The following is a 72,089-nucleotide window of genomic DNA, read 5'->3' on the forward strand; positions in this document are numbered from 1 at the left end:
TGGAATTTTCCGAAATGTACTTTAATTTAAATTTATATTTGCGCTTGATATCCTTGAAAAATATGAACGAATACGTAAATTCGTTCTGTAATTTACGTATGATTAAATTTATTTTAATGTGAGAAATTTCATTTTGAGATTACTGCATATATTTTTGTTATGAATTTTGCATTTATTCAACTCCCACATTTTTCTTTTTGCCTCAGCTATAACTAAATTTACATAATCATTCTGTTTCCTTTCAACTTTTTGCTTGAAGATATTTTAATTTTTTAAAGATTGATATAATCAAATGGTTTTTTTAGTATCCCATGTTATAATTTTTAAAAGTTAATAATTGATGAATTATTAACTTTCGCATGGTTATAAAATAGGTGACGACTAAAATAAGTCAAATTATTCTTTAAACTTTAAAAATTAATAAACTTAAGATACTTATGCTTAGGAGAGACCGGGGCAGGTTTTCGCGCTTTTTTAAAATATTTTATTTTACTTTTTATTTATTTATCTAAGTTTGAAAAAATTGTACTACACCATTCAGAGAAACCTTGGGTACAACGGAGAATTACTTACATCAATTAATAAAGCTTTGTTCTGCAGAAAAATAGTTTTAAGTGTCGTCATGTCACGTGCGAAAATGTGCCCCGTGACCGGGGCAAGTTTTCGCATACCTTATTAATAGACAGGGGTAAGTTTTCGCATGCACTTATATCAATATTATTAAGGAAATCAAACAAGATATTTTCAAGGTAGGTTATTTAATGATTTTCAGTAAATATACATTTAAAAAAATTCATCACCAACTTGGCTAATTAATAATTTTATTACATGCAGGACTTAAAAACTTTAAACGTCATCGTCACTGTCACAATTAATGCGTACAAAGAACATAGGGTTACTTTTGATGCAAGACTCGTGGACCCATCTTTTGCAACGAGGGCACTATACCCATATCTATTTAGCCTTAGATTTACTGTACAATTCTAACCAGCAAATGCAAGCAGTCTTCTTCCTCTTCATTACTTGATTCTTCATTTTCTTCGGTCTTGTTTGGTTTTCCAATTTGTCTCTTAAATAAACTCTTTTTTACATTTTTCTTATCTTTCTTTTCATTTTCATTTTTCATTTGTTTTCTTTGCTTAGCTTGTTGCTGCTCTAGTCTAAGTTGCTCTTTGACCGGAGTGTCGATCAAAACGGCCGACTTTCTCTTCTTTCTTCCTTTACCGGTCTGTTTTCACGGACCCGCTTTTTCCAGAGGTCTAACTTCTTCTGGGGTGGGACAACCCACGTTTGTAGACTAATAATATTACGATTTGTATCTACTTACAATCCACTTTCTAGCATAATCAAACTGCGACCAAGGAGAAGAAGACGGTCCCGGAACGACTTCAGCTGGACCTGAAGCAGTAGATGGTCCCGGTGAGACACTTTCATTAGTTGTAGAACATGACGACACAGGGGACATGGGACAGGAGTCACACTTGATGAGCCAAAAACCGCACTTGATGGGCCAGGACTAGCACTTAATGAGGCAGGAGCATAGAACTGTCTGGGAGTTTCAGTTACCTTTTCAGAGGTTAACTGTCTTTAATAATTTACCAAAGTCCTGTCGCACAATCCGAACCCTGCCGCTACAATTTTCATACTTCTTCCTTCTTTTACTTTGTTGACAGCTTCTACCATAGTCTTTATTATGCATTTACCTCTTTCAGACTTCTTTTTGTAGTGTCGTACCATGACAAATCTGAAATCCCAACACACAGATCAATATCAAGTTATAATAACCAGGTCATTCTGTGAACATACAGTGGCTCCCAAAAGTGTTCGTACACTTTGAAATATTTTAGTAAAACCAAAATAACGCGAAACTGAATTCGAATATGAAGTCCAATATTTTTTCACATCATTCCTATATCATTCTAAATACAACCTATTGGTTTTTTCAAAATATTGACGGATCTTCTTTTTTGAAATGGGTCAGTAAACGAAGATACAGAGAAATAACACGCTACAAAAGTCATCGTACACTCAAATATTTTCGAATAAATTCATGATTAAAATTATCATATGCCGTTTTATTAATATTTTTGCATTGCGTTGACCCTTTTAAGTCATTTGGCTTTAATTTTTTGTTTATTTATTCCTAAATATTGTGCTTATTAGTGTAAAATGGCTGGTATTCGTAAAAAACCGCAAGCACCATTAAAAATTTGAATTTTTTCCCCACAGTAGTGATAAATTGATTTGAAATGTCTCTAAATTAGTTAATTTATTTGTTTGTGTAGTAAAGTGCTTGATAAAATGCTTTAAAGAAAGGAATCGGACCGAAAACAAGGTAAGAAAAGGTCAACCGGCAAAGTTGACAAAACGTGATCGGAGATTTAAAGTTAAAAAAATTATGAAAAATACACATTTGAGTGCTGTAAACGTTTCTGCAGAGTTAAATGAAACATATTACACTTAATTTTCACCTAAAATTGTTCGCCAAGTTCTCTGATTAGCTGGATTAAATGGGACCTCTTCCCGCAGAATTTTTCTTGGTCGTGCGAAAAACAGAAAGCTTACGCTTTTCGCTTCAAAATCAATTATAAATAAGCTAAAAACGTTTTAGAATCACGTCTTACTTACAGATAAAAATTAATTTAACATTTTTGGTTACATTGTTGTATAACTGTAAGTAGAAGAAAAAATTAGGCACTTAATCTTAAGAACTTATTTGGATCAGTTAATCAGGACGGTGGAGGTGTTCTAGTGTGAGGGTGCAAATCAGCATCAGGACTTGGTAGTTTGTAATTTTTTGATGAAATAATGAATCATGCTGTTCCTTTAAATATTTTAAAAACCAATTTTGAACTCTTAGCCAAAAATTTGTTTATTGGAAACAACTTTGTTTTTTATCAAGACAACGTTAAGAAGCACACGGTTTTCAACATTTGCATCAAGTGCCACAAAAATTGTCCTAAAATTTAGAAAATACCCCCTAAATCTCCAGATTTTAACTTAATGTAACGTATTTAGAGGTATCTGGAGGCTAGATTACGAAAATAGAGCTTTAAAACGAAAATAGGGCTAGAAACAGTAAGACTCGAAGTGTGGTAGAACACTTACTCAGAAATTACGCAAAAAAAGAAAGAAAAAGAATGAAATCTATTCCCAGACGTTTAAAAGGTGTTATGAATACAGTATGGTATTCTACTAATTAATAACTTAATCAAAAGTTAGATTATTCAGTAATATATAGACATTTTATAAAGTGTACGAAGACTTTTGTGAAATAAAATTTCCGGCACTTTTTGATTTTTGATTTTTAAAAAATTAAGTTTCAATATTTTTCAAAAACTTTTCATGTAGTTTTGTTGAAAATTGATCATAGATCTTATAATTAAATACCTATTCCGAAATATTAATTCTAACCAATTGATTGGGGCCTATTTCGTTGAAAGTCGTAGGTGTACGAAGACTTTTGGGAGCCACTGTATCAGTTTAATGTTATTTTTATAAACACTTAGGCCTATTTTGTTTTAACATGTATCTCTCATGAATGATTGAGATTGTGATTTATTTTTTGTTTAAAAATATAAGTTGTCAAATAAGAAGCTTACCTTTTCATGTGTATTTAACTATTTATGCTACATTTAAGAGTAAATAATATAATAAACATCGATAAATAGTAGCAATCGAAGGGGGCGGGGCATATTTTCGATGCGACGCGGCACGTTTTCGAGGCGAAAATATGCCCCTTTTGGTGTTCGAAAACGTGGACCGTCGCCATGTTTTTCTTTTAACTTCACGCAGACGTTCAAAAAAAGAATTTTATGGACAAACTATCACATCACTGGTAGCTCCTAAATGTGCTCTTTCGAAATACTACAACAGACAAAAACTTAACTTAAGACGTATATGCTTGTTTTTAGTTTAAATGAGGTCATCAAAATTTACTTACCTGCATAAAAACAAGTGAAACTGACGTTTCGCAGCGATGTGAACAGCCATCCAACTGAAACTCTCGTAGTTGTCGTCTAGTGGCGCTGCCTTTTAAATAGTCTGGTCGATGCTTCGCTCTATCGGCTCGCTAACGAGTTAAAGTCAAATCGAAAACGTTCCCCGCGCGAAAACCTGCCCCGGTCTCCCATAAAGTTTATAAATATTATGTTTGGTTTATTTTCGTTCAAGTCCTAAGCTGTACAATAATGATTATATTTATGAAACCTCAAAATTTTCAGCTGTATATAAAATATACTTTATACAAATATCTGGCCAACAATACTGACGGAGTTAACTTTTTAATATGGTGATTGCTAAAAACCATTGTAACAACCTCAAAATTACTCACTCATTTCATCAAATATCGTAACTAATTTCAATAGTTAACAATAAAAAGTAAATAAGTACACAGTTTCATAAATATGAAGATAAAATGCTATCACTATATGATGCAAAAATATGTACATACAGTCGAACCCACTTAATGGAAGAGCCATTTTGCACGAAAAAGTATTTTAAAGAGTCTATGAACCTTAAAATTTCAAAATTTTCGACTTTCTGGAAAAAATAATATGTTACGTATAATTTTATTCTGAACAATTTGATACACTGTTAAAACTACAGATTGCATTCGGCACCTTTCAGGGGTGAAACGCTTGTTCACCAGCGGCACCTAATACGGAGCCGAAATTGCACCTCTAACTAGGGTGAAAAACAGACACCTTTTAAAAAATAGGCAGCCGGGGTGAAAAGAATGAACCTACGGAGAGAGAAATGGCACCCTTACTGTAGATCCTCCTCCCCCCTCCCCCATATTGTGTGTTTTTTTGAATATAATTGTGTATTTGTTTTTTTAATAGTTTTGTTTTGATTCATGATAGTCTACGTTTTGCACACTTTTCACATTGCATGAATTCAGTACTGAAAATGATTAAAACCTGTAATTACAGCATTTGATCATATTTCAGAGTTTTCAACATAGTTAAGGAGTGCTCATTGCTTTAATTCATCTGATCGTTCTCTACATCAGTGTTTCTCAACCTCTTTTGACCCACGGGTCGGTAAAAGCAAATGAAAAACATTGCGGACCTGTGAAATTTTTATCCTTTTCTTAAAAATAAATAATAATAATTATAATAACTCTCGGGGCGGTAAAAAAACTTGTGAAAAAATTCTGCCTACTGATAAGATTTTTTTTTAATACAAAGTAATATTAAAAATGAATAAAACAATAAATATCTACAGACTTGATTTGGTATCAAAGAGTAGTCACAAATATATTTAAAGTTAAAGACGAGTAATTATTTCAATAATCATAGTTAAGTTAATGATCATTTGTGAGAAATTACCGCACCGAAAGTAAAGTGTAGATGTACTTATGAATTATTTACATGAAGAGCCAAAAATATTCTGGGATATTAAAGTTACGGAAAAACAAATCCTTTCTCGAACGTTAAAAATTTCAATCAAGAGTAACAATAAAATAAAATGCATATGAAATTTTTCGACAGTTGAAAAACCCAAAGAAATAAGAAATTTCTAACGCTTACGAAATATTAAACGCTAACAGGAAATGATTCAAACACTTGAACGAAAAAGAAAAAAAAAGCTAGACGGAGAGAGATTTATGTAAGAGTGAAGGCTTTCACGGCCGGTGTCAATATTATGAAAGGATTCCGGGCTGTTGTGCCGTGGTCTGAGTGTATATTCTCCAAACGTTTCGGCTGCATCTGCGGCAGCCATCCTCAGTGGCTCCGAGTTCGTAACTTCCAGGGAAGAGACTTCTTGGCAACTGATGCAAGTGTCGAAGTGCTGTCAACATTTATAGGGCATGGGTCCTCTTGGTTCTGGACTGGGATTGGCTGGTGAAACTGTTGACTGGGACACTGTTGATCGTCTCACTTTCAGTTTCGCTGAGAGGAAAATGGAATGTGTGTCAGCCCGACAAAAGAGTAAATTCAATACTCTGAACAACACCCAAGCCATTAGACCTGCCCTAGACATTTCCCGAGTGGTTGTAAACAAATCTAACCGAGTCTTGACAACCGCTGAAACGTCAATTTTGGCCAAAGGCGGCAACTTTGCTATCAGCATGAACTCCATTCCGACGGAGGACATTATTGCCAACATCGAATCAAGCCTAAGACAACTACCGCAAGCAGAGGCTGAAGAAATTCGGAGAGAAGCGTCCCGCATCCTGCACAAAGCCAAGCCACCAAGAAGTAATGTCAGCAATGCAGAGAGAAAAGCCATAAAAAGTCTCAATGAAGACAAATCGATTGTTATCTTACCGGCAGACAAAGGCAACGCTACGACTGTTCTCAACACCGAAGACTACCGAAGAAAGATTAGGGATCTGTTGGACCCTATGATCTACGTAAAACTCCGTCGTGACCCTACATCCAGGATCCTGAAGAAGACCAACTCACTAATTATGAAATCAACACTACCTGAGAAAACAAAGGAGACAATTTCATCATCTGAAGCGCTCATTCCCAGATTATATGGATTGCCAAAAATCCACAAAGAAGAGTTGCCGTTGAGACCTATTGTCAGTGCCATAAACTCTCCTACTCACCTCCTCTCTAAACATCTTGCCAGTTTGCTGAAACCCCATGTCGGGGCAACGGAATCTTTTGTTAGAGATTCGTCCCACTTCATAGAGAAGCTCAAAACCTACAGTCTCCAGTCAACAGATATCTTGGTAAGCTTCGACGTCGTTTCTCTCTTTACGAGAGTTCCAATCAAGGAAGCCATGGAGAACGTACGGGAAATATTTTCACCAGATATCGCTGATTTATTCCAGCATGTCTTAACGACCACGTATTTCCAGTGGAACAATGACACCTATGAGCAGATAGACGGTGTAGCCATGGGGAGTCCATTGAGCCCTGTAATTGCCAACTTCTACATGGAGAAATTTGAAGAAGCTGCTCTCAGCACTGCGGAAAAACAACCAACTTGCTGGCTCAGATACGTAGACGACACTTTCGTGATATGGAGCCATGGAAAAAACGAACTTCACCGATTCTTGACTCACATAAACAGCCAACATGAGAATATCCAATTTACGATGGAAACCGAAAACAACGGGAAGTTGCCTTTCCTGGATGTCTTGGTCAGTCGCAGAGATGACGGATCCCTAGGCCATCGTGTTTATCGCAAACCTACACATACTGATCGCTATCTACACAAGGACTTTAATCACCATCCTCGACAGAAGAGAGGTGTAATGAAAACTTTATTCGTGAGAGCCAACAGAATCTGCGAACCGAGTGCTATCGAGCATGAAATTTCCCACCTCACAAATGTTTTCCAAGCCAACGGTTTTTCAAAGCAAGAGATCAAAAGAGCCTTCCACCCCAAAATAAAAAAACAGCCACTTAAAGAAGATCCGATCAAGTCCACAGCCTACCTCCCCTACGTTGAGGACGTCACTGATAGAATCGAAAGACTTCTGCGACGCCACAATATCAAGACTGTTTTCAAACCCACCCACCGAACCAGCGACTTATTACGATCTGTGAAAGATGCAAGAGATCCCTTGTCCGCCGCAGGTGTTTACAAGATTCCCTGTTCCTGCGGATCTACCTATATTGGAACTACTAAGAGAAGCGTCAACACTAGAATCAAAGAACATCAAAGAAATTGCCGACTAGGCCACACTCAGAAGTCAGCAGTCGCAGAACACACTTTTAGTAAGGGGAACCATGACATCATATTCAAAGAGACAAAAATACTTTCAAGGACTTGCCATTATTATGAGAGATTGAACAGAGAAGCCATCGAGATATTCAAACATCCAAATAATTTCAACAAAAAAGAAGAAGGAATAAAGATAAACAAGCTCTGGCATCCCATACTAAAAAGGATCAAAACAACAAGAACCTCCAGCCAATCAGAAACAAGGACGGACCTTCAGCTGAATCCCCAGCAGCCAATCCCCGAGCAGGAAAAGGAGAGCCTAAGCTCCAATCAGGAAGCGATGAAGACAGACGTTCACCAACCAATCCCAGTCCAGAACCAAGAGGACCCATGCCCTATAAATGTTGACAGCACTTCGACACTTGCATCAGTTGCCAAGAAGTCTCTTCCCTGATGGAAGTTACGAACTCGGAACCACTGAGGATGGCTGCCGCAGATGCAGACGAAACGTTTGGAGAATATACACTCAGACCACGGCACAACAGCCCGGAATCCTTTTATAATATGGAGAGAGATTTCTTTTTTATTTTTTGCGCTCGCTGTAGTGTAGTATTCTACGAAGCACAAGAATCATTTTTATTTAGTTTCTCACTTGTTGATTAGTGATAAATTGCGGTTATTATTTTGGTGATTAAATGTTGCTTATCGAGTACTCAAGAAAATAATGATAGATATATTTAGTAGCGTTTTGAATGATGGAAATTTCAAGACAGTAACGGTCAACTAAAAATCGACAACTAACGGTACTACGGTATCGTAACGGACTAACGGTAACTGAAAAGCATTAAACGTACTTTTAACTATGTTTGAAAGCCCTAAAAGCTACAAAGTGATCAAAAGCTGTACTTACTTGTTATTTTTAAGAATTTTCCTAGAAAAGTTGAGATTTAATCCAAAATTGTACTTCATTCAATGTGAAAGACTAAGAAGCCACGCATAGATACAACCTATCATTCGTCCGCCATATTGAAGTGGTTGAATTGTGAATATATGCCGGAAGCGCATGCGCCAGCAAGTCATTTTGTGATTGCTTGCTGTTTTGGCACCCTTGTCTACGATTGTCTGCTGTTTTCGCACCCCTGCTCTACTTCCTGGCTAGTATTGCACCCTTAGGCCCCATGCTTTCACCTTAGGGAGAATATATTCACTCGTCTGGAACCTCTGGTTATAACAGTGTACATTGTTTATTACCATGCGTAAAAAACTTTTCAAGTTATCGTAAAAATTCGTAACATTTCCCCGCAGAGATTTATGTTAACAATAGCTGTTAACTAGTGCTGCGATATCTCAGAAAGTTTTGAAAACATTTCGTAAAACTTTTAATGTAAGTTTGCCAGGTTTATTTTTATTGTCTGAACCTAAATTTATTTACATTTATAACTATATATTTATGTTTTAGAATTTTTTATAAGTTGATACCAATATTTTCCAAAATTTTGGGCGAACATACATTTGTTTTTTAATATTAACTTTCGTTTTTAGTTAAAATTTAGTATCAGATCATATAAATAAACCAAACAAACATGCATGAAAAGTTTTAAGGAAATATATGATAAACTTTCTGTGATATCACGCAAGCAAGACAAAAAACTGGCACCTGAGAAAAAGAGGCTTAAACAGCAGCTGTTATCATAAATATCTATGTCGAAAGTTTAAGCATTTTTACAATAACTTGAAAAGTTTTTTTTACGTATAATAATAGATAAGGTATCCAATTGTTCTGAATTAAAGTATGCATAACATATATTTTTTTCAGATAGTAGAAAATGTTGAAGGTTAAGCGTTCTTAGACCTCTTAATACGCGGGATATTCCGTTAACCGATATCAAAATAACTCATTTCATTGTTTTGGTTCATTGAAAATGTATTGTATTAAGCGGGACATTATTTTAACCGATATTCTAATGAGCGTTCTCGACTGTGTATTTTTTAAAAATACAGTTCAAGACACGCAAGCATAGCTTTCGTTTTTCCAAAAAGAATGAGAAAAGTTAAAAACAGTTCATACGAAAAGCCACTTAGCTATTTTTCAGAATAGACATTAAAATAGTTGCTGCAGAGAACTCAAAAATTGTGTACGTAAAAAAAAAAAAAAAAACAATTCCTGTCTTCTGAATAAAGAAAATCCTTTTAAAAGGCTTTCAGAAATCTTTCGCCATGTCAGACTGCAAAACCATCTTACAATTACTTCTTTGACGCAGTTAATTTATGTTTTTCTAGACTAGTCAGAAAATGCATCCGTGTTGTTAAGACATAGTCCTAAGTTGTACTGCTATGAGAAGAATTACTCATTATGATTGGTTTTCCTAAATCGTCGAATCCATTGCACAATTTGTAATTGCGTGTTTGACGTAATTGATTTCCTTCATTTAATCCGTTACGTATTTCTCTCGTTAGAAATGATATATTCACTTAGCGTTGCAAAACGTTGATTGAAATCTTTCGCAAGCTGTCTTTGAAGTAAATTTTGTGAAATCATCCATCCATATTTTTTGCCACATTTTCCCACCGTAAATATAAATGCATCTCAACTGATTAAGTAGCACAAAAAGCGGTCAAGGAAATAATCATGAACCTCAACGGGCAAACAAAATGTTGCTTCAGTAATGCATTTTTTTTTTAATACGAAAGTTCATCGCGTATTCATGTACGTTTACGTAAGCTCAAAAATAATATTAAGTTAAAAATTCTTGTTTTTTAACTCTTTTCGTTTTTCGAGTGAAATGCAATGCCTGCAAAAATTGGCAAATCCTAATGGACATTACGTATGAAGCTTGACGACACAATTTTTTTCCCAACCCTTAGTTTAGATACATACTTCCAGATGCAAAAATGGTTAAAATGAAGTGAGTTACGAAATAAAAAGTTAAATGCAAACAAAACAAAAAAAAAGAATTGTGAAAAAATTTTGTTTTAAATTTTTTGACAATTTTTACATACGTTGCTGATCCCTTTAAAAATGCTTCTTATTTATCATCATATGAAACGTTTTAAATCTTTATAGATTCGAATGCAGCCATATAGCAATGAATTTTGATGAAATTTCTATTATTTGTCACATTGGTGAATTTCAAATGTGTTTTGATGACATTTGTGTACTTAATGAAATTCACTAGACCATTTCATCTCAATACAAAATCTCGGCACATGAAATTGCACTACCATTTTGAGCAGAGTTAAGCCTAACTGGAGAAGTGATGGGAAAGGAGATTAATAGGAGGTGCCGTGTTTCCCCTAAAGTACACGTTATTTGGTATGAGAATTAAGTGCTATTGATTCAGCTAAATTATAAGTCGCAAATCAATGAGAAATAAGGATTTTAGGAGAGTATTATAAAATGATTTGCATTTTGTAGGTTTTTGTTAAAAATTATTAAAGCTGAACATGATTGATATTGTTTTAAAAATGAAAAAATAAATTTACAATTTTTAAAATTCACAAATAGCAGTAACAAATAAAATAAGTTAAACGTTTTAAAAAAAAAATGTTTATAAAAAATTGAAAAGTATTGTTTTTTGTAAGTTATATATTTTCTGTGTGATAAAGTTAATATTCTGAAACTCAAACAAAAGTGTGATGGAAATCCATATACTAAAGCATTTACTGACCACCTTAATAAAATCGTTAAAATAATCTTACAAGTTATCTCATTTTGTAGTCAATGAAGTTAATTTTTATTGAACATAACTGTAAAAAAAAAAAAAAAAAAATGTCAAAATAAACTTTAAGTGAGAAAAAATGTGTATGTTTTAAAAATCATCATCAGCGTTATGTGGTTTATTTCATCAGTTAGTTATTTCGTATTAAGAAAAAAAGAAAATAAAGACGTATACAAGATAAAAATAGAGAGCAAAAGTATTACTACCAGTAATTAAATTACGAGAAAAAGAAAGTTAAAAATCTAATTTTCAGCTATAATATATTGAAAAAATTAATAAATTATCTATGATAATTTAAGATAAAAAATTTTCAATGGTGCTCATTCACTGCATTGATATAGCATTTCATAACTTACGATACTACATTAACTTACGGTTATTGTAGTTTTAAATCCGTGAAAAAATGCGTTTCTAATGAAAAATTTCACCAAGTTTTTGCGCATCAGTTATATATATATATATATATATATATATATATATATATATATATATATATATATATATATATATATATATATATATATATATATATATATATATATATATATATATATATATATATATATATACTAGCTGTACCCGACGCGCCTTGCTACGCGAACAAAAAAATACATCATTATACTCATTTTCGTGACAATCGGTTGAACGGGGCAGAAGTTGCTACTCTGCAGTGCCACCTGGTGACGAGTGGCGTCAATGAGCATATTATGCACCTTCTTCGTGGAAAGATACATATATATAGGAATTTTCATAATAATCGGTATCAAGTGAAGCCGTGACTATACTCAAATTTTGTACGCACGCAGTTTGCAAGATCAATCAATCGCTAAAAATATCAAATGGAAAAAGTTTTAAATCCCCCCGTTGCATGAAAAGCCATTACACAATAAAGAAAGAATTCATTTGTTTAAACTCAAGAAAAATGGCAACAGCTAACTTGTTATCAATGAGATGTTTCACGCGAATTAATTTCTGCAGCCGATAATTTTATTTATATTTATTCAATGGATTGTGACTTAAATTGGAATGAAAAAGGAACTATCGATCGGATTTTTTTTCGAACTGGTCTATAAACATTCCCAATACCAAAAATAACAAACGGTGAAAGTTTTAGCCAAATCTGCCGGGTAGTTTTTGAGTTAATGGATGACATGGAGACAAACATTCATATATATATATATATATATATATATATATATATATATATATATATATATATATATATATATATATATATATATATATATATATATATATATATATATATATATATATATATATATATATATATATATATATATATATATATATATATATATATAATACTATATATATATATATATATATATATATATATATTTAATACCAAATATATATATATATATTTAGCATTAGTATATTTTACGAGTGAAAACACAACCATGATATTTTTTTTTTTGAAAAATATTGAACGCTTAATGATTCAAGATAGTGTGCTTTATTTTATTGATTCACTTTGTTTTTAGTACTGCAAAACCTAATCTGCAACACAAGCGTAATATTCGTTTACTCATTATATAATTTTCATCTTTTACTAATATTCTTGTTGAAGGATTTATGATTATCTTCATGACAATCCAAATGTCTGAATTTTCAATTTATCTACATACAGGCCGGTCATTTGGGCAATCAGTGGGGGATAAGGGGGAGGGGGCAATTAACCCCTCAGGATTTTCACAGCATAACGCAATTATTCATTTTTGCTTGTATTTTGATGCTTTTTCCTTTAAAATGAACTGAATTCATACCCTCCCCCCCCCCAGCAGAAAAACTTTGAAAGCACAGGCGAGCCTACATAATTCAACTTACTCGTTCACAACAAATTACCATTGTTTTTTTTATGATACATTTTGCTTTAGATGTGACCTTGATTGTTAATCTTTTAAGTAAAAGGATTTTTACTTTTATTGTTTGAGGAGAAATTATTTCCAAAAGTAAAATTTTAATTTTGTGATCCGTATGTTGAAGTTTCGTCGTAATGAACATAGACTAGTCAAATGTCAATCATATCGATCAATAATTCGCTCTTTGTCGGTCATGAATTCTAACAACTCTTTCGTTCAGTCTTAATGTTAACATAAACAGTTAACACTGAAACTTTTTTGTTCAAGGGTAGGGGGGGAGAGAGAAGTCCAAATTCTCATGTTTTGGAAGTTTTCAAAATGCTTTTCCTAAAAAAAAAAAAAAAAAAAAAAAAATCAGCCTAACACGGGTCTTTTCCATTCATAAAATTTTTTCTTTCTCAGCATATGATATTATTTCAGTTAATGACGTAGAACTGGGGTTCTCAAACTTTCAGGCTCTGCAGTTCCTTTGAAGACTGACATGAGGTCAGCTCCCTCTCCCCTAGTACGTGCTTAATACAAGCAATCTAATTGGAAGCTGGAGCTGATATGGATAAATGAAAACTAGTAAATAAGGAAAAATCTAGATAGTTTCAAGCACAAAATTTAGCTCAACTGTTCAATTTTTTTTTTGAACAGCTTAATACAAGAACATATGAAATCCAAGATGAAAAGAAGTAAATATAATTTTTTGAGTTAATTAAGGATCCAAGTGAGGTTGGGGTACACAGGTTTTATTTTATCTGATACTAGCTGCGTTGCCCGGTTTTGCCCGGTCTACCTTGAAAATAAAAATTGTGTCAAGTGACGTATATTCAAAAATCAGGCGTAAAAAATAAACAAAAAAAAAGAAAAACATCATGATTTCCCTTTCAGACAATGACGACAGATATTAAAATACTTTCAAAAAATTAAATCAAGGAAGATGGATTTAAAATGTGTAACCATGGAAACACAAAATAAAATAAGTTTTAGGAATTAAAATGTAAAAGAAAATGGTTCACAGTTTGAATGGAATCGAGATTTCTTAAACTTGATTTAAAAAGGCTTGTAATTTTTTTTTCTTTCGAAATAAAAGCTTGTTTTTTGCGACCACAGGTCGAGTTAGATCTAAAGTAAAAAAGGTCGCTTTTTCCAATGACGTCAAAAAGAAAGCTGTGAGACGATTCCTTCAATTTTTATTGATTTATTTAATGAAGGAAGTAGTGCCTAAATTTCAGCTAAGCCTAAAAAAAAATGAGCTAAAAACGTAAATAACTTCCGCCGTAATAAAGTTAGAGCATTGAAACAAATTGCGTAGAACGCGGAAAATTCTACCCTTTCTAACGATATGTAATATTAATATGCGCAAGTAATTTTTCACCCCCTATTTGAGAATTTGTGAAAATTGGACGTAAATTGGAATAAAAAAAGAACTATTCATCGAATTTTATTCAAACTGGTCTGCAAATCTTTTCAGGACTTAATGGAAAAACTGTAAGAATTTAAGCGCAATCGGCCGGGCAGTTCTCGAGTTTTTCGAGTTCAAACACACAGACGCTTTTTGAGGACTTCATTTTATACTATGTTTAGATACCCTAACGGCTCTCCCCTCCCGCCTTGAGATTCTTTTACACCTCCCCTCTCCCGTAGGTTGGAGAACCGCTGATGTGGAAGATAAATAATAAAAAATTTTTGGCATAAGATACATGTTCAAACTGATTGCAGTTTAGAAGATAATATTAAGATAAACGTTATGAAGACATCCAGAATGCAAAATTCTATCGTTATTACTGGAATATATATTTTTTAAGTACACTTCTGTGCTGTAAGTTTTGCATTCAGTTTTGTTCAAATTTATTCACTTATACCTCATAAGAGTATCGAAAATGAAACTGCCGGCTACTGGCGCATGCATGGCCGAGCACTGGGTTTCTATGGCCGACTACTGGAGCATTTTTTCGTATTAACAATAGCTTGGTTTTTAAAATAAAAATATTTTATTCCAGAAGCAAGTTAGTGAATCATTATCAAAAAGGTACAACCTAAAGGTTTACACTGTTTTTGTAGTTGTATTGATAGCTGATATTTATGGGTTAACAAAACTCAACAACTGATCTCTTAAATGGCCGACTACTGGATCATTTGCACTACATGATAAAAAAAGAAAGAAAAAAGCGCTTAACTAAGGCATGTCATAAAAGTCAATGAGTGCTTTGCATTTTGTCCGGATAAAATGTTTTTTTTTTTTTTTTTTTTGCAGCAAAATGATAAATTTTTTAGCATTTTTTAAAATTATACTCGTCGCCCAACCCCACTCCCCACCGTTAGGCACTTTGCTTAAAAATAAAAACGTTCACGTAATCTACTCTCTTGTCGCTTATTATTATGAACTACATGTTTTCTCTCAAAAGATATCCTGCATCCTAAGCTTTAAAAACGAATCATTGAAAAACATGTTTTAAACATGTTCATAAAAGATTTTTCAACTTAAACTAAGAAGTATCTGGTTTCTAAGACCAATTTTTTACGAAATAGGTACAATTTAGGACATACTCACAACGTAAAAGATAATAGTTTTTGTGCTGAAATCTAGAAAATATCAACATTTAAGATTCAATGAAAAATATTGTCAATTTGGGCAACAATGAGTGTACTTTTACTAATCCTTTTATTGAGGAAATATTTCGTAATTTCGTTATTGGAAAGCGTTAAATGTGTTGCAATACTTCGGCGTAATTTAAAGAATTTTATTTGATGTTTAAGGGAAATTTTCTCTCAACGGATCCTATTTCCAACAAGAGCTTCTCAATAACTCTCATTTCTTCAAAAAATATGCTTGCGTTTATATTTTTACTTCCTTTTACAAAAAAGGAAGTATTGTATTCGCGAAAAAAATTTCACTTAAAAATCGACCTTAATTTCCATTTTACTCATCCCCGAATGAATTTAAGTACTTTTTTCGAATCGACCACACGTGAATAAGGGGCCAAAATTGTGAAGACACGCGAAATATCCATTTTCACGATTCCCGAGTTAATTACAACGAGATTTCTCGTGACGTTTGTACGTACGTATGTATGTGTGTATGTATCTCGCATAACTCAAGAACGGTAGGTCCTAGAAAGTTGAAATTTCGTACGTAGATTCCTAGTGAGGTCTAGTTATGCACCTCAACTTTTGGTTGCATTCGGATGCTCCAAAGAGGGTCTTTTGTCGCGTTTTGGGGGAAATCATTGTTAATTTCGATGTAAACTCGAGTGGTGTTATAATTTGGCGGACACTTGGTGACATATCGCCAGTGTTTTTTTCCCCAACTTGGCGACAAAGTTGGCATTTTTTTTAAAAATCTGTTTCAAGTTGATCACTGTTGGTGATATTTAGAGATTAAACTATTGAATTATATTAAAATTTTTAGTAATGGGGAAATGAGATTAAATTGGAATAAAAGGAAGTCATGAGATGCACACATCAGCTCGTTAATTGCATTTTAAGTAAGTTAGTGAGTGGAATGATTCTATTACTTTAAGATATAGTTCAATAAACTTATGTGTTGCTATAAAAATCATCAAGTGGCAGTCGTAAACTTCTGCGCAATGGTGTACCAATATAAATGTGTGAACTTGCAAATTACACTGCTCGTCAAAAAAGAAAAAAATAATAAAAGAAAGAAAGAAAAAAAAAGAAAGAAAGAAAAAGAAAAAAAAACTTCAAAATGCTTCTGACATAGTTCTTGCGGAACATTATGTAAAATAATCCCCTGAGTACAAATATGACCACCGTTTTCCCCCTCCACGTTTCACTCTTCCGGAAACCCGATATTTCCTGTATTTGACAATTTCATTGTTGTTATTTGTATGAGCTGAGGAAAGGAGCATTATATAAGCCATTAACACTCCTTTGAGGGGCTATGGAGTTGCTAAGCTTAAAAACACGAACATTTGGAGCAAGTCTGGAGACTCAAAGGGACATTCCACCTAAAATATTTCTAAAATCATCAATCCCAAACTTTTTTTTTCTAAAGTTTCGTTTTTCAATTTTGTCACCTTTTTTTCGGAATGAACCAAAGTATATGACTCACTCATATGAGCCCCATGTCCAAAATATTTTTAAGTTATCAACAGATAAATTATTGAAATAAACAAAATATTGGAAGCATTGCATTTTGCAACGTTTCACTAGGTAAGCTTCTAATTTATGAAAGTTTATAACTTCGCATCGTGAGTCCTATATTTTGGTTTCATGACGAAAAATATATGAGATAACTTATGACCTGTTTTGATTTAATAAAAATATTTTCAGAGGGCGATCCGTATGAGCCTCCCGACTTGCTTCAAATGTTCATTATTTTGAACCTAGCACCTATAAAAAGGATATTAATGGCATAAAAAAATACCCTTTCCCTTTAAAAAAAATGAAATATATGAAAGTGTCGCAAAACCACTGTTCAGATTTGGATTATTTTACATCAGAGTTAGAAAGAATTATGTTCTGAAGGTATTTTTTACCGCGCAGTGTTAAAACTTGCTGCAGTAGTTAAAACAGAAATGCAAGAAAATACCAAACAGATCTTTATCTGCATCCATAAACTGCAGTTTCAATTTTGTTTGGGCCCGATTCTATTATTTCTCGTCTTATTTGTCATCCTTAACAGAGCCAAAAAAAAAAAAAAAAAAAAAAAAAAAAACAGGTCATTGACCGCTGTTCCAAACTGTGTGGTTTTTATTTGCATTTTCTACCTTTCCTTATTTTTTATTTTATCTTCGGCTATGTGGTGACCACTTTAAATATATTAGCAATATATTTTTGATAGTTTAGTTTTTATCTTACCTTCGTTCTGTGGAGCTGTCCTATTACTGGTATGCTGAAATATTTTTTGCTTGGGCAAAAATATAATCAACTTTTACATGAAGCTTTTTTTTTTTCACTGAGAGGGTTATTCTATATTCGAGAGCCCAAATAAGGGGGAAACAACTTTCGCATATGTTTGCAGGCAAGTCATTTATAAAGGTCAGAGGGGGACCTGTAAAAGTGGACATGATTTGCATTGAGTCTATACACAATCTCTCGCCGATCAAAAGTTGCCACTCTTAAAGTTGCGCTCTGATGGAAAAATTAGTACTAAGTTTTGAGGTTTTTTGCGCCACCTTACAATCTACTTTACTGCACAAAAATTATAGAATAAACAATGCATTATTACCTGTTTGCATAAATTTATTATTCATTTTTTTATTAACTAAAAAATACAATCGCAAGTTCTATTTTGTGTTATACAGCAAATATGGTTGCCAAATATTATGCATCATAGAATAAAGAGTAGTATTTCGGGTTTCCAAATCACTAAAACTCAAAGATAAACATTTGTTTGCACCAGCAGTGTCTAGCCACTAACCACTATACAACTTAATTAGATATCGTTATTTGATAATTTTATTTTACCTTTAATGTATTTCAATTGCAGTAATGTTGACTTTGTAATATATTTATATTAATATATATTTTGTTCTACTCGAATCTAGGAGTTAAAGGACATATTATTTTAGATTATTTTTTCAGTACAGTATATTTAAAGTCAACTGGGAAGAAAATGTGATTGGAAGATTAAATTGAGTTTCTTAAGGGAGATAAATATTTATTTGATCTTTTTTTTTTTCGTAGAAGACCCTAAAACAAACCTTTCTTAAAAATAAAAATGGATTCTGGAGAAATAACGTACCTAATTCAATAAAAAAGAAGCAATTTTCCAATACGTGGACAATTCTTTACAACATAATCCAACACAAAGCCACATATCTTCGGCTTAAAGACTTAGACATGCTTTCTTTCTAGAAGAATAACCTTGCGAAAGGGAAAAATAGGAATGAAGTTTAGAATTTCCTAGAAACTTAAATAAATGTATTTTTCTATACTTTTTATTCAGCAATTTAGAAAAATTGTTGCACAAAATCTGGTATAAACCAACTTGCACCAGTCTAAAAGATAATGTATACTTCATATACCATTAGTTTGAATCCTAATTTCATGTACAAATAAAACAAACTGAAAATATTAGCAATACAAAGAGAAATAAATCAATTAAGAGGGAAAATAAAAATTATAACCAAAAAAAATATGTTAACATTTTTATGTCAATATATTTCATAGCATTTGCAATGTCTTGCAAATGATGTCTTTATGAAAGACGACTACAGATTGCCAAAGCAAGTACTCAATGCAACCTTGTTCGAGATACTTAAATACTTTTTACACAATAGGCAGAGTGATGCGAGCTGCCCCCTTTATAGAAAACTAGTAGAATGTTTATCTAGAACTGAAGTCGTTCTATTTGCTCCAACACCTCTCTAATACTTAAAAAAAGTGTTAGCACATCCCAGCTTTTATTAAATATTGCATTGATGTGTTTCTAAGCACAGATTTGTTTAAGTAAATAAAGTGAACACAGCATTTTTTCGAAAAACCTAAAAATATATTTAGCAACGTGTATAAAAATTATGAAACTATTTCTCAGATAAAAGCGGTAAAGCGGTTTTATGTTTTATCTACGCATTTAGAGCATAATGAACGTTTTAACTAAAATAAAGAGTAAACAATTTTGATATATATATATATATATATATATATATATATATATATATATATATATATATATATATATATATATATATATATATATATATATATATCAATTAACTGATCGAGAGACCTTCATGACTTTGCCGAAATGAAACTTGTGCTGTAGCATGATAATTTGATAATATATTTTGGTAATGTATTACATGCCGGGGCTTTATTTTAAACAAGGCTGAACTGGATCCGGTAACTTAATTGTTTTACTGGTGAGACTGTCGTTTTAGGAGAATAGGTAAACAAAAAAGTGGTCAACAACTAATGCTATTTCCTGTAGTTTAAGGTTAATCCACAGGAACCACCCCCAGCACGGGTGGTAGTATTACATTAAACATAAATACTATGCCTCGATCTTCAATAGTTTAAATGAATTAGGTGCCAATATTTATTGACCGGACCATGTTTTTTGAGACTGGATTTCATGATATCAGACACAACTTATGCAAGAGATAGAACCTAACTATATGTTAAAATAAATATAACCGAAAAATTATAATCAGCTATAAACTCAGGGAATGGGATAAAAGTTATTAAAAAACATTATTTTTTTATGAATGTAAATCTTATTGTTTACTGTATACTTTTATGTTTCTAGAATGATCAATGTCAGCGGGTATGTAATAAATATAAGTTACTGTTTTGAATTCAATTTTAATATTGAATAAAGTCAGTTTTTTACCCGTTTGAAATCAATACTATTGTACTCTACATCAAACACATTTTTGTATTTCTACTTTGTTTTTATCCATTTAATATAGCTATTATAAAGTAAGTACGTACAGTGGATCCCAAATAATAACAAAAATATCATTTCTATGAATTCTAAACACGCAAATATGCTATTAAATTGAGTTACGTGAACCATCAATGTTAAACATATACACTGACAGGTTCAAAATACGCAGTGTTTTGGTTCGTGCTTATGATTACTGTATGTCATGCAAAAAACTGCGGAAAATATACGTAGTAAACATATATAAATCTTATCCAATGACTTGATACTGTTTCCAGCAAAATTAGAAAATTGAAATCAGTTTTAAAAGAGAGCATTTAATAGTTGTAGCATTTTTGAACTTTATTCCAACTTTTTTCAGCCATCAGCTATTTTTTTAGCTCATCCAAAATCTATTCCTTTTTTAGATTTATTTTTAAATACATTTTGTCGCATTAATTTTAGCAATGATCATATCTGGGTTACCTCAGGTATACAGGAAAGGAAACACCAGTTTCATTTAAAATCTTCAAAGATGTAATTGAAAGAAAACAAGATTTTGTTAAACTCTAAAGGTTTTACATATTTTGTTTGCCAAAATCAGATGGAAAAAATAGAAACATTACAGAATCTGAATACATATTGAAGAATAAAAGGAGAAAAGCTAAGCAGTAGCTGAAAGAGCTTAGGTATCTGACTTTGATACTAAGATTTGATGGTATTCGAATGACACGAATTTCACCTGAAAAGTTAAATTTGTTTAAAAAAAACCATTGCAATAATAAAATTAATAATAAAAAATGTGAATGATGGTTTTCTATTGCGCGTATGAATAGAGCGTAGAGCTAAGTTTCATGCATCTTTTTTTCCTAAATAAATTAGTTCATGCAGTTGAAGGATTATTTACTGAAAGAATATAATTCATGCCTTCAAGCAACTTCGAAAAACAAAATAAATACAAAATTAAATTGATCAGTTTATGAGAGAAAGTATTGCAGTGGACGTAAATTGGCGAATTATAATGTAGGATAATTCTTCAGAATGTTGAAGACAGTTTTGATGATTGTACAAACATTAAGTTACTGATTCAACGGGCATCTGCTATCATCTCTGTGTTTTTCATTGCAGTATAATATGTTAGTCTTTATGTTAATTTCTTAGATAAATATATATTTTTAAAAAACATAGAACATAAAGACTGAGTTACAAAAACGTACTAGACGCATTATTTGAAAATATAATGAATCAAATCACGACAAAAGTCGTCTAGACTATTTTATTGCAATATTGTTATTATATCATCCTTCAACATTATGAAATCATCATAGGTTCAAAAGAAAAAAAAAACTAAATACCATTAAATTGAACTAGACTCATTATTTAGAAATATATTACGAACATATCACAACGCAAGTCATCTTGACATAAGTAAAATATTTCATTTTTCAAGGCGATGTTTGCATTGAAAGAAAAAAACGTTTTTTAAACTCTTAAAATAAAATACACCATAGAACAAAACTGTATGATTGAAATGATAGCTACCAGCGTATTACTTGTCTATTTTTCTAGTTTTTAAGTTGTTCTTATATCATATCAATAAACTTCAGAATTTCAATTTGTTTTCTCAACTTTGTTGATGCCTTTACTTACGTAACTAGCGAATTGACTTTATCACTACATAAGATATTTTTTAAAAGGGCAAAGTATTGAAAGTTTTAAATGTTCTGACTTTTTTTTTATCTTGTTAAAGTCACAAACATAAAATTTATTTTTGTCTCCTGTATTTCCTTTTTTTCTTTGAAGTAAGTAATGTAATGGAATAACGCAATACAAAAATACAAATAAAAGAAATAATAAAATATTAACAATTTTTTTGTTTTATTTAATTTTTATCCGTTTTTTTCCCCTCAGATCTCAAATCTTAAGTATTTTGTTTTACTAAAATTACTGTAGAAGCTTTGCTATTCTTTTCTGGAAAGGCCGATAATAATGCTGGTGGTCGTTTCATCTTAAGAGACGGTGACATATTGCTTATCCTTTGGTTTAATTGTACCTCTCATTCATTCATTAGTAGGGGATGGTACATTTACCAGTGATTCAACCTGTCCTAATATTTAAAAGCAACGGCTTTAAGCAACAAATTAGATTTAGTGAAGGATTCGATTTTACTTTCTCCCTCAAATGTAACAAATAATATGTTTTTTTTTTTAATTTATTTATTTCATTTTAGCTTGTCAATGATTTTTGTACTTACTTATCCTTTAGCTACTTTAGCTAAATGGCGCGTCTCATTGATTCATTGGTGGAGGGGAGGAGCACTTACCGGTGGTTTAACCTAACCTAATATTGAAAAGCAATGGTTTTAAGCATCACATTAGGTGAAGTGAGGTACTGTGGGAGTGATCTCTAGTAGCTAAGCATTAATATTGCATAAAAGCTAATATATATATATATATATATATATATATATATATATATATATATATATATATATATATATATATATATATATATATATATATATATATATATATATATATATATATATATATATATATATATATATATATTATATATATATATATATATATATATATATATATTATTATATATTAGAAGCTGACAAAGTCGCATATAAAACAGTTCACTAAAAGTGTAACTTGTTCAACTTTCCCCATTCAAGTGTAACGACTGTCGTTAAAAACGCCCTAGATTGCTTTTATGTAACATGACATATTTATTCAAGATAGCATTTTCAGAAGCTGAAATCTGCGTATCATTTTTTAAGCATAAACAATCTTTTCTGATTCTCTTTTGTGGAAAAAATGGCATGGAAATAAAAGATAATGGGAAGCAAAATATTATATTCCATTTTTATGACACTATTTTCCAGACTTCCTCTGAAAAGTGGAATAAATATTGGAGAAATGAGAAATTTGAATAAAATGGTGTGCCATTATCATAACTCGGTTGTAATGCTTTATCGTTGTTTGAGAGCTGCGTACGAGAGAATAACTCCATCACAAGGCGAATTGCTTTTTAGATTGGTAAAACAAGATGTAATGTCATGAGGTAAGATAAAGATGAAAAATTTTACATCGACAGCAAATTATTGTATTTATCATTTGCAGACATTACCAAATATTCCTTTTTTTCGGGGAAGGGGGGTTCCAAGCTTATTGTAGTTACTCATATGCATTAAAAAATATCACCCTTTTTGTGCCTCAAAACCCTAAAAATAGCAAAGAGTGGAGCAGAGTGAAATATATAAAATAATTTACATTTTTAAAAATGAACATGTTGGAAATTTGTTTCGAAAATTACGATACATAATAAAAATATTTTTATTATAAAACTAGCAGTGAAAATTTTTTTTATATTTGGCAGTAGTTTTGTACCATCAAAAAAAGGTGGAAATTTTTCAATTCTTTTTTCATGGGGCAAAGTGAAGAATAAAATATTTTTATAATAAAATATTTTCTATTAAAAACTTTTACTCTTTTTTTCTCAAAAAAAAAACAAAAAACAAAAAAAAAAGACATACAGTTGTACTCGGTGAATACGAAATGTCAAAAATCCACGAATTTGTCCGTATTAGCCGATATGCGTAACAACCGTGAATGAATAATTCTGTGAGAAAAACGAAGAACTGATTACCTATATTCATGAAAAAGAAGATATAATCGACAAAAACGGAATAGATTGTGCTAATCCACAATGGAAGATGAACAGTTTTATATCCGAGTAAATTAAAATGGCCACGGGTAAACAAATGTACGGGCTTTAGCTTTTGCTGCAAAATAGTTAATATTTTTTTCTCGATACACGAAGCGACTTCTACCTAACAAAATGATGAATGATTTCTAAAAAAAAAAAAAAAAAAAAAAAAATCACAGCATTAAACCTCGAACATTTTGAGTAAAGATGTCTGAAATTTTTGTTCGTCTTAACCAAGACTTTCGGTTTGATGTACGTATCAAACATGAAATTTTTAATGTAATTAGATAGCAAACCAAATATTACGAACAAAATGTCCATGTTCGCCATGATTTCATATTAAGCGTGAACGTATTCAGAGAGTTCAAATGTATTTTTAAACGCATAAATATTTATGTACAGGATGATTTATCTAATGATTATGATCTATTTAATAAAATGACATAGTCTAATTCATGATGATAATTAATCCAAATCACATAACGGCATTTCTAAGAGCTTTCTAATACATTCTCCTGATTTGAATGACTACATAATGATTTTTTCTTCCACTTTGGAAATTACTTGTAATGTTGGTACGTAACATACGTGATGCAGTGTCGCACAATAGTTCGCATAAAATTAAAAACTTATGTATTGTTTCAAATACATAGTTCAACTCATGGAAAACATTTTCTTGCTTTAAATTTAAATTTTAGGCATATCAACGAAACATTTTACTATGGATTTTCTATTCATAAATTATTGCTTGCATACAAACATAAATTTGAAAACAACATAAAGCATAAGAAGTAATAATACTTCTCATAATCTAAAGAAAAAAAAAAAGTTTATTTTTTTACATATAGAAATTTGTTTATTATTAAAAAATGTTTTCTAAGTTCGTTCAGAACTTTTTTCGTTCAAAGCTGTTAGCTCAAGTATCTCTCGTCACGCTCTGGCAACTATATAACTTTATTTTGGGTTGAGGCTAAGGACTCTACACGGCCATTTAAGCAGTTTTGGTTAATTAGCTAGTAATCAGGATTTTGGATACTCGTAGAATTCTTCTAAAACGCATACTTCCAGATAACATCAGATGATTACCGTTTCTGCAAGATTGCTTTATGAGGCTTCGGTATTAATTATAAAATGTTCAAAACAGGTAATAAATAAAATGAATGACATTTTTTTAACACTTATTAGTGATTTATCATGCTGAATTTTCTGTAAAATGCAGATTTAATTATATATACTTAAAAATATCTTGCTTAATTTATCAGGTTCTTCTTTTGGTTGTAAAAATAGTTGCACGTTGCAAATTTCTGTGGAAATGGTTGAAATGCAGTTATTTTTCCTTTTTTTTCTTGACAATGGTACAATCCGTGAAATAAAAGGCAAAATAAAGTAAAAAGAGAAGATATAGCTGATTGATCTATTTAAGGCACTTATTGGACTTTGAACTGCAGGCATACTCCTAAAGAAAACGAGAGTTTTCCGACGATTTGGTAAAGGGAAATTTATTGACGTGTCTCCATTTTTGGAAAAAAAGAAATGAAAAGAACAAGTGGGAAATAGTTTCCAAATGGAAAGCTAAAACGAGAATTAAAAGATAAAGAATGTTTGAGCTTCGTATCTTGAATTTACTTGGCCAGGAGTTAACTTGTAGATTTTAAAAGCCGCTAATATGTTCTGATCAAAGTTCGGGCGGGAGGGGCATGAAAATCTTTAATTCATTATACGTAGTGAAATTATAAATGCTATTATTAGCTTAATTAGTATTTGATAGTTAATCATGTGTACTTTAATTATCAATGATTTATACGTAAGTAATTAAGAAGATTCTAAATAGAAATATTTTGCTTAGGAAAAATAAGAATATAAGTATCCCTGCTTCAAATCATTAATGTTAAAATTAAATGAAGGAAAAAAAAACACACTGAAATCGTGTTGCATTATTTAATTATTAGTATAAATCAAACTTTTACACAAAAATAATCTGAATAATGCAACTAAATAAATTCTTTTTTTTTTTTTTTTTTTTTTTTTGCCTCAAGAATTTATATGGTTTGTATTGCATACCTAGTTTCAGACATTTAAAAATATAAAACAGTGACGTTGAGTCTGGTTGTGTTTTTAAAGAGACCTAAGTAGTAAACCTTCTGTGCTTAGATATCCTCTCTAAATTCTACCAATAACAAACAAGTTATAAAATATAATTTAACAACGTATGAAATGCGTAATTTTAACAAAAAAAAATGGAAACACTTGTTTTAGGGGAACATTATGTATGAAAAAGACATCGCACAAAAGTAGCGAATGTGAGGGAAAAAAATGTTGAGGAAGAAACCGATGGATTGAAGAAACAACCAATGAGAAGCTTACAAACCGTCAAACAACAGAAAGGAATGCAAAAAACGTTCGGAAGCTTTCACACAAGTACAGAACGTAAGCACGGAAAGATGAATTTGGCGGAAATATAAAGCCAAAACAACTAAAAAATAACTTGAAAATTTCAATAAATGAAATGCAGGAAAAGAAGGAGAAAACAAAACAAAGAGAAAAACATATGAAAAAGGTAAAAAAAAAAAGAACCCACCAAATATAAATAAATAAATTCAATAAAAAATAGCAAAAACATTAAGAAAAAAAAACTATGAAAAACAATGGTTGGGGAGGGAAGCCAAACGTCAGGGAAAAGAGTGATTTTTCTCTTTTTTCCCCCTGATATTTCATAAGAGTTATTAAATTACTACCATGTTACAGGTGCATTCATGATTTAAAAATTATCCTCAAATTGATAGAATAAGTTTTATAAGAATTGTTGCAGGTTATGCTTGGTTTGTATTGCTTGTTTTCTTTATAACTATAATGATGTTTGTAAAGGCTTGGGGGTTGTCCTTTCTGGTGTTCGTCAATGCTTGAAACAATGTGTAACATTTTTTCAAAAATATGTTTCAATGCTTCATGAGTTACTTGTAAAGTAACCATTGACACTCAATTTCATAAATAATCGAAGAATCAATAAAAGTATAACATGAATGAATCAAGAAAATTGGTTCAAAAAAATCTAAAATGCGCGACATGATTTTCACTATATTCGTTTGACGAACCCAAACATATTTTTTTTTAATTTGAAAGCCATCTACTTTGTTACCCAATATTTTGTTTAAGTCATTTCCATATAATTGTACATATATCGCAAAATAAACGCATCCGTTTTTTTTTCGGGTAGAATTGGATGTTTTTTCTATGTTGCTGTGGGGGAATTAAAAATACATTGATATGTGTTATCAAACTTTTAAGCAGCATGCTTAAATATCAACTGACTGTTATGTGATGAACCAGCATTACATTCATGAGAAATAATTAGTACGCTTTAAACAAAAAAAAAAAAAAAAAACACGTTAAAATAAAATTAAAAAAAAAAAAAAAAAAAAAACACAGCGATGCACAGATGGATACAAATTATTCAGGGCAACTAGAATACATATTTTTTTCAGTTTCTAAAATGCTTAAGCTTAGGAATAAAAATACATTCGTCAAAACTAAAGCACAGGTAGCTTAACAATATCTTTTCTTTAATAAAATGAGTGTTTTTGCATTAATAATGGGGTTTTGTGCAATCTTGAAATCAAAAAAATTAAATATTTGAGGTTTTTTTTTGTTCGTTTTTTCATATTTATATTACATTACACACATTTCTGTTATTGTCACATTTATTTTCACTTCTACCAGCGAAATATTACTATTAACGAACTGGTTTGAAAGAGCATAATTTAAATTGTTTTCTCCTCAACAATATTACACAAGTGAACTACAGCTAGTAAAAATGAATTATCGATTAATTTACATTACATAACGCAAAATCCTCTCACTTTTTTCTGTTTAATTAAACTCTAGATTTTCCGTTTTTAATCCTTTATTTCAGAACTCTAAACCACAATGACTTTTGAAGTTTAACATCGTCTAAGAGCTCGAACTCATTCATTCAAATGCATTTGAGTATTGTAGATTTTAGCTCGAGTTTATCTCGCTTCTTGCCACTGCTACGTTTGTATCAAGATTAATATCCCATGGAATAGATAGTATGATCGATTTCAATTTCCTTTAATAGGATTTATGTGTCCTGCATCCGGATTTTGCAAATAATATATTTTAATATATCATTTGTAAGTAAGTAAATTTTAATCTGAAAAGAGTTTTCAGCAGCATAAACAAATCAAATTTAAACGATGAAGGATAAAATGCTGCAGTAAATATACAGATGTTTACAATTAGAAACCATTACTTCAGAGCTGAAATAAGTAAGAATATATGATGGAAAGTGTGCAGAAATTAAAAATTTATTTTATAAAATATTACTAATTTATCTGTTATTTAACATGATCAAACTAAATAAAAGAAACGTTGAACTATTACATTTTACAGTTAAATTTAGAAACGGGATATATTTCTGGTTTAATGGTAATGGTTATTTTCTGCGGCGATTTTGAAAAAGTGATAAATTAATAAAGAAATAAATGATTGCTCCCAAAGAATTAGTCAAAAGTTTCAAAAATATTTTGGAGAATTTCTGAATGAAAATTACACGTGATCAGGACTGTAGAAATAATCAATTCCTTGATCTCTGGTTGGATTAGGGCAGGGATTTCCAATGTATGCACGATTGATTTCAAATAGACGATTTGACTCCTCAAAGGGGGAAATAGAGGCCGACAAGTATTGAAGAAATTAAAATAAAAAAAAACCCACCAAATACCGAAATTGAAAACGAATATGATTCCGAGTTTCAATCATTCCGAGTTCAGAAAATTAATTCCTTTTAATACCTTGGCGAACTGCGAGTAGATAAAGACAAAGCTAAGTATTTCGTCATTCATCTCGAAGTTTGATATTCATAACAAAAACATTGTTAAAAAAATTCAGTGCTGCTAACGAGTATCCTGGAATTCTTGAGACAAATATCTATTTTTTTTTTACTACTCACCTAGATCATTTAAAAACGGACACGTAGTCAGAATTTAAATATTTGGCTAAGTTAAAAGCTTGGGGTTGGATTTAACATTATTTTTGTTTTGAAACTGTGGATAAGTTTGATAATTTGTTGATGGAGTTTAAACGGCATTATCAAATATTGTGGTTACAACTTAGAGTTTAGCTTATGAACCCTCATCTAAAATTGTGGTGAATAAACGGAACCATTCCTTATGGCGTTATGTCAACATTATTTTAATTATACCGTTCAGCTCTTTTCTTGAAAATAGGTTGGACATTTGATTCAAAGGGGATCTGCGCTTGAATATGAGAAACATGTCTGTCATTCAAGCTTTAACTGAAATCCACTAAGTATGGGATGTGGGGCAAAGTGAAATGATTAAGATGACTGAGTTTTTTTTAAATGAAGAAATCGGAAATTTGTTTTGAAAATTTCAGTACATAAAGAAAGAACATTGCATTTTATAATAAAACTTGCGTTGAAACAGTATTTTTTTTATTTTTGGCAGTTAGTTTGAGTCTTCAAAAAAAAAAAAAAAAAAGTGGAAATTTTCACTTTTTTTTTCAAGGTGCAAAGTGAAAAATAAAACATTTTTCTAAAGAAATATTTTTTATTCGGACATAAGACATATTTTTGATCAAAGGTAATCAGTAAATAAAAGGTTGAACGATCAAATGAAAATATACTCAAACAATAAACGAATAATAAAATGAATAAATCAATTATATAGCTCATTTCTTATATGAAGAACAATAAATAAGTAATTAAAATAATAAATGAACAGAAAATATGAATGAATGAATAAATAAGCAAATTTTTAAGTGAAGGATTGTAAATGAATTAATAAATGACAACGTAAGTGGTTTACATTAAATTATTGAGTGAGTAAATGAAACAAACTATTTCACTTTGCCCCATCCACTTTGCCCCGTTTGTACTTAACTAATTATACAATTTATTTAAAAAATAAACTTAATGTGAACTAAATTAATACTGCATTGAATATCAGGAGGTCTGAATTAGTAGTTAAAATATTAATAACAAGAACTTTAATCATTTTATAGTAACAAAAATATTTTTTGACTTACTACAGAATATTACAATATGAATATCTTTTTTTTTTAAATTGCCTTTATTACCAAATGCTTTAATCTTCGGAGGTATTTTCCCTGACTGGAATAGACTACTTAATTAAAATAAAACTAGATGGAAGGAGATAAAAGTAGAATAAATACTACACCATTTCACCTTGCCCCGCTATTTCACTTTGACCCATAGTCCCCTACAAGGCATTCGGTGAGCATTGGATTAACTAAAAGGAACAAATGAGCTTTTCAATCTCAATTTTTGTTTTTTCCAAGTTTTAGTATTCAATATTTTAAATTATTTCAGACCGAATTTAAAAAGAAAATAAATTGATAAAATATATGTTCCTCTTCTTAAAAGAATACGTTCGAATCATAGTTGATTATTTTCCATCTAGTATATGTATCCGAGTTTTATAATACATTCCCTAAACGTCTAGGCACTATTTTTCCATACAATTTATTCAATCAGTTATAGTTATTAAATTTTAAACTTATTTTTAAGTGAAAGATAGAGTCGACATTAGAATTTTCAGACGCGGTGAAGAAAAATAACTCAATTTTATGTTTAAGAAAAAACTGCCCGAAGGAATTTAATTTTTATCGCATGCAGGTTTAAAGAGGACATAAAAAGAATTTAATGCGTAAAACTTCCGTGAAATAAGGTAATTCTTAAATATATTCTTATTTCTATACGTTAGCCTCATTTCGAAAGTTTTGATTTAAACTGATTGCTCTAACATGTAGAACAGACACATTAAATTAAAATTGTTTAGTTGGCACATTTAACTGCATTTTAACTATATTGTTGAACATAAATATATACATAGATGAAAACTTTAAAAAACAAAAAAGAAAGTATAGATATGATTTTACGAATTTGTTTCATTTTTTGTATTAAGTCATTATAATTCGAAATGTGTAGAACCATCCTTTGGATTAGAAATTTTTAGTAAATGAATTAAAATATTCAAAAATGTAATTTTTTGCTAAGTTGTGTTATTTAGAGACAGATGTTAGTTTTCAATGAAATTTTAGAGGTTTTTTTTTCCGCAGAATAACGATATGAGGTAACTGCAAAATAACATATACAAGGGATGTTTTTAAAGTAAATACCCTTTTGAAAGAGAACAAGTACACATAAAGCGAAGAACTTTATTGCTCAAAAATCTACCTCCTTTACGCAATTTTTCAACATTGCTTACGTGATTGTCCAAGCATTTGCCATAACGTGGTACAAGTTTTGTATACCTATCCGTAGAAAGTTGCCACCTGCGTAGTCAACCATGAAAACTCTTGCAGGTTGGGATTGCAATCCGGACCGAAAACTTCCATACCGGTATTCGGTATTTTCAAAACGTGTATCGGTATTGATACCATTATTTGACATTTCTCAAAACATGCTTGAAAATATACTGTTTTGTTGCCACACTTCATAATATTGTACAAAAATTGTATTATTTAAGAAAACCTGTTGTGAACTAAAAAGGAAATGAAGGAACAAATCTCATAGTAAAAAATCAATAATAGTAAAAAAAAAGTAATGCTGCTATTGAAGTCTCTATAATCCTGGAACTCATTTTAGTGCTTATTTTTCTTACATTTAAAAATTATCTTACTGTATTCACGCACTTCGGGGGCACAGTAAACAATGGGCGATACATCTCCTCTAATTGTATAGAAGTCCTTCATGTTCAAGAAATTCGATCTCTTGCGTGTTATTTTTGGGTAAATCTTTTTGTTAGTGTGTGTGTGTTTCCATTGTATTGTGTGTATTATTCTTGTTTTTTTAAATTAATAACTAGTTATAACTTTCTTCCGAGAGGCGATACTTTTCCAGTATTAACTTCTTGTTCTCTTGAGCAAAAGAAGTCTGTGTCTGCTTTTATCTTGCCCTTTGGTTCGAAATTGACGATAAATTTGACTTAATTTGATCTTGTTAGTATCTCTTATTCGTTTTCGCTTTCTTTTCCAAATTCTTCATAATTATAATTATCTAACTATCTGAAAATGTGTTTTTATTGATTATGTTTTACCTCTATGCAGATTTTCAAGGGACTATATAATTTGTTAATTTTTTTCTTGCGAAGTATAAAGTCAAGATATGACAACAAGCCAATACTGGTGACAAAAAAGTACCATTTGTTATGCTAAAAAGAAAAGGCTTTTGTCAAAATTTAGTACAGTTTAGACAAATAATTAGAAAAGAAATCAAAGTATCAATGCACTGTAAAAACGATTCAGGAACGTTCCTGGAAAATAACAGGCAGCTGATGTATCTTATTTATGTCAGTAACATATCTCGTAAAAATCAGGGAAGTTTTCCGCTAAAATTCAGTAACCTTCTTGAAATTATCCTGAAAAATCCAGAAATCTTCCCGTGTAAGCCAGTGATGTCTCTGGAACTTCAGAGTAATCTTAGGTAGGGATAAAATAGCAGCTCTAAAAGCAGTATTGCAAACATGACCAAAGCGAAGCCAGAATTGCAAGCAAGTATCAAGCATCTCACTTGATTGCAATTTTTGCAAATCTAAATAGTCCCAAGACTTATTCGCTCCCTTTGGGAGCTTAATCAGTCTGGACGAGATGTTATCGAATTAAAGGCGATACGTGTTATAAATGCTCTTAGTTAATCTTTAAACAGGGTGATAAAATACGTTTTTTTACAACAGCGAGAAGGCTGCATTCGTGCAACTTGAAGCAATTCAAGAAACATTGTGACAATGATACTAGATATTTCTAGGAATATAAACTATTGAAATCCCGAAACGTTAAACTTGAATACTCAGTCAGGGCCACGCCGTCCCTATGTGTGATGTCGTGCGACGCACAACGGCGCCAGAGTCAAAAAGGCGCCGAGCTCTACGAATCAAAAATGCTCCAAATGGGAGGAATATCTCCAATCAAAAAAAAATTGAATTGGAATTTTCGTACAACCCAGTTCCTGGTAAAATTTGGTGCCCTCTCACCAGAAAATCTGCAAATTTTTCATGCGGAAGCTTTCAAGAAAGCGAAGAAATTTACCTGATTTTAGTGCCCCTAAAATTTTGGTGCCCAGGTCTATGGACCTGCCGGACCGTGCGTTGATCACGCCCTTATAATATCTAATGCTCTAATGGTGGCGGTGAAACTACGCTACTCATAGAAACAAGCAATCCTCTCGCTGCCTATCTAAAAGGAAAAATCATTACCTTGTTGTTTCTAAACATGCTATTCAAATCATGAATTTTTTGCACTGAAAACACGTGATGCTAATTGATGCATACATTAGCATTTTTTTTTCTTAATGTGAAGCCGTGAATGTTGTTTCGGTATGTCTATTAAGAGTCAGTATTTTTAAGGATCAGGCAGGTTGGATAGTTGGCATTTTTGATTTCAATTAAATTTTTAGGATATGTGTTTTATTTAAAAATAGTGGCACCCGCACGGCTTTGCCTGTAGTAGAAAATTAAAAGGTCATTTGGTTTGCCTGTATATTTACAAACAATGGATGATGAATTTCTCGCCAATTTACTATGTTAAATGGCTCGCCCATGTTACGGTTCCACGTTATGATAATTTCGATTTTTACTATATCACGTTGTGACAATTTGCTTGGAAAATTTTTCTTAAAATTAGAATAGAAAAAGATTAAAATCGAGTTTTTGAAAAATCGCTTCGAGGAGCACACTCCTATACTGCAAACTAATTTTGAGCCAAATTTCATGAAAATCGGCCGAACGGTCTAGGCGCTATGCGCGTCACAGAGATCCAGTGATCCAAACAGACTTTCAGCTTTATTATTAGAAAAGATAAATACTACTAAACACGTGTTTTTTTAAATTTTTGCAAAGAAAAAAAAATCTTAAAGTTTTTGGAGGTCAAAGACTTAGTTCGTTTATTAAGAAAAATGTACCAATTTACATATGCCAATACTTTTTAATTTTTAACCGTGGCACAGCAATTTTTTTTGTGTTCTTCTTTATCCTCGACATCTCTTAGCACATAACTACCTTTGACTCCTTACGCAAGAGTCAAGGGGCACTCAAATTTGCACGAAAAAAAGTTTTTTTCCGCAACTTTGACCGTCGAAACCGTCTTACGCCAACAATCAACCGCAGTAGCATATATTTTAGTAAATACATACCAAAGAATAGTATCCAAAGAGAGAAATATTTGTGTGGCTGACATTTGGCGCATTGAAATATTCACTCTGAAATTGCAGAAATCAGAGAATTTCATAACTTTTAAGGTCATTAGCTTCTTGCGCCAAGAGTCAGCAGATATGAAACAACCTGTAGAAGAAGCCTTACTTGTCATAGAAGCACAATCAGTTAACAGACCTATTGCTACTGTTTCAACTCTTACATAATTTGGCTCTAAATCGTGTTTTTAGTTCTAATCTAATAAGAGAGAAGATATAAGAGATCTAATCAATAGATCTACAGGAAAAAATCTTATAAGTCTACTAAACAAAAAAAAAAGAATATTTTATTGTGTAAAGTATATTTTTTTTATATAGTACGTTTAAGTTCACATACATAATATGATGATGAATTTAAAATGTTTTCTAAACTTCATTTTTTGGTAAAAAGAAAATATTTTGTCTTTATTTTCCATGCAAATATTATGTACCACTAAATTTTTAGCCAACTATTTAGTAAATAACGAATTAAAAAAATAAATAATAATAAAATAAATAATTCGTAATTATGTAATAATAATTGACAGTAAGTTTACAAACTGATTGCAGCAAAACAATAATTATAAATCTGTACATCTTTTTTAACACTTATAATAAGCTTACACTAATATTCATATTTGCTGAGAGGATACGATAGCTGTTCACACGTGCCCCTACATGTTGCGTTGACAAGTGCCCCGGCATCTTCCTTAGAACTAATTTTGAAAAATAAAATTTTTTTAATTTAATTACAAAATATTTAAACCTTGGCATAAATTTACGTGAATGTTCTTATAATGGTTTGCAATATTTAAATTTAGCTTATTAGTTAGTTTAAAATATGTTTTTACACGATGAAGACAGTAATAAAAATACATCAGCGTCTGCTAAAACAAAGAAGCTGTCACCAGAGGATCATAAACTGGCTCCTTGCTCTGAAAGTTTGGTTAAAAAGTAGGGCTGGTACTGCTATTACTTGAGAATTGTTTAAGATTTTTTGCTTGACGTTATCCTAGTAAAACATACCATGATCACGTGTGCCCCCTTTTCCCCTAATTGTTTTTTTTTTTTTTTTAAGTTTCAAAACTGTACTTACTGTAAAAACATCCGTAGTGCAATTGAAATGCTAAAGCTGTATATTGTACTGGTCAATATTGTCGTTTTATGACGCACACATAATCTTTTTGCATTTTCTTTTTAAGTAACCTTTTAACAACCTTAAATATATCACATAGATGGTGAATATCCCAACATATGTATTACATAACCAAAGAATTCAGGAAGAAAGAAAAAATACAAACAGAAAGACCGGTTCAAAATAAAAGTACTACTTTAGTGGACGTTTAAAAATGTGTCATTAATTTTCAATGTAATGGAACTTCAATAATGTATTGGAAATTAAATCCGGACTAAAAATTTTTTTCGTTGAAACGGATTTTCCTATTGTATTAGTATTTGTTGTTATGGAATTCAACTATATGTGTTTTTTAAGGTTTTCCACGGAAATTTTCTAATTAAAAAAAACTTAAAGCTGAGAAGTTATTTCTCGCGAAAACATTCAACGAATATTTGTATCTACAGCGTTTTTTCTCGGCCGCAATATTTTCTAAATAAATAAAAAGAAAGACTATGATTGGATAAGAAAAAATAGGATCAGTAAAAGTGATTCCAATAATGCTTTATTTGATAGGACGGTCTAGTGATAAGCAAAGGAAAAAACACCCTCACCTAAATCTGTTTCTTGGAGAAAAATAAATTGCTGCCTTCTTCCATGAAAGCACCTGCTGGTCTTAGAAATTAATACACTATTTTACTGAGAATGGGAGAACATTCTGAGTGATATAGTGGATAGATACCTTTATTGATGTTATCATCCTAAAGGGTAAAACATCAAACGATAAATCGAGAAAAAAAATGGAGGATGAGGAGGAAAAATTATGTAATCAAAGCTTTTGTTTTATTTATAACTAGTGATACCCGCACGGGTTTGCCCGTAATTGAAAATTAAAAGGTCATTCGGTTCGCCTGTATATTTATAAATAATGTATGACGAATTTATCACCAATTGGCTATGTTCATTCGCTCTCCCATTCCACGTCATGATAATCTCGTAATTTACTCGTCCATCTTGCTTCGGAAAATGTTCTTAAAATTGAAATAGAAAAAGAACAAAATTGAATTTTTGAAAAATTGCTTCGAGGTGCACATTTCCATGCTACAAACTAACTTTGTGCCGAATTTCATTAAAATTTTCCGATCGGTCTAGCACTATGTGCGTCACAGAGATCCAGACATCCTACAGACCGAGAGACATTGAGCTTTATTATTAGTAAAGATAAAGTATAATTACATTTTCGTTAGCTGGTTACACTGATAAAAATAGTGAAATGAATAAATTATATTATATTTCTAAATGTAGAAGTGGTTGGGGATACAAACAGAACTTTCTGAAAATAGGTTTTACATCAACATAGTGACAGAAAAAACTTTACAAATATGTTATTTGCTTTCAGCAAACGTTAAAACTGAATGACAACCATTCGGAAAACCTAGAAGTAACAAAGATCAAAAGTTTTTCAGGAAAACCTGGCGTTTAATAGCATCAGTCCTTTAAACTTAGGCACAAAAATTCTTGCTTTACGCACATAAAGTCAAATAGCTTTTGTGCACAAGTGCTTTACCTACATACATTAGTCTAATTTAATAACGGTAATGTTTAATAGTATAGCGCAATCATCATATTTTTCACAGCCAATGATTAAGTAACGCTCCTAAAGTCATCAACAATGAAACTTGCTCCACAGCATGATAATTTATTAATACTTTTCGGTAATGTTTGAAATGGCAGGGAAATGCTTTATTTTGACGAAGACCGGATCCGATATCTTAACAGTTTAACATGTTTAGACTCATTTTAGGAAAATGAAGACACGAAAATGTGGTCAACAATTAACGCTATCTATTGGGGGTTAGAGTTCATCCACTGGAGTTAGGGTTAAAACTTAAATTATCAAAATATCGCCAAGCGGGCAATTGCTTCGTTCAAAAGTAGAAGCAATTTATACTCATCATACCTTGGCGGGTTATTTTCTATTCATTAATAGTTGCGTAATTCATTCCTGCGACCAATAGACTAGAATTAAGAAAGGTATTTAGCATATTCTTCGTTTTCCACAATAAAAGCATCTGAATATACCAAATATTATGTAAAACACTCAAACAAACAGACCAAAATAGTTTTCCAGTGATTAAAAATAAAAATGTATTTTTAAAACAATCTCATTCAGAAGTTTAAAAAAATGCATGAAATTGGCTTGCTATCTGGTTTAAATCGCCCGGAGTTCAGGAAGTGCAAAATTTATTGGTCTTTTATTCAGTTTTTAAAAGAAGATTTCATGAGTTACGCGTGAAGTACAACGACCACGAAAAGCTCTTATCGAACATTTGAAAACTGGGGCAAAAAACAGATAAAGAAGTAATATTGCAGCATAAATACCCCGCCGGGTGATTCAAGAAAATTCTTGAAGAGGAAAAAAGATCATTCTCTTTTCATGGATTGAAATAAAAGAGGGGTTTTTGATTTTTTTCTAAAACTTCTAGTGGCAAGTTTAACACAATCGATTTGCGTCAGTTTTTTTCTTAATTGTCCGCTGCTTTTGTTCTGCGTTTCGTGATGTACTGCAATATTTAGACAGGTCTTGCGTTCTTTTTCTTTGCAACACACGATGAGATTTTTGAAGTCTGAGACATTCTTTTGAATTTTTCAATTTGATTATAACTTTTGCTTCAACTGGAATATGTTACTGACAGTAATAAAATAGCTTTTAGGAATATGACTCTTACTTTTCGAGATCTTTTCCTATCGATGCGTCTTTTAATCGGGGGAAAAATATTTTCTAAAATTTTTTAAGCGTACCTTCAACGAGAAACTATGACGAATACATTCGATAACAATAACAGAATGTAAGTTCTGCAATTAATCGAATGACATGCAGTATGAAAGTTTAAAGGGGAAAGACAAAACAAATAGTTTAGAATGTGCGTAAATCTAAATGGAGTACTAAAGGCTTATTCCCTAAGCTTATGATATGATACCCTCACCCCAGCTTTAAATGTCACAGTATTTTTTCCGTTATTTTGTCACTTCTAAATATGAATACGGTCATATCATACATTTTACAACTTACTCTTCAACTTTAAACAACTTATTGGTTTTTGATTTAAAACAACATTAATTATCATTAAATATCAGTTAAATTTAAATGTACATAATTTACTATCATTAATATTATTATTATTTCCAAACATCGTTGGTTGAACTTGTGTCACTTTTCAAAGTTATAATTTTTTTTTGTGGTAGTATACACACGTCAACAATGTTGCAACATTTATCATATAGAGATGTTTTTCTCCTTTAGCATAGTATTTCTAGATAACGTTATAATGTCTATAAATAAAAAATAATATTGGATTATATGGCTAACAACAGTTTCAATAAATAAATAAATAAAATTAGCGTGCTTGCGTTCTTGCTCACCTTCTAATAAATATATTTTAACTGAAACATGAAAATTGGCTCAAAGAAATTGGTTGAAACTGAATTTTTTTTCGGAAAAATTAGAAAAGTGGAAAAATATAAATCATCTTTCAGAAATAAATAATTAAATCTTTCTAAACTTGAAAGTATAATAAATAAAATAAAGATAATAATGTTTTAAAAAGCAGGTAATAATGATAGAAGATACAGACAAAGAATTGTTTTTTGAAAAACCTCGCAAATTGTTCGTTTTAATGTAAATATTTCATTAAAATCTGATTTTTTTAAAGATGATTTTTTAACCACGAAATGAATTATTTTTGTTCTTCGCCCCAAAGCACGTTTGTGTTTCCACGAGGCAAACTGAGGCCCGCGTACCCATATTTCTCCATGTTTGTCCTCATAAACACGCTATTTTGCATAAGATATACTCCGAATCATCAGTTTGTACCTGGATTTAGGATTTTTTTATTTTCGTCGAAAACCTATTTGCCAATATAGCGATTTCTTGCTCTATGTAAAGGGAACACAAACGTACAAAGCACTGATATGACTTAGTTTATAGATTAGCCTAAGCAAGGCTGTCAAATACAAGTAACTTAACAAATTCTAATAAATTTAAAATATCATTTACAAATACTATTATGCTAACTCACTTTTTCAAAAATAAGTACATGTATCCTAAACGACAACGCAAAGGGCTGGATTTATGAAACTTCCACAAGTAAGTAGTGTTTAGTTGCAACTAAAAAAAATAACGCTGGAAGTGACACCTAGTGGCGGACCAGTTAAACTTACGAGGACGAAATTGGACTAGGGGACGAAATATGGCAAATTTACCCAGATCAAATATCGTTCATCTTCTCTGAGTCCCTAACAACCATCGAATCAAGCATTCCTTTAAACTTCGAATATATAATATTACAAATTCTGTAAATTGTGATCATTTTTATGATTAATTTGTTGTAATCTGGTTAAATTTGGCGTTTATTCCATTATTTTTCATCTAAAATTTTTCTTAGTAACGTAACCTGTAAATAGTTTCTATTGTGTACATACAACCCCCTAATATTCGACTGAAGTATATGGGCCCCCATTTCTAAATAAGATTTGTGAACGGAATAAAAAGAAAACTTCGAGAAACGTATCGAGTTTTGTGGAAACTACTCTAGGTTTATAAATCACCGTGCGTCCTGTGAATGGAGGAGAGAGTCAGTTTGCTTTTTAACTGTAGAGTCTAGTTTCAACCGTTTCGCTGGAAAGTGTGTATTAGCCTTTGCGCTGTGTTTTTCGTATTTTGATGTAAATACGTGTTACCGTTCAGTTTACGATGTTAATTGATATTTGCCTTAATTGATATGGTTAATTTAGTAGTTCTTAACGATATTTCTAGTACATAGTTGTGAATAAATTTCCTGTGATTTCTCAAGAACTGTGTCGTCATTTAAACAAAGTTTGAAGTTGCACTGAACTCGTGACAATATAAATTTTATGTGCTTCTAATTAATGGGGTCCGATTAAGACATTAGGGGACCAATCTGTAGTCAAGCCTTAAGAAACATAAACATCTTAAAGGAACCAGGAAAGCCAATTTTAGATGCTCAAATTCTATTAAAATATTTGTTTGCCGAGAACCCCACACCTTAAGTAGGGAGGAAAAAAAGGTTTAGAAAAAATCTTTTTCTTAAGTATTGGAAAACCTAAGCTGTTTCCTAGTCGACCTGATCAGAAATCAGGTCCTACTGATAGATATACAACCAATCGAGCTTCAAACAGAGGACATTTTTCCGTTTTAGTTTTTATTATAAGTAATGATTTTTAAGTGCTGACAAAACACCCTTTTTTCTGACGTATCTCGCGATGGCCCTTAATAAGTCAGTATATTTCAAATATACATTTATTAAAATTACTTTTATTCTTTCTTAAAAGTGATTTTTTTTTTACTTCTGTCTTCAGGTTTAGTTTTGAACCATATTCAAAAAAAAAAAGGTTTCTTGTTAAATAACTTTTGAAATTAAACTTGATTCCCTCTTTAAACTTGAGTTCTGAGCCAAAAGATTTCCTTTCTCTCCGTTGTGAAGGCTAAACTTGCTTAGAGCCTGAGTTGTAAATCTCATTTTCAATGAATTATTAGCTGATAAATGGATGCTGGAGGAGTTGGTTGTAGGTATCATTGGGCTTTTTTGCAGCTTCAACAACAAAGCCATTAAACACATTTTATTGGTGGCTTTCGAATCAACCTTAATATATAGATTTTTAAGATGAACTTATATTGAACGTTGCAATCAAGAAATCATATACTGATTTTACTTCATACCTTTTAATGATAAATACGTTTGCAGAATAGTCTTGAGATTTAAAAAAAAAAAAAAAAAACATTTCTTATATGTTATGGGATCTTTTGGATTAGTGCTTTTGCGCAAAAACTTATTTGAATTTACCGCTTCTCAGAAGTTTCCACCTAGACACCGATTTGCCCCAGGGATACATTTCTTAAAAAATTTTACAACTGAAATCAAAATTAAAAATTATATATATATTTAAAAGTAATTACTTCCGATTCAAAAACTGCTTCTACTACAAAATATTCGGGAACAAAACCTCTGCTGACAGTTGCTATTAGTAAAAGAAAGCTATAAAAACAAGCAAACTACCGGTATATAACAAAAAGGGAAAATTCGATTTAAAAAAAAAAGCAAGCTAGTTACTAATAGCAGTTATTTTCTTATTAGCAATTGTTCATACATTCATCAAACCAATTTGTATTTTTTTTAATGCAAGGAGAGTCAGTGAAAATTTGAGAAAAAGAGAAGTTCATAGTCGGAGTCAGCACATTTTCCAACGATTTCGATTCCTTTACCCCAAAATAATTCCAACTACTACTCTTCCACTTCACAGAACTGGTATTTACCTCAGCTTTTTTTGGAGTAATAAGCGTAAACGTGTTGAAATATTTTTTTCAAGGTGATATATCTGTTTTTATGCGAATGTTTTTCTTTCTTGAAAATAGAGTCAACTCTATCTCCCATTAAAAAAAATATTTCCCAATATCTCCTAATGTACTTGCAAATTAAGGTTGTTTAAATATTTAAATGCAAAGATAAAAATAAATGTGCTAATACTAAAAAATACCTGTGCTCTTAATCGTGTAAAAAATGATAGTCACATCACGAAAATGTTGAAAAAAATACCAACATTGTTTTGCTCCTAAATCTCATAGTGTAGCAACTAATCAAGTTTGCAATGTTCGACATTTAAGGCAGTTTAACGATTTTTATGTTTGCGCATATGGTGTTTTGTACACTGTTGACTCCAATACTTAGTTATATTTTCAAAACATTTTCGGACTCGGGAGGAGGGGGAGGGGGTAAAATCGAAGCATAAATTTCTTTTTACTTCTTAGAGAGTCGTAAGACCTAAAAACGTTGGCTATTGTAGAGCAGAAAGGTTTGAAATAAAAATCGGACATTCAAAAAGTAAATAAATAAACTAATTAATTAATCATTAAAATACAATAAATAAATGTTTCTAAAATACAATTATGGATTGCGAAAACTTTAATGTCCAATACTTTTTATTTTGTTTCATATGAGTATTTATTTATATCTTTATCCCGGATGTGTGCTGTACGAGTACTGCTGGTAGTAACATGACGATTATTGAGCAATCACGATTGCTTATTGCTTTCGTTTCACTGTTTTTGGCGTCCTATCATTTTATTTTCTCACCGCCACCCTCCGCACCATCACCGTCCACCGGTTCCTCATGATGCTGCTACTATAACGAAAGTAGTCTCCAGGTTGCATCCATGTCCTACACACACGAGCATACATACACAACTACACACACACACGCACACATACACACACAAACACCTACACACATGCACAAACACAAACACACACACACACATGCAGCCACCTTCACACACACACACAAAAACATACACACAACTACCCACACATTCATGCCTGCACACAGACACAAACACATGTCTACACACACATACACATACCCCGCCCCCACGCACACACATTCATACACACAACTACCCACACATTTATGCCAGCACACAGACACACACACACATGCCTACACACATACACATACCCCCTACACACAAACACACATACCCACCACACACAAACACACACACCTACATACACACACTCGTGATGTCAAGATGTCAAAATTACATTTTTTTTTTAAGTTTACTTACGCCAATTTTTTTTCTAGAAAAAATGACGGATGGATTATTTTTTAAACAAGACCGATCTGTTTATAAAGTCTTTGCTACAAGGTGATGTACATTTGATATCATGTACAAAACCTGATTGCCTCCACGTAGGTATATTTAATATTTTGCGCTCAGAGATAGATTTCTATTTGTAAATACAACGTATTTCAACAAAATAGCAAATAATGGTGCATGAGTTTTGAAATTTATTCTCGCTTGTTAAACGAGTTTTAAAAAATACAAAACTCAGTTAGTTTAGTATTGTTATTTTTTATATGTTTACATTTTTTGCGCGTACTTTTTGCCAATTTGTGATGATAGTCACCCAAAAAACTGTGGAGGTTCAAAAAGAAGCTGTGATGTATTTTGATTTAACAATGCTTAAAAATAAAATACATTTTACAAAATATCTGCATTTGCTATGCGTTTTTTGATGCATCCTTTTGCCCTACCTTAAAAATTCAATCTCGTTTGAAAAATAAAATATGTCACATTTTTTAATGAAATAATTGATATAAAAATAAAACAAAACATTTGATTGATTTTTTGATAAAAATGTGGTCTTTACTTGCAAATGTTTATCAAAAACTAAAAGTAAAAATAATTTATAACAAAAGAGGAGGTAACAACGAAACATATACTACAATATTATCATGATTAGCATCATCCGGGGGAAAAAAAAAAGAGGCTGAATTTTAACGAAAGATAATTAAAAAGCGGCAGCAAAAAATGTTATTTTTTAATATTTTTCTTAGGAGTATTTTTAAGAATTCTAACAAAGTAAAGAGTAATTAGTTGACTATAACAAAAACTTACAATTTTAAAAAGCTTAATCCCTTTTATCCGTTTTTGAAGAACACAAAAATATGTTCTCAAGAGCTGCCCATTTTATTTTTTTGTAACCGCTAGGAAAATATAGCTGCATTCGATATAAAGTAATACAAAAGAAGCTAAAAGAAAGATTACCAGTGCATGCAAAATGGAAAAAAAGAAAAAAAAATGCTTTCTTTTACTATGCAGTAGTTAAAAAGAGCCAGTTTAATATGTTTCATTGTAACCTTGTAAGTTTCTCAATGCATGCGTTCGTTAGTTTCTTAATGTTGCTAACAATAAAATAACAAAGACAAATTCAAAAGTGTTTAGATTAAATTCGATTTAATAATTTTATGATTGCCGTTATCTAATTCTGTTACGCACTCAAAGATTCTTTTAAACATTCTTAGAAACAGATACAAAGCATAAATCAAAAAGTTTTCTCTGCATGGCTTGTAACAATCTGAAAAATCGCAATCAAACAATTTACCAGGAATAGTGCATCTCCGAGGAAAGTGTAGGGCAGACCGGGGTATTTTTATGCATTGAGTACGTTGACGCAGAGCCCTTTTTCAAAAACGAGTTATAACTGGAGAGCCTACAGTCATAGCAGATTGATGCTGCTCCCTAGCAAATATTCTCACAACTTTTTGAGCATCAGTCGAGCTTCGGTTCAACGTTATTTAAAAAATGAAAAGTAACTTTACTCAAGGCGCAAAATTTTAATAAACATCTTTTATTGATTTTTTTTTCTAAATCATGCAGTAATACAAAACCTACTGGGGCTACGAGTACTATCCCTTGCATCAAAGCAGATGAGAGGTTCTCCTACCATTTGTACAGGTTATCTTGTAATTATTTATTTTGGCATTATCAGTTTGCTTCTCAATGATTCATAAGTTTTGTTAATTGATATTGTAATGATGAGTATGATATTGTAATACAAAAACAGGGGAAATGAAATAATAATTTGTCGGATAAAGGTATTGAAAATATACGAGAAACAATTTAAAAATTTAAACAGCTAGAGCAGTTTAGTCTTCCTCAACCCACACAACCTCCTTGCAGAAATAAAGGAATGGTAAATTTGCATGCAGTCAAAAGAGAAAAGACTGATAAGTGCTTAAAGAAAGATTTATTTGAACTAAAAGAGGGATTTAATGTAAAACGATAATCATGCTATGGACACGCTTCCACTCAATATAACCCACAAAGATCGCAACGGAACTCATCAATACTGAACATCTTGTATCCACTGGTATGTCATCGGTGTACTTGTTGCCTATCATCCGTCTGTCCAGCGTGACGTTGTACTCAGTGGGATAGGGTACCAAAGTAAATTAATTGGCTTTCCGCATTTATGAAAACCTACGCAGAAGATTCTATATGGTTTTTTATTGACTATGGGGTAGAGGCTAGCGAATGAAGTTTGGCGACAAAGAATAATTAAATGGTTGGCTGGAACAACGTCGGATGTATATGTGGGTTTCCTGTTGAATAAAGTTATTTGGTTCGTTAAAAATATAAAACACATTTGGATTTATCTTGTTGTTTGGGTGGAAAACGTATTTTACATTAGAGCAGCGTTGGATGTGTTATTTTCTTGGCCGTGTTTCCAATTTAATTGCGCTCTTAAAAAAAATTGTCTCTTGTACAATTTGTATTTTGTAACATCCAGCGTTGTTCCATTCGAACATTCAATTCACCTCAAAACCTGTTAATTCATATGTTAAGAAAGGTCTTAATTTTCCTCTTCTTAAAAAACAAACAAACTAATAACAATTGAAGAACTTGGAAGATGAAGGGGTTATGTAACAAAATCCTAATTTAGCGTAATTTTGGTTCAGAGATTTATTGTTGCAACTTTTTTGTATTCTGGTTTTGTCGTTAAGTGAGTGTATGAAATTAGTCTAATGTCACCTATTTTTTTAATTACCAAGTTTTATTTTCTGTATCCATAATATATATTTTTATGCATTTTTTTGTACATAACACCTTCATCCACAAACATTTTTTTTTAATCTGTAAATTATTTAAGGAATGAATGAGGCAAAATGTAAATAAATTCAATCGTTGCAACGCTCTATATTTGATTCAATAGAAAAGGATACAAAGTGAACTAATTTGGGCCATTTCAGAAAGAAAACAAAATATCTTAGCATATATAACTTGAAATATTTGACTAAAAACACAGCTTTATCTCTAGCAAAAGAAGATTGTAGTACGATCGGTATTTTTCCGGGATAAATCGTAAACTGGTCTTTCATATTTTTTCCATCTGGTAACATCCCTGTCTTTTCAAACAATCGAGAGATGGAAATGTCCCCCAAGCTTGCTTTTTATTCAAGTAGCGCTATATGTTCACTTCTTTAAAAAGGGTGTTGGGATTACACGATTCTTTAAAAAGGTAAACACCGTAATTCTTCGACATGGATCCATTTCACACCATCTCTAAAACGCACGCTTTCCCTTAAAGTATTCTTTTTTTTCTGTTGAAGAGTTTCAGCTTTGTCATTTGTCATCAGTTTTATTTAAATGGCTACCCATATCTATAACTACTCTTTTTTTAAAACTTGATTCGCCAATAATATCCGGATATTGCTCTGAAAAATATATGTATTGGTGTTTTCTCAATACCGTTTAAATTCGACCGAGGTATCTTAAATTTATATTTTCATTAACAACCAAAACAATTCCAACTTTAAACCCTGCAAACATTAATTTTACGATATAATGTTAATTGCAGTAAATAACTTGAGTAAAAGAATTCAATTTTTAATGTATCGTTTGCTAGTTGAAGTTTGTCAATGTTTATTGTTTTCATTATTAATATGAAGAATAACGTACGGATTTTCGATGACTAGTACTTGAAAGTTTTAGAGTCAGTTGATTTTAACAGGAAAAAGTCCTGCAAATATATTTCAGACCTATTATAACACCCACCTGCTGAATACATGAAGGGGTTATGTTACTATGAATAGTTCAGGTTCCATTGAAAGAAGAGGTTAAGGGCATATAACCCGTTCTTCCTCTATGGCTTTAGCAATAAAATGTCCATAACCCCTTCATCTTCTCCATATATTTGTTTCTAGCTGTGTTGAAATATTCAGAATTTGTTACATAACAGTTCTGCATATAACTATTTCATCTACTGAATTAGATTGATTTTTCAAAAAAATGTAACATAGCCCCTTCATCCCCCAAACCCTTCAATTATGAAAGGAATAAAATAGAAACGGAATTCTAGCAAAAAAATACAACTTTGTTAGGAGGCATTTGACACCCACAGAGACCACCCGCACCTACCAATTACTTGGTTTATCGGTTTTAAATGATAGATAAATCTGAGCAAGTAGGTCTCTGAGGAACTTTATTTAATAACATAAAAATACGGGAAAAATACATTGTTATCTGTTAAAATTTTGATTTGCTTTTGACAAAAATTTTGGTAATTTAACATTATTATATGTAATAAAGTAGACAAAACCAATGCATAAAAGCTTTACAATGATAAATTAAACATAAACCACATTAGAGAGTTGTTGCGTTACAGAAGATAACGTGTTAAAGTTTAGAAAAAAACCCTGAATTTAAACGGTATTAACTATTAAAGAAAGAAAAAATGTGTGTATTAATCAACGCCTTGAAACATGAAGCCTTCATTAGACAATAGACTGAAAATTGAGTTAAGTCTGATGCGGGTCATCATATATGATGTTGTGAACAGGCAATTAATATGTTTTTATTGAGTGAAAGACTATGATTACGTCTCATATGCAAATGCGAAGTTAGTGGACAGAAAAAAATGTAATGTTCCGGAGAACCTAATTTGCCGCAAGAGCAATTAGCAGAATCAGAAAGGTTAAATCTGTGAAGATATTGTGGGAATGGTCCATGGCCAGAAAAGAAAATTGTCTCAAACCTACTTATGATGCAGGGAGAAAAACGAACGGTGGGGAAGAATTCGAAGACTCTTCGTCCAGTATCCGCTTCATTCCACCTAAATTGCCAGTCATCTAATGTTTGTTTTTTAATGTATGAAATTAGTGAAGATTTTGGAAGAGGAATAGATGAATAAGGAAACTGCGGGTCGTCAGCTGCAGTTCTTGCTAAGCGATCAGCCAGATCGTTGCCGACGTCCCCAGAATGCCCTTTTACCCAATGAATTGAGACAGAAGAATTACCTAATAATGACTGTTGAATATCAGATACTGATTTATTCCGTTGAAGAGGATTTTTAATTGCTATGAAAGAAGACTGACTATCCGAAAAAATTTGAATGGAATCAGCGTTAAGTGAATCCGAGAATTTTAATGCTTGATGAATAGCAAATAATTCTGCTTGAAAAATACTATTATCGGATGAAGTCGGATACTCCAAGACGATGAAAGAGATTCGCCCTCAAAATAAGCATATGCTGATGCTGTACCGAGGGAAGTGCGAGAACCATCTGTGTATAAGCGATGAAAGGAAAAATTTGTAGAATTGGAATTTATTGAGATTGGATATTCTTTGATTTGTAAATGTGAATCGGAAAACCATTTAGGTGCAGGAGTTTCAAAACCTAAAGGTGAATAAGTAGTTTCATCTAGAATAATCTCTGCTAATTCTATTCCCACTTTCCAAATCCATACTTTTTCCCTTACTGTTAGTTCTATTGGAGGAATACCAGTCAAGGTTTGCAAAGCGGTGTGCGAGCAAGTTCTGTATGCTCCGGTTATAGCCCTGGTTTCCTAGAAGTGAAATCACCGAGCTTTGACGTCGCTACTCGGCGTGACGCTGATATCAAAGTCAAGTGATTCCGGCGCGCCACTCACAACGCCGATTTTGCTCGGGCGCGCATGCCCAGAAGAATCAAGTTTTCCTCTCGGCGAGAAGCGACGCCGAAGGTCGGCGATTCCCTCCTAGGAAACCAATGCTTATAGTGAGAAGTGCCCTGCGTTGAAGAGTTAGTAATCGCTTTTCGAATTTAACTGGTAAACATCTACCCCACAATCCTGCTGCATAAGGTATTGTACTTTCAAAAATTTGAGTGTAAATCAGTCTTCTTTCTGCCATTCGAATCCCCCAGTTTCTACCTGCTAGGCGTTGCAGACAGCTTTGCTCATAGAAAGTTTTGTGCTTAATCCAATCTATGTGGGAATTCCACGTTAGATATTGATTAAAATGTAGGCCAAGATACTTTAACCCATTCGATGACCAGCCCGAAAACCCTTAACTCTCATGCCGCAGATAACGAAACGGAGTTGCTTTTTGCTACGTTGTAATAACACTTTTCTCCCCATTTTGCTATCGGTATTTTAATGTTGTTTTTGCTGTTCAGCTTGCATTCGAAAATCGCTTCGCTTTATTTGTTTTTAAGCACTGAATTAAACAGTGCAATAAAATACAAGGTTGCTAATATGTGCTGATATATTCATACATTTACGCAGTACATAACAGGAAAATAAGAAACAATAGAGGATTGGACGAAAAGAAATTATTCTCATAACACTAATTATTTTATTGATTTATTTTTCCTTTTTGCTTTTATCTCAGTATATCTTTTTTTTTCTTTTACTGTTAAATGTAAGATGATCTATCTTTCAAAAGGCCTCAACAAAACATTCTTCAAACAATTGACTGATCGATCCGACGTGTGAGCAAGCGAATTGAATAGACAAAAACGCTTTAAGTGTGGGAATGATTTTCTAACAGGATAAAAAGTATTTTTCGGTGCCTTTTGATATATTGTGACACTTCAAAACCAGGGCTGTGGAGTCGGAGTCGGAGTCGGACTGATTTTGGCGTAAAGGAGTTGGAGTTGGAGTCGGAGTCGGTAGAAAATATGCCAACTCCGACTCCGGTCTATTTTTTTTTCTTTAATTTTCGCTGACTCTCCTGGCATTTTTTGAAAAACTGACTACCAGTTGATTCGATTACATGTATAAAAGCCTACTAATAAGAAAACAACTGTCATTAATAACCAGCTGGCTTGATTGTTCATCGTATTTTCTGTAATAGCCACCTACGCTGTTACCTAGTTTGCTTGTTTTTCAACACTCTTGAAATAATAGCAACTGTGAGCACGGTTTTCTTACCTAACATTTTATATTTTTTTAATCACTTTAAAACAACAATAATAAAATTTTTTTAAATCACTTTAAAACAACAATAATAACATTTTTTTTACTTCGACCTTAGTTATAAAATTGTAAAAGGAATGTACCCCTTGAGCAAGTTGGAGCCCGTAGTTCGAGAGGTATCTTACGGTGTTCTGTAATTCAACTAAGTGTTGGCGTGCAAAGGCGCAAATCTAAAAGACATGATAAAATATATCTGTCTTTTCAATTTAAGGACAACATCTACAAGCTTGATTCTCAACAAAAGTATGAAATAGAACAAATATCTTGGTTACAACACTCAAATAATTGCAGTTAATCTTAAAATCTTCATTTCAAGATTAATTCTAAAGCAGCCAGTAAAATTAAAATTAAAAATTGAGGGAATAATTATAGGAAAAAGAAAAGCTATTTGTACAAAGCTGTATATTGCCGCATTTTCTGTAAAATTTTCTCCAAGCGTACATGTACCCCATATTTTCCCTCAATACAAGTATAGTGCCTTATTTTCGTTGAAATTTTATAGATGAAATATAATTTCAAATTTATTGGGGATTTTTTTTTTCAGAATTGAAGTACAGTGGCTCCCAAAAGTGTTCGTACACCTACGACTTTCAATGAAATAGGCCCCTATCCTTTGGTTAGAATTAATATTTCGAAATAGGGATTTAATTATAAGATCTATGATCATTTTTCAACAAAACTACCTGAAATTTTTTTTAAAAATATTAAAACTTAATTTTTTAAAAATCAAAAACCAAAAAGTGCCGGAAATTTTATTTCACAAAAGTCTTCGTACACTTTGAAAAATGCCTATATATTATTGAATAATCTAACTTCTTATTAAGTTATTATTTAGTAGAATATCATGCAGTATCAACAACACCTTTTAAACGCCTGGGAATAGATTTTATTCTTTTTTCTTTCTTTTTTTGCGTAATTTCTGAGTAAGTGTTCAACAACACTTTGAGTCTTACTGTTTCTAGCTCTATTTTCGTTCCAAAGCCGTGTTTTCGTAATCTAGCCACCAAATATCTCTAAATATGTTGTATTAAGTTCAAATCTGGAGATTGAGGGGGTATTTTCTAAACTTTTCGACAATTTTCGAGGCACTAGACGCAAACGTTGGATACCGTGTGCTTCTTATGGTTGTCTTGATAAAAAACAAAGCTGTTTCCAATAACCAAATTTTTGGCCTCGAGTTCAAATTGGCTTTTAAAATATTTAAAAGAACAGCATGATTCATTATTTTATCAAAACATTCCAAACTACCAAGTCCTGATGCTGATATGCACCCTTACACTATAACACCTCCACCGTCCTGATTAACTGATAAAACTAAGTTCTTAAGATTAAGTTCCAAATTTTTTCTTCTACTTACAATTATACAACAATTTAACCAAAAATGTTGAATTCAGTTTTATCTGTAAGTAAGACGTAATCGTAAAACGTTTTGAGCTTATTTATCATTGATTTTGCGACGAAAAGCGTAAGCTTTCTGCTTTTCTCACGACCAAGAAAATTTCAGCGGGAAGAGGTCCCATTTAATCCAGCTAATCAGAGAACTTGGTGAACAATTTTAGGTGAAAATTAAATGTAAAATTTTCATTTAACTCTGCAGAAACATTTACAGCACTCAAATGTGTATTTTTCATAATTTTTTTAACTTTAAATCTCCGATCACGCTTTGTTAACTTTGCCAGGTGACCTTTTCTTACCTTGTTTTCGGTCCGATTCTTTTCTTTAAAGCATTTTATCTAGAACTTTACTATGGAATGGTATCAAATATCTAATTTTGAGACATTTTAAACCAATTTACCGCTACCGTGAGGAAAAAAAATCGAATTTCGAATGGTGTTTGTTGTTTTTTACGAATGCCAGCCATTTTAAAGTAATAAGCACAATATTAAGGAATAAATAAACAAAAAATTAAAGCCAAATGACTTTTAAGGGTCAACACAATGCAAAAATATTAAATAAACGGCATATGATACTTTGAATCATGAATTTATTCGAAAATATTTGATTGTACGATGATTTTTGTGGCGTGTTATTTCTCTGTTTCTTCGTTTTTTGACCCATTTCAAAAAGAAGAACCGTCAATATTTTGAAAAAACTACTGGGTTGTATTTATAATGACATAGGAATGATGTGAAAAAATATTGGACTTCATATTCAAATTCAGTTTGGCGTTATTTTGGTTTTACTAAAAAATTTCAAAGTGTACGAACACTTTTGGGAGCCACTGTATGTGTATTGTTTTTATAAACTTTGAAATATACTTGAGGTGTCACCTACCAGATGGATCTCGGCCGGAGCGGACCGCCCTCGCTCTAGAAAGGTTTTTTGACTTAGCAAAAAAAGCGTTTTTGAAAATCACACAATTTGATCAACATCTATTCGTTAAACATTAATGGGGAGCAAGTTAAACCTTTTCAATTTTTTTTAACAATAGACTGATTATGTGATTTCAATTTTAAAATCGTAATTATTGGAACAATTTGATTTTCAAATTCAATTTCTGACGTTGTATGCTTCTTAATTTTACAAAAAAAATACAGCGCTTAAATTTCATAAGAAACAAATTAATATTTCAATCTCTGTATAGAGGTTTTCCTCCCTTCTCATAAGGGGGATAGGGGTTGAATTGAAAAATAAATAAATAAAAAAGCCGGAGTCGGAGTCGGAGTCGGAGTCGGGTGTTTCAAAACCCCGGAGTCGGAGTCGGGGTCGGAGTCGGCTATTTTCCTTCCGACTCCGCAGCCCTGGTTTGATGGCAGGACTATGGTCGACTTTTATCGTAATTCAGATGACTTTTAAATCCCTTCTGAATGCCCAGATATCAGTTGCTCAAGCGTGGGAAGTATTTTAAAGATAAATGATTACAAAAGATCAAAACTTCCGGCTAATCCCCTATTTCCCTAAAGGATACTTTTGTGCATGCAACTAAAAGCCCCCAGCTGAGAGAGGAATAACTGGACCGACTGGGAGGTCTGTATTCTCCAAGGACCCTCTTTGCGAACATCCGAGCAAGTTAGTTCCATTCAAAGAATGGTCAGAAGGTTTTAGTGTTTTGTGGTCAACTCTTCCACAATATTTTCTTACAACAAAACAGTATAGCTCAGAAAAGAATTTCAAAGCAAGCATTTATGCTTTAATGGCGGAACATGTCTTCAAAAGGAAAAAAAAAGGAGATCTTGCTTGAAATCGAGTCGGATTTTAAATCTTTTTTTTAAAACATACTTGGATAAATTTTATTTAGTTTCATAGGATTATTTACTAATTATGGCAATTTGATTATTGAAAAGAAACCAAATATTTAATTTATATTTTTAAAATCTCATAAAAGAAGGTGCAATTAAAACATTGGAGCTATTTTAAGACAATAAATAAAATCTGAAAAAGAATGGGAGAAAAGGAATGTTTCGTTTCTCATGAGTAAAGCGTTCAACAAAAGAACTCAAGATATTATCATTTCCTTCGTACTGTCGTATCTATTTTATGTTTTGCATAGTCAACTTTTACGTATAGTCAATGCGGTCGTCATTTTTTTTTTCGTGAAATAAAAAATATTCAAAACCGTATCACTAAAAAATCCATCAAATGGTGCCGCAAATAATTTACGTTTCAAAATATCATGATTTAAAAATAAATAAGTAATAAAAAATAATAATAGTGTACAAATAAATAAAAAGCGTAGTAAACACATTATAATAATAAAAAAAACATACTCGTACAAAATTAAGATATGTAAGATAATTTTAAAAAATAATATTGTGTAAAATAAATTATAAAATTTGAGGATTATGAACAATTTAGTGAAGGATACTTGCGTAAGAAGGTGGATTTTTGATAACAAGAAAAACATATTTCTGTTTATTTGCTTTATTCAGGCATAGAAATATTGATAAATATGCAAGGAAATATTTTCACACTTGTTCATCAGGAGTTCAAATGCCAGAATGCTAAGAAACAAAGCTTCCACGAAAAGATAAAAATATAATGCTTGATTATTTGAAGCATTATACGTGTCCCATCAAAGAGTACTTGAAAAGTTAATATCTTAGTAAAATAAAATAAATTACAACAAGTTCTGTGAAATACTATAAGTTACATCCCTTTTGTCTAAGAAAAGAGCTTGATTACCGCTCCCCTAAAAGCTCCAGAACCCAACAGAGAAGCGCAATAACAGGGTTCTGCTCCTGGAAGGATCGCCGACACATATTCGGCCGAAGCAAAAACTGCTAGAAACGCCGTGACGACACAGGATCGTCGAGGGCAGTTAGGAACCATTTTCTTGCGACGAGCCTGAATCGGCCGGGGCAGTATTAACACAAACTGCGCGGCCGATCCTGTATCGGCCGGGGCAAAGAGTGGGTTAAAACTTTTGTTCGTTTAATAAACTTGTCACCCAGACGTAAAATGGAGGGACGAAACAGATTGCGAGGAACTTTAAAAGGAAGAGCCATAGTTTTGCTTTCTAAAGCTTTGAGATTATGTTCTAGGAGCCAATTATGGAAGATTTTGAGAGAAAAATTGGCATTAGCTTGAAGAAGTTCCCTAATGCGTCCGTAGACTAAAAGGAGAAAGTCATCAGCGAAGGCTTGCACCTTAGTGTGTTCCGGCCATGCACTGTAAAAACGATTCAGAAACGTTCCTGGAAAATAATAGGCAGCTGATGTGCCCAATTTCAGTCAGTAACATATCTTGCAAAAACCAGGAACGTTTTCTGATAAAAGTCAGTAACCTTTCTGAAATTATCCTTGAAACTTTCTGAATTGTTGGAAATCTCCCTTGTTAAAGTCAATCATGTCTCGAGAACCTTCTAGAAAAATTTAGTAGGTTTACTTTCATCAAATAGAGCTTCCTTTATTTACCAAGAAAGCTCTAGAAGCATTAGAGCAACCATGGCCAAAGCACGCGAAAATTGCAAGCAAGAACCAAACATAGTCCTGCCTGCAATTCCTGCTTCGCAAAGCTGCAACTGTCCAGTGACTTATTTGTTCCCTTCGGGAACTTAGTCAATCCGAACAAGCCGTACTTAAGCTAAAGCCAATACACTTAATAAACACTCTCAGTCAATCTTTAAACTGGTAGCAAAAAATAGTTTTCACACCAGTGGAAAGTCTGCCTTCGTGCATCTTTTAGCAATTCAGGAAACTTTTTGGCGAAGATACTGGATTTTATGGGGAAATAGGTCAAAACCTCCGAAATCCCGACACGTTCCACGGAAATAACCAGTAAAGTTTCGGATTTTTTTTACAGTGTGGAGCTGATAACAGCGAGGCTGCCACTAAACTCCATAGCTCGGGACCGCTACAAGAACCCTGTGGACAACCTTTTGTTTGTGGAATTTTAGGAAAACCATTTGTGGAATTTATGAAAATGAACCTATTTGAGAGAAAGCTCGAAAAAAGATTATAAATTGATGATTCACAGTTAGTTTGAAGCAGATAGAATAAAATTTTGGTCCAGGGCAGGTTATCGAATGCTGATACAATATCAATTGATATTGCAACCATTAATTCCCCGGAACGAATACCATTTTGAATGTTAGAATAAAAATTAGCTAAAGCATGTTCAGTGGATCTTCTTGGTACAAAACCACACTGATCTGGATGATGATATCCGTTAAGGGTTAAATAACTTTGGAGCCGAAAAAGCATGACTTTCTCCAAGACTTTCGAGATAGTGGGTAATAGTATAATAGGGCGAAAAGAAGAGAATTCTCTTGGGTCTTTCCCATCTTTAAGGAACAAAATGATTACGCCTTCTTTGAATAAAGTTAGAAAATGACCTAGAGTATAACAGATGTTGAATAAATTGATAATAATAAATAATGGAAAAGTCTCATGAAAGGTAGTCCAAATAATTGCGTCAAGTTCATCTTTCGTTTTGGGAATAATTTTAAATGCATAATCAATTTCTTTTATTGTGAAGGGAGTTGATAATCCATGCAAAATATTTCTATGATTATTTCTTGGGATAGCTGAAGAATCTTGAGAGGCTGGATAAAAATGATTTAAAAGATCTTGAAGAAAAGAGTTTTCTGTCTCATATTGAGGAAATCTTAATTGCATCTGAACAGGAGTAAAATACTTGCCGAAAGCTATTTTGTATGGTTTCCCAAAAGATTTATTGCTGCTTGTGCAGAAATTTTGCCAAGATTTTCTTTTGGAAAGACGGATGTCTTTTTTATATTTTGCTAATATTTTTTTATAAATATTTTTATAGCCCATTCGATGACCAGCCCGAAAACCCTTAACGCGCATGCCGCAGATAACGAAACGGAGTTGCTTTTTGCTACGTTGTAATAACACTTTCCTCCCCATTTTGCTATCGGTATTTTAATGTTGTTTTTGCTGTTCAGCTTGCATTCGAAAATCGCTTCGCTTTATTTGTTTTTAAGCGCTGAATTAAATAGTGCAATAAAATACAAGGTTGCTAATATGTGCTGAAATATTCATACATTTACGCAGTACATAACAGGAAAATAAGAAACAATAGAGGATTGGACGAAAAGAAATTATTTTCATAACACTAATTATTTTATTAATTTATTTTTCTTTTTGCTTTTATCTCAGTATATCTTTTTTTTTTCTTTTACTGTTAAACGTAAGATGATCTATCTTTCAAAAGGCCTCAACAAAACATTCTTCAAACAATTGACTGATCGATCCAACGTGTGAGCAAGCGGACAAAACGCTGAATGGACAAAAACGCTTTAAGTGTGGGAATGATATTCTAAGAGGATAAAAAGTATTCTTCGGTGCCTTTTGATTATTGTGACACTTCAAAACGACCAATAAACACAGAACCCTTTGATGGCAGGACTATGGTCGACTTTTATCGTAATTCAGGTGACTTTTAAATCCCTTCTGAATGCCCAGATATCAGTTGCTCAAGCGTGGGAAGTATTTTAAAGATAAATGATTACAAAAGATCAAAACTTGCGGCTAATCCCCTATTTCCCTAAAGGATACTTTTGTGCATGCAACTAAAAGCCCCCAGCTGAGAGAGGAATAACTAGACCGACTGGGAGGTCTGTATTCTCCAAGGACCCTCTTTGCAAACATCCGAGCAAGTTAGTTCCATTCAAAGAATGGTCAGAAGGTTTTAGTGTTTTGTGGTCAACCCTTCCACATTATTTTCTTACAACAAAACAGTTTAGCTCAGAAAGGAATTTCAAAGCAAGCTTTTATGCTTATATGACGGAACATTTCTTCAGAAGGAAAAAAAAAGGAGATCTTGCTTGAAATCGAGTCGGATTTTAAATCTTTTTTTTAAACATACTTGGATAAATTTTAGTTAGTTTCATAGGATTATTTACTAATTATGGCAATTTGATTATTGAAAAGAAACCAAATATTTAATTTATATTTTTAAAATCTCATAAAAGAAGGTACAATTAAAACGTTGGAGCTATTTTAAGACAATAAATAAAATCTGAAAAAGAATGGGAGAAAAGGAATGTTTTGTTTCTTATGAGTAAAGCGTACAAAAAAAGAACTCAAGATATTATCATTTTATTCGTACTGTCGTATCTGTTTTATGTTTTACATAGTCAACTTTTACGTATAGTCAATGCGGTCGTCTTTTTTTTTCTTTTTTTCGTGAAATAAAAAATATTCAAAACCGTATCACTAAAAATCCATCAAAGGGTGCCGCGAATATAAAAAGATATAATTTACGTTTCAAAATATCATGATTTAAAAATAAATAAGCACTAAAAATAATAATAGTATACAAATAAATAAAAAGCGTAGTAAACATTATAATAATAAAAAAAAAAACGTACTCGTACAAAATTAAGATACGTAAGATAATTTTTAAAAAAATATTGCGTAAAATAAATTATAAAATTTGAGGATTATGAACAATTTAGTGAAGGATACTTGCGTAAGAAGGTGGATTTTTGATAACAAGAAAAACATATTTCTGTTTATTTGCTTTATTCAGGCATAGAAATATTGATAAATATGTAAGGAAATATTTTCACACTTGTTCATCAGGAGTTCAAATGCCAGAATGCTAAGAAACAAAGCTTCCACGAAAAGATAAAAATATAATGCCTGATTATTTGAAGCATTATACGTGTCCGATCAAAGAGTACTTGAAAAGTTAATATCTTAGTAAAATAAAATAAATTACAACAAGTTCTGTGAAATACTATAAGTTACATCCCTTTTGTCTAAGAAAAGAGCTTGATTACCGCTCCCCTAAAAGCTCCAGAACCCAACAGAGAAGCGCAATAACAGGGTTCTGCTCCTGGAAGGATCGCCGACACATATTCGGCCGAAGCAAAAACTGCTAAAAACGCCGTGACGACACAGGATCGTCGAGGGCAGTTAGGAACCATTTTCTTGCGACGAGCCTGAATCGGCCGGGGCAGTATTAACACAAACTGCGCGGCCGATCCTGTATCGGCCGGGGCAAGGAATGGGTTGAAGCAGATAGAATAAAATTTTGGTCCAGGGCAGGTTATCGAATGCTGATACAATATCAATTGATATTGCAACCATTAATTCCCCGGAACGAATACCATTTTGAATGTTAGAATAAAAATTAGCTAAAGCATGTTCAGTGGATCTTCTTGGTACAAAACCACACTGATCTGGATGATGATATCCGTTAAGGGTTAAATAACTTTGGAGCCGAAAAAGCATGACTTTCTCCAAGACTTTCGAGATAGTGGGTAATAGTATAATAGGGCGAAAAGAAGAGAATTCTCTTGGGTCTTTCCCATCTTTAAGGAACAAAATGATTACGCCTTCTTTGAATAAAGTTAGAAAATGACCTAGAGTATAACAGATGTTGAATAAATTGATAATAATAAATAATGGAAAAGTCTCATGAAAGGTAGTCCAAATAATTGCGTCAAGTCCATCTTTCGTTTTGGGAATAATTTTAAATGCATAATCAATTTCTTTTATTGTGAAGGGAGTTGATAATCCATGCAAAATATTTCTATGATTATTTCTTGGGATAGCTGAAGAATCTTGAGAGGCTGGATAAAAATGATTTAAAAGATCTTGAAGAAAAGAGTTTTCTGTCTCATATTGAGGAAATCTTAATTGCATCTGAACAGGAGTAAAATACTTGCCGAAAGCTATTTTGTATGGTTTCCCAAAAGATTTATTGCTGCTTGTGCAGAAATTTTGCCAAGATTTTCTTTTGGAAAGACGGATGTCTTTTTTATATTTTGCTAATATTTTTTTATAAATATTTTTATAGTAAATGAGCATATTTGGGTCATTGCAGTGTTGAAATCTTCTTCTTGCTGCTCTAGTTTGATTTTTTAGTGAAGAAAGGCCTTCGTGCCACCATGTTGCTGGACTTGCGATTGCAAAATATTTCTTTTTAAAGGAGTCATTTGCACATTCTTGCATTGTTTGTACTAAAGCAGATGCGTAACTATCAAGTTCAGTGGTATTCTGAATTGTTGATAAGATTGGAATTATTGGTGGTATTTTTTGTTTTAAGCATCTTCTAAATTTAGCTGTGTTGTATGAAGTTTTTATACCTAATGAAGCGAGATTTTGAAAAAGCAGCTTGGATTTCAACTATTATATATTTATGATCACTTAGAGAAATTTCTTGACTTATTGACCATAAGATAGGGAGGCGAAAGTTTCTTCCGAACGTTAAATCAGGCCAACCTTTTCCATGTGGAGTCTGAAAAGTCGAAGGAAAATTTCTATTGTTGAATATGTCCAAGTTATGGGTTGCTATGAAATCTAATAATAATTCACCTCTTGATTCGTTATGTGGATACCCCCAAGATCTTGATCTAGCATTAAAGTCACCTGAAAGAATTAAAGGTGTTGGAGAAGTTGAAGTTAAGAAATCATCAAGTTCAATCAAAAGTTCTTCAAGAGGTTCCAAAGGAGAGCAATAGGTGGAAATTGAAATTATAGTACAGTTATTTAGCTAAATTTTTGCTGAGACAAAATCGTAAGAAACAAATGTTACATACGGAGTAATTTGATTAGTTGCAAAGACAATCGCTGCCCTGCCACTATTGGAAAGAATGCTTCCCCAAGATAATGGGATACCCGAAATTTTTGAATTGTGCAAATATGGCTCTTGGACCAGAAAAATATCAATTTTTTCTTCATTTGCGAACATAGTTAAATTGGAAATAGGTGCATATGCTCTTTGTAAATTGATTTGAACCAATTTAATTTATGTTTGAGTTGTAGTGTTAAGAAGCGTTGAAGGAGCATGAGAAAATGATGAAAAATCTCTAAAAGTCAAAGGGTTAGAGGAAAAATTTGATATCTCACTAGACATAGCAAAAATTTTTACGATAGAGAGCAACATCTCTTTGGTAACAAGGGCAATCAGTGCAAGAAGGTGGGTGTTCAATATTGTTATTAGTTTTGTTCCTCTTATTATAAATATGGCAGTAAATACAGCTAGCGTTGTGTGAATCACAATCGTTTACATTATGGGATTGTGAGCAAAATCCACAGTATATGCCCTCTAAAAAGCATTTTGAGGCAATATGGCCATAACCTTGGCACTTGTAACAACGTTTTATTCCAATAAATTCTTTTAAAGAATGAACTCTCCACGAAATGTTGATTTTTGGTCATGATATTATAATATTAAATGCTTGAGGAGTGACTTCTAAGACCCAATTTTCCCTATTTCTTTTTCCACTAAGTTTAAATGAGAATTGAAAATCATCTTCCGTTTCTAGACCATAAGTACGCGAAAAGGCTAAGGCAATTTCCTCCCATTCAGAATCTTTGGACAAATCATAAATGATTATTTTAGGTTTGCGTTTTGATGGAATGCGTACTGTAATTTCTTGAGAAAGTTTTGGATGTTCCACATTTTTTGCTTTAGAAAATTCAAATCACGAATCGACGGAACATCAATGGCAAGTCCTCCTTTACCAATAAACCTGACTCGATTGATAGAAATTCCATCTTTTGAGGGGTTGTAGCTGGATTCTAAAGTATTTCTCAAATCAGTAGATCGTGGGTTTTGTTTCGTACTCGCAGGATATAATAGCAGTGTGTGTTCTTCTACGTGAGTTACTTGTGCGTAGATTGGCTTTTGCATCGGGACTGTAATATCGTGATTCAGATTAGAATGCACATTAGTGTGTTCAAGTATAGGGAAATCAGTTTTAGAACGTGGGAATGATCTTGGATCTTGATTCCCTTCTGGTTCTGTTTGCTCTGAAACTGGAGAGTTCAACAGAGGTTCGATATTATCATTCATTCCTACTCGAGACTTTTCTTGTTCATGAAGCCTTTTTTCTATTAATTCAACAACTAAGAGGGATGTTTTCTGTAGTTCTTGGCTCATAAAAAACCTATTTATCTGGTCTTTTCCAGTTATTAATTCTCTTAGAAACTGGATTAAATCGTCGTTAGGACTATCGGGCGACAGATAATTCTCAGTAGGACGGTAATTTTTGTGAAAGTATTTTGTAAATGGACCAATCAAATTGTTAGCATTCTGTGATTCTAGGACCTCTATCACTTGGTCCGATGAAGTAATTGACGAGAAGCTAGTATTTCTAGGATTATACCTCTTTGTTGGAGTATCCATAATTTTAGCTTTGCCATTCACTTTTCCCAAAGATTGAGGTACTGATTCAATATCTGAAATAACATGTCCTGGATCAAGAGGAGTTTTGACGCGATTATTTTCATCCATTATTACCACTAGTTATTATAAATCGAGTACAAATTGTGTTATTTACTGGTTAAGCCTAATATCAATTAAGAGTTATTTATTATTATTGTTTTTTGAAATATTGTTGTAAAATAAAATGGCAACGAAAATTAGTCATAACACTTAGCACTGGTCACGTGGTATTAAAAGTAATAACTATGCCAAGTAAAATATTTTAACAATGTAACTGGTTCCGAAATTGACGTTTGAAATACCGAGAGCTAAATCACTCTAGACTTATTATAAAGCAACAGTATCGCCAACAATATGGCGTTCTAAAGATATTTAAATTGAAGTTCAAAACCAAATTCTGAGTTTTTAACGGAGAAACAAGTTCAATAAATGAAAATATATATAATGTTTACTCCTTTACTCCGTGAGGTTCCAAGAGCGTTGAAGCCGATGGTCGGGAATCACTGAAAGGAGAAATGCATCTTGGGATGAAATCAGTGATGGCGCAATCGTTTACCAAAGTTGACAACATTTCTTTTAATGTAAGATGTTTCCCGATTTCCCTTAGGTTGTCCAGTAATTCTTCGTATCTTCAAAAAGCTACAATTCAGGTTCCCTTTAATGCTACTCGTTTGATGATTTGCTCAAAAGAGACGATAATATGGCTTCTTTGATGCTCCAATGCTTATGAAGCGACACTGCTATGTCATTTTCGTATTGATAAATTAGCAAAAATCTAGAACTTGAATTGGTTGATTGAGCTCGGCATATGAACACTCAAATTAAAGCTCTAATTAAGCACTTTAAGAGGAAAAAAGAACCAGCTCTCTAGTTGGATTATTTCTGGCTTTGTGGTAAAATGAAGTCGGAGCAATACATGGAGCGTCCAACACATACGGATTCAAAATGGCGTCCTTAGTTAAACATACAATATTCATCCTACACTGGTGGACAATTGCTAAAGACGGATGGCAATAGCAGCGTTAGCAACCACAAAATGGAAGGCAAGGAAACATGGAAATTAGCAATTAGCATAAGTTCGGGACACAGTAATAAGACGTCTGTTAGGAGGCAATAATGATAATGAAAGTGTATATAAAAGGTACAAGTTAAAGGTACATTCCACTCTTGTTCAAAAATAGTACTAACTGAAAGCCTTGCACAAAAAAAAAAAAAAATAATAATAAAATAAAATAAAATGAATAAATAAAAGTTTGAGTGGTTGAGGTAAGTGGAACCCCTTTTTTAGATTAGTCCATTTTTGAAGTTTTATGCGAAAGTTTTGAGCAACTAAATTTTAACGTATTGAATATTTTCATTTGTGTTTCCAACTTCGAAAATTAGAGCTACATAATACTTTACAATTTCCTTTAATGCAAGTTTTACAAATACATACTCATCAGATGTTGCAATCCAATCAATTCCCTCAAGGTCGTTGTAATTATCACGTATTTTTTCCACAGAAATATGTTCCTAAGAATTGCTTTTTATTAAAAATCGTCACCATTATGACGAAGACCTGCTTACCGTATCATAAGGTGACGTATTTACCTTATGAAAAAAAATATGGAAGAGATAGTAACTTTCTTGTCAGACATTTATCAGTAACACATGTAAAACATGCTATTGCTGCATGCACTTTAGGATGAACTGTAATTAATGTTTAAGGAACATTAAAAAAATTAAAAGCTTACTTGCAAGCACTTCATTGGAAACTGTTGATTGAACGTCCTAAAAATGAAATTAAAAATAAATTAGAAAAACGTTATATGACTCGAAAAATACTTACATGGTTGTTGTTGTTGCTGTCTCGTCCAGTGGAATAGTGCTGTAGAAGCACACTGGTTCAAAAGTATCTAAAACAGCCCCGCTCAGAGATTCGCCAAAATAGCAGGCCAGTCAAAGATATGGTTGGGGGAGAGTTCAATGTCTACGCAGTAAGGACAGTTCCTATAATCTTAGCTCCTATAATCTTAGCTTCGATGGCCATCGGGATGTATCCTCATTGTCTCGCAGTGTTTGGTCCTCAGCTTGGCAATGGCTGTAACCCCTAGAGTGGCGAGTCCCCGAGTGACTGATAGGGGAATGCCTCCGCTGGCTTATCCCTTGGCTAGTAGAAAGGAAATTAAATACCTTCCGCGGACCAACAAGCAGAAATTCGTCCTCCTTAGAGTCTCTAGCAATCTTTTCTCTTCCATAAATAGTTCAATTTTGTATAGTCTTAAGCTACTGCGAACGGGGCAGCCGACGCGTTGTGTCCTGCAATCAGGGGACACATCGAAAAACTAGTGACGCAGACAGTGAATATACTGAAAGATTAACAATGATAAAATAGCATGATTTACAATAAAATCTAAGTAACTTTTGAGTCCCATAATTCAATAATTAATATCATTTAAAACAGTTGAAAAAAGTGTCGATATATCTTACGATTGCTTAGATTTTTTTTTAAATATGCATATTTTACCGCGTTTAAAGAAATATTTAAATTCTCCTGAAATTTTAATGGAAACATAAGTACACGTGTCACGGGAATTCATCTGTCATATGTTTTCGTAAGGAACTTTTCATTTTGTTTTCATTTCATATTTTGTCCTTCTCGTTTTAAATATTCTGTTGTGAAATATTGCTGGATCCTCAGCTCTTTCTAAAGTAGCATTTTTAACTTGCCTTAAGCATGCCTATCTAAAAGTTTGGTACGAAATGAAATAAAATTATTTCGCCTGAAACAAAAATTATCTTCATCTAGTTCAACATCTGAGAATTTTATTAATTCCGAAACAGAGAGTCAAAGAAAAAACATTGTTGTTTTACGAAAAACAATAACACGTTCTCGACTTTTAGCGGCTGCATACTTAATTTATTTCGCATTCGTAGTAACATGTTAATTTCCTTTCTGAAGTTCGCGTTTTGTTTCTTGGTAATAATGTCGTAACATTTCTCTCGGGGGGAATATTTAAAAATGTATCGAAATTAAATGGGAAAATTAGGGAAAAAAATCTTCATTTATAAGACGCATCAGGCAGTAAGAAGCAAAATGATTTAAGTGGGCATTTTCAAGTTAAGAGTAAAACTCGTTTAAAGTTGCTGTCTTAGGTAGACTTTTATGGAATTTTTATTCTAAATTATGTTGTTTTGCAGCACCCACCAGGAATACTAGTACAATCTCTTGCTGCAACACAAAGAATCAATTTGGCCTCCATTTGTGCTGGTTATCTCCATATTTTTAATTTTTGCACTTACATCCCTTTGCTTCTCACTGCTTCATATACAGTTCTGAAAGCTCAACGTATAGCGCATTTATTTGCTTATGAGGATATATGATGGAGATTATTCTTTTGATGTGTGGCTTCTGATGTTTCTTTTACTAAATAATACTTGAATAATTTTTCAGTTCTAATGGAATTATTTCTAAAGGTGTATGCTTCTTTTTTTCGTTTTTAATGGCAGATTATAAACAGTTGTAACCAACAAGTACAAACAAAAAATAACGAAAAATACAGATCAAATAAAAAAACAAAAAAGGGTGCAAGATAGTCCATTAAGCTAACTCATCTGTAACCTCCCAATAACACTCTTCGAGGGAGTTTTGCAAAGCACAGGACACAGTAGAAGGGTTCATGTTGAGGGAGGACTCGGTATAACGGGAAATGAACAATTATGAATCAAAAAGAGTTCTAAATTACCAGCCGTAGTGGCAAATTAATGTGGAACCTTTTTTTTTGCAGCTCATCTTTATCATTAACATGAGGATACATGTTTAACGACGTAATATGCATGTTTTAAAAACTTTAATTTGCAAATACGCCTTAAATATTTATCGTGTGTTTTTAAGCTGTGCATTTTTAAGCAAAAAATAGCATTTGGAAAGTATTAAAAATTGCTATTGAAAATTTTATAACATTATTTTTAATGATTTGTTATCTTTAACTTTCAAAATGTTAAACATTCTAACTGTTAAAAATAATACTAGTATGCATCTCTTATTTCCCTGAAATCTTCATTTCATCCTTATAGAGATTTTTTTTAAAACTCAAATTGATCGCTATTTTGATTGTTATTCTACAACTTAGAGTGAGAGAGATAGACAGAGAGTCCGAAATGTATACACTTTTGAATGTCGTTTTCACCGTGTACCTTACCACGACCAATAAATTTGATGCATACGTTTCCAAAATAAAAATAGTTTTATAAAAATTATTTAACCAAAGTGTTCAAATGTCCACATTGTTGTTCATGAAGATCTTTTAATAATGGCCAATGAAATCCAAACCGTTCCTAACGATTACAATTGGCTTGACTCCGGTGATCATTAGTATATTTCATCCAGTTTTAGAAGTCTATATATGGAGCAAACCTAACCCAGAAGTTTAGGTTTGCCTCAACTAAAGAAGATTTTACTTTTTTTTTTTCTTCTTCATATATTTAATGAATCATTGCACTTGAGCTTGCGATGGTAATTTTTTAACTACGTACCGTTGATTTATTCTTCTTAAACTTAGATGCTTTCTAGAAATAAAAATTGATGGAAATACTGAACACATTACTATAATACCCCTATAATAGTTTAAATTCTAAAAGACTCAAACAACAACTAAGCTGTATTTTTGATTTGAGAAATAAAATAAAGTTTTCACACGTCGTGAAGACGCACAATTCATATGTATAATCGTCCTATTGCATTCCCAATGATCTTAAAAAAGTTCTATATGCAAACTGAAGATGCAGCATTTTATAGAGCCTTTTTCTTTTAAATGTAGCATAAAACAATATTGATGATTCGGATGATAATAATGAAAACAGTAACAACAAATACGGTTCAACATTATCCGATTTTTATTCACAGTTATTCGTACGTGAATGCTATGAAAAAGAGCAAACCAGTATTTGGCAATTTAGATGCAAGAAACAGTTTTGAGTATACAATGGGATTTCATAAGTGTAATATAAACGTAATTTATTTATTTATTTTTTGCTAAACAGTGTACTTCAAAGGTTTTAATACCTTTTGTCCAATTTGTAGTTGAAAATGAAAACCAAAGCCATCTACAATAAGCACATTTTTACCTTGTTGTTTTCTTTCCACTCTTTCGAAGTACATAAGTTTTAGAAAAATAATTTAAGTCATTAAAATTAATCCAGCGTAATTTCGCTGGAAAACGTCCCATTGAGTTGAAAAACAATTAAAAAGTAATGGGAAGGATTGTCTTGCTGCTTTTCCTTTCAAAGAGACGTGTTTGTCACTTATTTTAAGATTTGCATCATAATTAGAAATTCGAACGCATTAACTGCGTTTTTGTTATGCGTTGTTTTTCCAGGAGCTGAAAGAAAACAGTTATAGAAAGGAATAAGGAAAAAAAAACAGTTCAGTGAGTTTTCGTACGATAATTCTTAAATGGCAGCTACATACCTTTTATCATTTGCGACATAGTTTGCAATCGAAGTTTTTGTCGTGTTCCCTGGTAAAATGATGTAATAGATAATAATTTATTTTAAGTATTTGACGCTAAAGCTGTGCTACGATCTTTAATGAAAACCTGAAGTACACTATCGAAATTTTGTTTCATTAAAAAAAAAAAATATCCCCACAGCTTACATTAAAAGTATTATTGTAGTTCAATACGAGTTTGAACGATCAAAATAAAGCTTGTCCCTCTTTTAAGGGTATACTCTACATGTTTAGAATCTCTGCATTGCAGTACACTAGCACAAACATAGTGTCTAGTTTTGCCTTTGCCTGGTAAAGTGCAGTATCTGAAGAAATAAGTTATCGAGATATTTGAAACGCGTTTTGGATTCATTACTAATAAAAGCGACATGTCAGAATTAGACATTTTTTGCACCTTTTTTTTAAAAGAAAGCTTGTAAAAATGATGAGCTTTCGATGACAAAATGCAAACAAAAAAAGAGAGAGAGAGAAATAAAGACTTTGCAATTACTGCTTTTACCTGCCACGGCAGAGTTAACTTTTAAACCTTAAATGAAGTAGAATTATAATTGCTATAAATACATTCATTTTACATATAAAGAAAACAGAACTAATAAATGAAATAATTTAAATACGCATTAGCAGTATAGCATCATTCGTACTCTGAAGTAAATTAACATTTGTGATTAAAAGAAGTGCGTGTGATAAAAAAGACATTACTGATTTAAATGTTTGGAGTGAAGGCAAAAAATAAGATGAGATGAAGGTTTTTATCAAGAAATTTTACGGCTTAGGTTTGAGACAATCATTCATCATTTATTGTGTCGGCACTTACTTAATAATACACATCATAATTTTCCAATAACTTTATAAGGACCTTTTATGTCACTAGGATATCTTTCGCTATAATAAATCTTTTTTTAACTGTCTCTCAAAATATTCCCAAAATACTCTTGTCAGCACATTGTCACATCGCGTGCCGTCCTTTTCTTTTCGATCAGGCTCGGAATTTCACGAGAGATGTCTTCACAAACATTTCTTTGATGATGTCATGAAAGAGATTTAGTACTTAGTGTCTAGATATTAAAAGAAATGTCTAGGGATAGATATGTTCATTTTAGATACATCTTTGAGGGAGGTGAAATTTAATTTCGTTTATCTTATTAATTTTTAACTTCTTTGCAGGAAAACATTTTTTGGAGAAACAGTCGCAACTCACTTTTAACCAAGAGCTCGTGAAAAACGAGAGAAAAAAAAAAGTTCATGAAAAAAAAAACATAAAAATGTCTTATAGATGCGTTTTTCTTCTTTTTAATCACTATAGTACTAAAGAAATCGGTTCCTGTGCTTTGAACTGTCTGAATGCCTATATTGTTATTGTTCATTAGGAATACCTACACATATACACACAACACATACATAAATACTTCCTTTTACAAAAAAGAAAGTATTGTATTCGCGAAAAAAAATTCACTCAAAAATCGACCTTAATTTCCATATTGCTCACCCCCGAATGAATGTTGAGTTTTTTTGTTTTTTTCGACTCGGACCACAAGTGGATTATTGCCTGAGAACGTATAGACACGCGAAATATCCATTTTCACGATTCCCGAGATAGTTACAACAAATTTTCTCGTGACGTCTGTATGTACGAATGCATTTATGTGCGAATGTGCGGATATATGTCGCATAACTCAAGAACGGTATGTCCTAGAAAGTTGAAATTTGGTACGTAGGCTCCCAGTGGGGTCTAGATGTGTACCCTCTTTTTTGGTTGCATTCAGGCGTTTTTAAGGGGGTCTTTTGCCCCTAATTGGGGGAATATCATTGTAATTTCGATGTAAACTTAAATGGTGTTACAATTTGGCAGACACTTGGCAATATATCGCCAGTCGTTTGGTCGCTAACTTTTGTCGCCAACTTAGAGACATATTATTTAGTGAGTAAACTATTTAGAGAGTAAACCATTGAATCACATTAAAATTACCAGTAATGGGAAAATGACATTAAATTGGAGTAAAAGGAAGTCATGTGAAGCACACATCAGCTTGTTTTTAAATGTTTCCTCACTCCACAAATTAAAAAAAAGTGCTGTCATGTCTTGTTCTCAGGATTTATGAATGGTTAGTAACTTTAGTTGACTTTGGAGTGTTACTAAAAAGGGGGGGGGGGGGGGGGGGGTAATCTGAGCTTTAAATCAATTGAAATTCTATAAATGACAAAAATATTGCTCGCTTTAAGCGGGGTTTGCTCGCTAAAAGAGAGTTACATACACTTAACCATGTACCAACCAAGTGTGTCTGAATTCCTCGCTAAATATGGGCTTTCGTTAAATCAGGGCTCGTTATGAGGGAGTTCAACTGTAGTTTTACTTCCTTTAAAAAAGGAAGGATTACTTAAATTATTTGTTTCCATGTGCTTAATGTGCAAAGTTTAAATAAAGCAAAGAAGTAGTTAACAAAAATCATTTATTCCTTTGTCTTCTAATATGAAACTAAACAATTGAATAATAGATAATTACATACTGTTTTCTGTATTTATTTTCAGATTTTAATTGTTACAAAACGTTCTAATCTTGTCTTGCACTCTCTCATTCTGTTCCCCTTTCAGTACAGTTTGTATGTCTATTCTGTATTTATAATTTTCGAAACAATATCTACTGCTAACGAAAGTAAGGTCCTACAGTTTGAAAACCTAAAATTTTGGTAGCGCATCAGAAGGCTCTACTTTTGTGTAAAAAAAATGTTTTTTTCGTAGTAAACGCATTTTATGCTTCAATAAATGATTTTCTTAAAACTCTTTGATATTATATCTGACTTTATTACAAAATAATAGAGGGAAATAGTAGAATGATTAGATAGTTCTAGGTAGTTGTACGTATTTATTTCATATATGAATTTTTTACTCATTATTACTTTTTTTGCGTTATGGTTAAAAAGTAGCATTTTTTAAATCTGCAATTTAAGTTTAAAAAATGGTCTTATAAAGTAAAAGTTCAAACACTAAGAATTTAAAACTTGCTTAAAGTTCAAAGAAATGCTTTCAACTGATAATTTTTGCTACAATACAACTTATCGTATTTTTTTTTATCTCGTACCATTCTATGTTTTCTCCATTTCAAGTAGTGAACACTCTTGACAATGATTTTTTTTAAATTTAAAAACTATTTTTAAAGAATCACGTCACGTCTCACTCAACATATTTATTTTTAAATTAAACTTTTTCAATTAACTTTACGCTTATCTTATACATAACTTCAAAAAGGACTCAGTATCAGATGTGTTCCAATTATTAAAGACAAATTCAACGAAATGTTAGTAGTGAAGAATTTTTACCAGAAGAAATTTCGGTAACTATCTTTCTGAGTGCAAAAATGCCTTATATAAATCCAAATTCAAGCTATCGAAAAAAAATGGATGAATGATCTTTGTTTTGTACGACTTATTTACAATGCCTCAGGGTATGATAAGAAAATCAGTTTCTAAACAAAATCGATTTTATGGCCCTTCTTCGAGGTTTTAAACACGTATCAAAACTATTCCCTCCTTGAGAGTTCAAAGAAAACAAGCAATATTGTTTTGTTTTTTATTTCGTGATAAAAATAAACCTCAAATTTTTAACGCATGATATGCATTATTTTGCTCTTTTTAAACGTTTTTTTTCCTTCTAGCATTTCAGTTTCAGGTCGTCAGAATAGTATTTATGTCATGGGCTGCAAAGTTTTATTACATGGTAATAAAACTATTTAAATAAAATATGTAATTTTCCACTTTTTTTTTCAACATGATTAATTAGAAACGAATGAATGTTGAGAAAAAGGAAAAAATATAATGTAAACTTTCTGTGTGGTTTGATGTTACAAACCATCAGCTTCACATTTCAATAGATAGTAAACAAATAAAATGTAAGTGAAATTTGTACACGTGCACTGCAAAAAATAATTGTTGTTTTTATAGTAATATACTGTTTTTTCTTACAGTTTAATACTGCTCTGCTAAATAACAGAGAAAAACTGTAAAAATGTTTTAGATTGCGCAAAAGGTAGAGAATGCAGAGATATGTATTATTCTATTGACACGACGGTTCTAAATTTATGAGACAAGCTTAAGGGTTTGTCGATCCCTGAAATCTAAATTTTGTCAGTAAATTGAATAAATTGTCATTCTGATTCAGATTACGCCTCAAATCACGCCGACCGGATTTCAATGGCGGTGGGAGGAAGGGGAGATCTAGTGTTTTTGTATAGGTTCAAATAATATGGTGTACATTCAAACAAAAATGCGTAGCACTGTCAACGATGGAAGCGGAGTATATTTCAATTAGTGAACAATCTAAGGAAGTTATATGGATCAAAAGAACTTTAAATGAATTGGCCACGAAAAGAGTTCAGAATTTTAGATTGATTAATAGTACTCTGTATTGTGACATTCTATTTGCGATCGATTTTTCTAGATTTGCAATAGAAAATTGCAGAACTAAGCAGATTGATTTTTGGTACCATTTCCTAAGGAATTTGATTGAATAAAATGAAATTGGAATAAAATCTGTTGAAACTAAAAATAATTTAGCTGATTGTTTCACGAAACCTTTTTTTACGGAAAATTTACGTAAAGCTTGAATTGCAATGACTTCAGAATTGCAATGACATATTTTTTTAGAGTGTTTTTTTATGTTTCAATAATTCCATTATGTTTAAGTTATAATTTGCACACACAAACGGATTCCATGTAATATATTTTTTATTCATGTATTAAAGTGTTTCTTATTTTCCGTGTGCTGGCGTGCCAAGAAAATGGGAATTTGCTAGCGAATATTTTGTTCCTTTCCCTCCAGCGA

At 32.0% G+C, this 72,089-nt stretch overlaps 1 protein-coding gene across 1 annotated transcript; it reads left to right on the forward strand.

Moving 5' to 3' along the window:
• Positions 1 to 5,815: 5,815 nt before the first annotated feature.
• Positions 5,816 to 60,077, forward strand: LOC129233501 (uncharacterized). Its single transcript, XM_054867550.1, has 2 exons — positions 5,816 to 7,600; positions 59,898 to 60,077. The coding sequence occupies exons 1-2, from the start codon at positions 5,816 to 5,818 to the stop codon at positions 60,075 to 60,077; spliced, it is 1,965 nt and encodes a 654-aa protein (XP_054723525.1).
• The last annotated feature ends 12,012 nt before the right edge of the window (positions 60,078 to 72,089 follow it).

The sequence above is a fragment of the Uloborus diversus genome, chromosome 1 (genome assembly GCF_026930045.1).
Source record: "Uloborus diversus isolate 005 chromosome 1, Udiv.v.3.1, whole genome shotgun sequence".
Lineage (NCBI taxonomy): Eukaryota > Metazoa > Arthropoda > Arachnida > Araneae > Uloboridae > Uloborus > Uloborus diversus.

Excerpts from the sequence above, each read along its gene's own strand:
- LOC129233501 (XM_054867550.1), top strand. The coding sequence starts at position 5,816 with ATGGGTCCTCTTGGTTCTGGACTGGGATTGGCTGGTGAAACTGTTGAC. Across the intron at positions 7,601-59,897 it reads TTGGAACTACTAAGAGAAGC|TTATGGGTTGCTATGAAATC; the intron begins GTCAACACTAGA and ends AATATGTCCAAG.